This window comes from Phyllobates terribilis, unplaced genomic scaffold (assembly GCF_046119375.1).
Source record: "Phyllobates terribilis strain yellow unplaced genomic scaffold, ASM4611937v1 Scaffold_11__3_contigs__length_659146591, whole genome shotgun sequence".
Classification (NCBI taxonomy): domain Eukaryota; kingdom Metazoa; phylum Chordata; class Amphibia; order Anura; family Dendrobatidae; genus Phyllobates; species Phyllobates terribilis.
The window spans coordinates 613,113,149-613,168,148 of NW_027362771.1; the positions used below are offsets into that span (position 1 = coordinate 613,113,149).

Consider the following 55,000-nt stretch of genomic DNA (forward strand, 5'->3'; position numbering starts at 1 on the left):
GGAGAGAGAGAGAGAAAGAGGGGGAGAGAGAGAGAGAAAGAGGGGGAGAGAGAGAGAGAAAGAGGGGGAGAGAGAGAGAGAGAAAGAGGGGGAGAGAGAGAGAGAAAGAGGGGGAGAGAGAGAGAGAAAGAGGGGGAGAGAGAGAGAGAAGAGGGGGAGAGAGAGAGAGAAAGAGGGGGAGAGAGAGAGAAAGAGGGGGAGAGAGAGAGAAAGAGGGGGAGAGAGAGAAAGAGGGGGAGAGAGAGAAAGAGGGGGAGAGAGAGAGAAAGAGGGGGAGAGAGAGAGAAAGAGGGGGAGAGAGAGAGAGAAAGAAGGGGAGAGAGAGAGAGAAAGAAGGGGAGAGAGAGAGAGAGAAAGAAGGGGAGAGAGAGAGAGAAAGAAGGGGAAGAGAGGGGGGAAGAGAGGGGGGAAGAGAGGGGGGAAGAGAGGGGGGAAGAGAGGGGGGAAGAGAGGGGGGAAGAGAGGGGGAAGAGAGGGGGGAAGAGAGGGGGGAAGAGAGGGGGGAAGAGAGGGGGGAAGAGAGGGGGGAAGAGAGGGGGGAAAGGGAAGAGAGGGGGGAGAGGGAAGAGAGGGGGGAGAGGGAAGAGAGGGGGAGAAGGAAGAGAGGGGGGAGAAGGAAGAGAGGGGGGAGAAGGAAGAGAGGGGGAGAAGGAAGAGAGGAGGGAAAAGGAAGAGAGGAGGGAAAAGGAAGAGAGGAGGGGGACGGGGAGGAGGGGGAGGAAGAGGGGAGGGGGGACGGGGGAGGAAGAGAGGAGGGGAGGTGGGGAGGAAGAGAGGAGGGGGGACGGGGAGGAAGAGAGGAGGGGGACGGGGAGGAAGAGAGGAGGGGGGACGGGGGAGGAAGAGAGGAGGGGAGGTGGGGAGGAAGAGAGGAGGGGGGACGGGGGAGGAAGAGAGGAGGGGGACGGGGAGGAAGAGAGGAGGGGGGACGGGGGAGGAAGAGAGGAGGGGGGACGGGGGAGGAAGAGAGGAGGGGGGACGGGGGAGGAAGAGAGGAGGGGGGACGGGGGAGGAAGAGAGGAGGGGGGACGGGGGAGGAAGAGAAGGAGGGGGGGCGGGGGAGAAGAGAAGGAGGGGGGGCGGGGGAGAAGAGAAGGAGGGGGGACGGGGGAGAAGAGAAGGAGGGGGGACGGGGGAGGAAGAGAAGGAGGGGGGACGGGGGAGGAAGAGAAGGAGGGGGGACGGGGAGAAGAGAAGGAGGGGGGGAAGAGAAGGAGGGGGGACGGGGAGAAGAGAAGGAGGGGGGGCGGGGAGAACAGAGGAGGGGGGCGGGGGGAGAACAGAGGAGGGGGGCGGGAGAACAGAGGAGGGGGGACAGATGAAATCATTATTAGCTGAACCAAGACATGACTAGAGGGGTGGGGGGGAGGAAGAGAGGGGGGACAGGGAAGGAAGAGAGGGGGACAAGAAGAGAGGGGGGGGACAAGAAGAGAGGGGGGGACAAGAAGAGAGGGGGGGGACAAGAAGAGGGGGGGAACAAGAAGAGAGGGGGGGAACAAGAAGAGAGGGGGGGGAACAAGAAAGAGAGGGGGGAACAAGAAGAGAGGGGGGGACAAGAAGAGAGGAAGGAGAGGAAGATGGGGGAGAAAGAGGAAGGGAGGGGGTGTACGGGGAGAAAGAGGAAGAGAGGGGGTGTACGGGGGAGAAAGAGGAAGAGAGGGGGGCGGACGAGACAGAGGAAGGGGGGGGCGGACGAGACAGAGGAGGGGGGGGGAGACAGAGAAGGGCGGACGAGACAGAGGAAGGGGGGGGCGGACGAGACAGAGGAAGGGGGGGGCGGACGAGACGAGGAAGGGGGGGGCGGACGAGAGAGGAAGGGGGGGCGGACGAGACAGAGGAAGGGGGGGGCGGACGACAGAGGGGGGGGGACGAGACAGAGGAAGGGGGGGGCGGACGAGACAGAGGAAGGGGGGGGCGGACGAGACAGAGGAAGGGGGGGGCGGACGAGACAGAGGAAGGGGGGGGCGGACGAGACAGAGGAAGGGGGGGGCGGACGAGACAGAGGAAGGGGGGGCGGACGAGACAGAGGAAGGGGGGGGGCGGACGAGACAGAGGAAGGGGGGGGCGGACGAGACAGAGGAAGGGGGGGGCGGACGAGACAGAGGAAGGGGGGGCGGACGAGACAGAGGAAGGGGGGGGCGGACGAGACAGAGAAGGGGGGGGGGGCGGACGGGAGGGGGGGGCGGACGAGACAGAGGAAGGGGGGGGCGGACGAGACAGAGGAAGGGGGGGGCGGACGAGACAGAGGAAGGGGGGGGCGGACGAGACAGAGGAAGGGGGCGGCGGACGAGACAGAGGAAGGGGGGGGCGGACGAGACAGAGGAAGGGGGGGGCGGACGAGACAGAGGAAGGGGGGGGCGGACGAGACAGAGGAAGGGGGGGGCGGACGAGACAGAGGAAGGGGGGGGCGGACGAGACAGAGGAAGGGGGGGCGGACGAGACAGAGGAAGGGGGGGCGGACGAGACAGAGGAAGGGGGGGCGGACGAGACAGAGGGGGCGGACGAGACAGAGGAAGGGGGGCGGACGAGACAGAGAGGAGGGGGGGCGGACGAGACAGAGGAAGGGGGGGGCGGACGAGACAGAGGAAGGGGGGGGCGGACGAGACAGAGGAAGGGGGGGGCGGACGAGACAGAGGAAGGGGGGGGCGGACGAGACAGAGGAAGGGGGGGGGCGGACGAGACAGAGGAAGGGGGGGGCGGACGAGACAGAGGAAGGGGGGGCGGACGAGACAGAGGAAGGGGGGGGCGGACGAGACAGAGGAAGGGGGGGGGGACAGACAGAGGAAGGGGGGGGCGGACGAGACAGAGGAAGGGGGGGGCGGACGAGACAGAGGAAGGGGGTGGCACGACAGAGGAAGGGGGGGCGGAGAGCAGAGGAAGGGGGGGGCGGACGAGGACAGAGGAAGGGGGGGGCGGACGAGGAGTAAGGGGCGGGGACGAGACAGAGAAGGGGGGCGGACGAGACAGAGGAAGGGGGGGGCGGACGAGACAGAGGAAGGGGGGGGCGGACGAGACAGAGGAAGGGGGGGCGGACGAGACAGAGGAAGGGGGGGCGGACGAGACAGAGGAAGGGGGAGCGGACGAGACAGAGGAAGGGGGCGGACGAGACAGAGGAAGGGGGGGGCGGACGAGACAGAGGAAGGGGGGGCGCGACGAGACAGAGGAAGGGGGGGCGGACGAGACAGAGGAAGGGGTGGGGGCGGACGAGACAGAGGAAGGGGGGGGCGGACGAGACAGAGGAAGGGGGGGGCGGACGAGACAGAGGAAGGGGGGGGCGGACGAGACGAAGAGGGGGGGCGGACGAGACAGAGGAAGGGGGGGGCGGAGGACAGAGGAGGGGGGGGCGGACGAGACAGAGGAAGGGGGGGGCGGGACGAGACAGAGGAAGGGGGGGGGGACGAGAGAGGAAGGGGGGGGCGGACGAGACAGAGGAAGGGGGGGCGGACGAGACAGAGGAAGGGGGGGCGGACGAGACAGAGGAAGGAGGGGCGGACGAGACAGAGGAAGGAGGGGCGGACGAGACAGAGGAAGGGGGGGCGGACGAGACAGAGGAAGGGGGGGCGGACGAGACAGAGGAAGGGGGGCGGACGAGACAGAGGAAGGGGGGCGGACGAGACAGAGGAAGGGGGGCGGACGAGACAGAGGAAGGGGGGCGGACGAGACAGAGGAGGGGGACCGAAGAGACAGAGGAGGGGGACCGAAGAGACAGAGGAGGGGGACCGAAGAGACAGAGGAGGGGGACCGAAGAGACAGAGGAGGGGGACCGAAGAGACAGAGGAGGGGGGACCGAAGAGTCAGAGGAGGGGGACCGAAGAGTCAGAGGAGGGGGACGGAAGAGACAGAGGAGGGGGGACCGAAGAGTCAGAGGAGGGGGGACCGAAGAGTCAGAGGGGGGACCGAAGAGTCAGAGGAGGGGGACGGGGGAGGAAATAGTCGGGTTAAGAGGGTGAGGGGAGAGACGGGACGGGGTTAGAGAAGCCTGGGGTGAGGCAGTGGAGATGGGGCTCTCCGGTCACCTCGGTGCTCCGTGGCCAGTGGGGTGAGGTCGTACACCCGGCCCAGGTAGGACACCCACAGGTCGGCGGCGCTGCAGTGCCGGGACACCTCTCGCGGGGTGTAGTACGGGGCTCTGACAGGACTCATGCCTGACTCTCAGCTGCGCCTCGGCGTTACCGAGGCAACAGGACGCTATCATGGCCACTTCCGGGAACGTCACTTCCGCTGATTTTTTTTCCCCCCCCGATGTTTCTGCGTTTCATGTGATGTGATTTCCTTTTTTGGGTCGGCTTATTTACGTCATTTCCTCTCTGTGTGTTGCATGTTGGGAGCTGTAGTTTTTTTTTGTCTTTTCTTCCTTTCCCATCAGCCTGTGCGGGGCAGCTGCTGTGGAGTGATGGCTGCAGTCCTGGAGGAGAATGGCTGCAGCCCCCCGGCCGGGGTGAGTGCCCCCCCTGTGTCACACATTGCATGGAGGGGCTCGTGGATCAGCTCCAGCACCATAATGGGGAGCTGTATCCGGGGGAACCTTCCAATATGGCCGCCTGGCTACAGCTCACATGGGCTGTCCCCTTGTATGCAGGATCCTGGGAAAGTCGAGTGGTCACTACTGGCCCTTTATTACACCTGACCGTCACCCAGCTTTACCAGGCTCCTGAATGGCAGGTCTGCTGATTCCTCCCACTGTCAGGGCCGCCACATTACTGGTCACCCAGCTTTCCCAGGCTCCTGAATGGCAGGTCTGCTGATTCCTCCCACTGTCAGGGCCGCCACATTACTGGTCACCCAGCTTTCCCAGGCTCCTGAATGGCAGGTCTGCTGATTCCTCCCACTGTCAGGGCCGCCACATTACTGGTCACCCAGCTTTCCCAGGCTCCTGAATGGCAGGTCTGCTGATTCCTCCCACTGTCAGGGCCGCCACATTACTTGTCACCCAGCTTTCCCAGGCTCCTGGATGGCAGGTCTGCTGATTCCTCCCACTGTCAGGGCCGCCACATTACTTGTCACCCAGCTTTCCCAGGCTCCTGGATGGCAGGTCTGCTGATTCCTCCCACTGTCAGGGCCGCCACATTACTGGTCACCCAGCTTTCCCAGGCTCCTGAATGGCAGGTCTGCTGATTCCTCCCACTGTCAGGGCCGCCACATTACTGGTCACCCAGCTTTCCCAGGCTCCTGGATGGCAGGTCTGCTGATTCCTCCCACTGTCAGGGCCGCCACATTACTTGTCACCCAGCTTTCCCAGGCTCCTGGATGGCAGGTCTGCTGATTCCTCCCACTGTCAGGGCCGCCACATTACTTGTCACCCAGCTTTCCCAGGCTCCTGGATGGCAGGTCTGCTGATTCCTCCCACTGTCAGGGCCGCCACATTACTGGTCACCCAGCTTTCCCAGGCTCCTGAATGGCAGGTCTGCTGATTCCTCCCACTGTCAGGGCTGCCACATTACTTGTCACCCAGCTTTCCCAGACTCCTGGATGTTGTATTCACAGGGCTAGGGGGTATGATCCAGCTTTTCCAATCTCCTGCATGTCGCGTCTATCTATCTCTGTGTTTCACTGCGGGAAGATTTACCATTCAGACGTCTGGAAAAGCTGAGTGACATCCCATCTATGGTGATCCCATGCAAGAATGTAAACCGAGAGAAAAGAAAACCCTTTTAAAAATTCTATTTTATTTCATATATTTTTTTTAAAAATCCCAATAACGCCCGAAACAAATGAGCAAATAATTTTAAAAAGAGGCATCAGGGACCTATGTGATCTAGTGGATCCCTATACCGGGCCTTATCTTCCCTGCATTGTTCCATCGAGTCCCCTGCACTCTGTTTGGGGAAAGTTACCTTCGTTTCCCTGATGCGCCCCCTTATCAAAAAAAAGGGGGGGAAACGCGTTGGGTTTTACTTCGGGAGAGAAAACGTCATGGGATAAGTACAATCTTGTTTAGTGGTATTTTTTGAAGGGAGACTATTTGCTATTATGCAGACGGCAATATAGACGTGAATAAATAACCGCTGCACAAACCCGAATATAATAGAGATTAACCCCGGCACTCAGTAATTCATATAAAAAGAACATTTTTAATGCAGTCCAAAAAAAATATACGTTTCGTCCAATCTGGCCTTCATCAGTAACAGACTGCTGGTGGCTGTGCCGAATGGAGAAGACACAGCGTCGCTGGTTACAGGGGGCTGGGACCTCCGGATTGTGCATGTGGACAATTTGCATAGAAGGAACGCGGCGTCCACCGCTTGTACCTGGTGAATATAATGCAGTATTTTATTTAATGGATCCATGTTTTCATACTGCTGGGAGCAGCTACACTGACTGACATGATGGTTATATGACGGTGTATATGTTATGACAAGGTTCAGTTGTGGATCACCTGTCCTGCTGGAAATGTATCCACATTATTAATGGAACGATTTGATTGATTGCCATGGATCTTTGATCGTGATATACAGCTGCTTTGATAAGTGGTTCTATGGGTATGAACTGATTATTTACTCTGAGTTTCATTTAGCCTTTATACCTCTGTCTTTAAAAATCTCTGATTAAGGGGTATGTGGTGTCACTTATAGTGGGGCGGTATTTCTACTCTATTTTTTTCCCTTTACCCACTGAGCACTGTAGGGCCCACTAGGGACATACACTGCTGAAAAAATACAGGGACCCCTGAAATACCCCTCCTAGATGTGAATGAATGAAATCTTCTCATTGAATACTTTGTTCTGTAGAAAGCTGAATGTGCTGACAACAAAATCACACAAAAATCATCAATGGAAATCACATTTATTAACCAATGGAGGCCTGGATTTGGAGTCACCCCCAAAATTAAAGTGGAAAAACACACTACAGGCTGATCCCACTCTGATGTAATGTCCTTAAAACAAGTCAAAATGAGGCTCAGTATTGTGTGTGGCCTCCACGTGCCTGTATGACCTCCCTACAACGCCTGGGCGTGCTCCTGATGAGGCTGAGTATTGTGTGTGGCCTCCACGTGCCTGTATGACCTCCCTACAATGCCTGGGCGTGCTCCTGATGAGGCTGAGTATTGTGTGTGGCCTCCACGTGCCTGTATGACCTCCCTACAACTCCTGGGCATGCTGCTGATGAGGCTGAGTATTGTGTGTGGCCTCCACGTGCCTGTATGACCTCCCTACAACGCCTGGGCATGCTCCTGATGAGGCTGAGTATTGTGTGTGGCCTCCACGTGCCTGTATGACCTCCCTATAACGCCTGGGCATGCTCCTGATGAGGCTCAGTATTGTGTGTGGCCTCCACGTGCCTGTATGACCCCCCTACAACGCCTGGGCATGCTCCTGATGAGGCTGAGTATTGTGTGTGGCCTCCACGTGCCTGTATGACCTCCCTACAACTCCTGGGCATGCTGCTGATGAGGCTGAGTATTGTGTGTGGCCTCCACGTGCCTGTATGACCTCCCTACAACGCCTGGGCATGCTCCTGATGAGGCTCAGTATTGTGTGTGGCCTCCACGTGCCTGTATGACCCCCCTACAACGCCTGGGCATGCTCCTGATGAGGCTGAGTATTGTGTGTGGCCTCCACGTGCCTGTATGACCTCCCTACAACTCCTGGGCATGCTCCTGATGAGGCTGAGTATTGTGTGTGGCCTCCACGTGCCTGTATGACCTCCCTACAACTCCTGGGCATGCTCCTGATGAGGCTCAGTATTGTGTGTGGCCTCCACGTGTCTGTATGACCTCCCTACAACTCCTGGGCATGCTGCTGATGAGGCTGAGTATTGTGTGTGGCCTCCACGTGCCTGTATGACCTCCCTACAACTCCTGGGCATGCTCCTGATGAGGCTGAGTATTGTGTGTGGCCTCCACGTGCCTGTATGACCTCCCTACAACGCCTGGGCATGCTCCTGATGAGGCTCAGTATTGTGTGTGGCCTCCACGTGCCTGTATGACCTCCCTACAACGCCTGGGCATGCTCCTGATGAGGCTGAGTATTGTGTGTGGCGTCCACGTGCCTGTATGACCTCCCTACAACGCCTGGGCATGCTCCTGATGAGGCTGAGTATTGTGTGTGGCCTCCACGTGCCTGTATGACCTCCCTACAACGCCTGGGCATGCTCCTGATGAGGCTGAGTATTGTGTGTGGCCTCCACGTGCCTGTATGACCTCCCTACAACGCCTGGGCATGCTCCTGATGAGGCTGAGTATTGTGTGTGGCCTCCACGTGCCTGTATGACCTCCCTACAACGCCTGGGCATGCTCCTGATGAGGCTCAGTATTGTGTGTGGCCTCCACGTGCCTGTATGACCTCCCTACAACGCCTGGGCATGCTCTTGATGAGGCTCAGTATTGTGTGTGGCCTCCACGTGCCTGTATGACCTCTCTACAACGCCTGGGCATGCTCCTGATGAGGCTGAGTATTGTGTGTGGCCTCCACGTGCCTGTATGACCTCCCTACAACGCCTGGGCATGCTCCTGATGAGGCTGAGTATTGTGTGTGGCCTCCACGTGCCTGTATGACCTCCCTACAACGCCTGGGCATGCTCCTGATGAGGCTGAGTATTGTGTGTGGCCTCCACGTGCCTGTATGACCTCCCTACAACGCTTGGGCATGCTCCTGATGAGGCTGAGTATTGTGTGTGGCCTCCACGTGCCTGTATGACCTCCCTACAACGCCTGGGCATGCTCCTGATGAGGCTCAGTATTGTGTGTGGCCTCCACGTGCCTGTATGACCTCCCTACAACGCCTGGGCATGCTCCTGATGAGGCTCAGTATTGTGTGTGGCCTCCACGTGCCTGTATGACCTCCCTTCAACGCCTGGGCATGCTCCTGATGAGGCTGAGTATTGTGTGTGGCCTCCACGTGCCTGTATGACCTCCCTTCAACGCCTGGGCATGCTCCTGATGAGGTTGCGGATGGTCTCCTGTGGGATCTCCTCCCAGACCTGGACTAAAGCATCCGCCAACTCCTGGACAGTCTGTGGTGAAACGTGACGTTGGTGGATGGAGCGAGACATGATGTCCCAGATGTGTTCAATCGGATTCAGGTCTGGGGAACGGGCGGCCAGTCAGTAGCTTCAATGCCTTCATCTTGCAGGAACTGCTGACACACTCCAGCCACATGAGGTCTGGCATTGTCCTGCATTAGGAGGAACCCAGGGCCAACCGCACCAGCATATTGTCTCACAAGGGGTCTGAGGATCTCATCTCGGTACCTAATGGCAGTCAGGCTACCTCTGGCGAGCACATGGAGGGCTGTGCGGCCCTCCAAAGAAATGCCACCCCACACCATTACTGACCCACTGCCAAATCGGTCATGCTGAAGGATGTTGCAGGCAGCAGATCGCTCTCCACGGCGTCTCCAGACTCTGTCACGTCTGTCACATCTGCTCAGTGTGAACCTGCTTTCATCTGTGAAGAGCACAGGGCGCCAGTGGCGACTTTGCCAATCCTGGTGTTCTGTGGCAAATGCCAAGCGTCCTGCACGGTGTTGGGCTGTGAGCACAACCCCCATCTGTGGACGTCAGGCCCTCATACCACCCTCATGGAGTTGGTTTCTAACCGTTTGTGCAGACACATGCACATTTGTGGCCTGCTGGAGGTCATTTTGCAGGGCTCTGGCAGTGCTCCTCCTGTTCCTCCTTGCACAAAGGCGGAGGTAGCGGTCCTGCTGCTGGGTTGTTGCCCTCCTACGGCCCCCTCCACATCTCCTGGTGTACTGGCCTTTCTCCTGGTAGCGCCTCCAGCCTCTGGACACTACGCTGACAGATGCAGCAAAGCTTCTTGCCACAGCTCGCATTGATGTGCCATCCTGGATGAGCTGCACTACCTGAGCAACTTCTGTGGGTTGTAGAGTCCGTCTCATGCTACCACGAGTGTGAAAGCACAACCAACATTCAAAAGTGACCAAAACATCAGCCAGAAAGCATTGGTACTGAGATGTGGTCTGTGGTCCCCACCTGCAGAACCACTCCTTTATTGAGGGGGTCTTGATAATTGCCAATAATTTCCATCTATTGTCTATTCCATTTGCACAACAGCATGTGACAGTTTGATTTCACAGAAGCTTCATTTACTTGGAGTTATATTCTGTTGTTTAAGTGTTCCCTTTATTTTTTTGAGCAGTGTATATAGGCAGGCAGGCAGGGTATATATATATATATAATGTGTGTGTATATAGGGCAAGCTGACGATGAGTAGGGTTCACATCCGCTGTGAGGCAGGTTAGGGCCAGATTAGGTCCTGAGACGATAACAATATATCCAATACTGTCGTCCCTATATATATATATTTAATTGGAATAAGTGACACCACACCTAGATTATATAATATAGACACTATATATAGGGTATAACAGGGACTTGGAGGGTCAGCCAACACGGAGCGGGGGCGCCAATCTCATTCATTACACTAGGGCGCCAACCCCCGCATTGAGGCAGGGAAAATAAGGACCCGTATAGGGATCCACTAGATCACCTGGTTCCCTGATGCCTTTTTTTTTAATTGTTTGCTCATTTATTTGGGGCTTTATTGGGATTTTTTAAAAATCTATGAAAAAAAAATAGAATTTTTAAAGGGGTTTTCTTTTCTCTTGGTTTCCATGTTTATGGGCCCTCTTCTGAATATCCTATACAAGAACCCTGGAAAGATGGATGATCGCGGCAGGTGACGATAGGAAGGTGTCAGTCGACCATATTGGTTACCACCCAGCTTTCCCAAGCCCCTGAATCGCAGCACTGCTCCTATGTAACTAGGAAAGATGGATGACACCTGCCTAGATTCATAGAAGGGGTGCCATTCAGCAGCTCTGTAAAGCTGAGTGACCCCCACTATGGCCGCAGTGACCCCCAGCTATCCCAGACATTGACAAACTGAATTGACAGAATTGGCATTCAGGGATCCAGGAAAGCTGGATGACACCCAGCATGGCCGCCCTGACACCCAGCATGGCCGCCCTGACACCCAGCTTTCCCAGACTGACGTTGCTGAATTTAACCCCTTATCACTTGACAGACTGGACATTTGGGGCTCTGGGAAAGCTGTGTGGTTGAGAAGGACGCGTGTAGTGTTATTATTTATTATTATAGCGCCATTTATTCCATGGCGCTTTACATGTGAAGAGGGGTCAGCGACTGGTCCAGGAGGAGCGAGGACTCTGCCCGCGAGGGCTCACAATCTACAAGGGATGGGTGAGGATACAGTAGGTGAGGGTAGAGCTGGTCGTGCAGCGGTATGGTGGAGCGAGGATCCTGCCTGCGAGGGCTCACAGTCTACAGGGGATGGGTGAGGATACAGTAGGTGAGGGTAGAGCTGGTCGTGCAGCGGTATGGTGGAGCGAGGACCCTGCCTGCGAGGGCTCACAGTCTACAAGGGATGGGTGAGGATACAGTAGGTGAGGGTAGAGCTGGTCGTGCAGCGGTATGGTGGAGAGAGGACCCTGCCCGCGAGGGCTCACAGTCTACAGGGGATGAGTGAGGATACAGTAGGTGAGGGTAGGGCTGGTCGTGCAGCGGTATGGTGGAGCAAGGACCCTGCCCGCGAGGGCTCACAGTCTACAAGGGATGGGTGAGGATACAGTAGGTGAGGGTAGGGCTGGTCGTGCAGCAGTATGGTGGAGAGAGGACCCTGCCTGCGAGGGATCACAGTCTACAGGGGATGGGTGAGGATACAGTAGGTGAGGGTAGGGCTGGTCGTGCAGCGGTATGGTGGAGCGAGGATCCTGCCTGCGACGGCTCACAATCTACAGGGGATGGGTGAGGATACAGTAGGTGAGGGTAGAGCTGGTCGTGCAGCGATATGGTGGAGCGAGGACCCTGCCTGCGAGGGCTCACAGACTACAGGGGATGAGTGAGGATACAGTAGGTGTGGGTAGGGCTGGTCGTGCAGCGGTATGGTGGAGCGAGGACCCTGCCCGCGAGGGCTCACAGACTACAGGGGATGAGTGAGGATACAGTAGGTGAGGGTAGAGCTGGTCGTGCAGCGGTATGGTGGAGCGAGGACCCTGCCCGCGAGGGCTCACAGTCTACAGGGGATGGGTGAGGATACAGTAGGTGAGGGTAGAGCTGGTCGTGCAGCGGTATGGTGGAGCGAGGACCCTGCCCGCGAGGGCTCACAGTCTACAGGGGATGAGTGAGGATACAGTAGGTGAGGGTAGAGCTGGTCGTGCAGCGGTATGGTGGAGCGAGGATCCTGCCTGCGAGGACTCACAGTCTACAGGGGATGAGTGAGGATACAGTAGGTGAGGGTAGGGCTGGTCGTGCAGCGGTATGGTGGAGCGAGGACTCTGCCCGCGAGGGCTCACAGTCTACAGGGGATGGGTGAGGATACAGTAGGTGAGGGTAGGGCTGGTCGTGCAGCGGTATGGTGGAGCGAGGACTCTGCCCGCGAGGGCTCACAGTCTACAGGGGATGGGTGAGGATACAGTAGGTGAGGGTAGGGCTGGTCGTGCAGCGGTATGGTGGAGCGAGGACCCTGCCTGCGAGGGCTCACAGTCTACAGGGGATGGGTGAAGATACAGTAGGTGAGGGTGGAGCTGGTCATGCAGCAGTATGGTGGAGCGAGGACCCTGCCCGGGAGGGCTCACAGTCTACAGGGGATGGGTGAGGATACAGTAGGTGAGGGTAGGGCTGGTCGTGGAGCGGTATGGTGGAGCGAGGACCCTGCCCACGAGGGCTCACAGTCTACACGGGATGGGTGAGGATACAGTAGGTGAGGGTAGGGCTGGTCGTGGAGCGGTATGGTGGAGCGAGGACCCTGCCCACGAGGGCTCACAGTCTACAGGGGATGGGTGAGGATACAGTAGGTGAGGGTAGAGCTGGTCGTGCAGCGGTATGGTGGAGCGAGGACCCTGCCCGCGAGGGCTCACAGTCTACAGGGGATGGGTGAGGATACAGTAGGTGAGGGTGGAGGTTGTAGACTTGTTGGGAGAGGTGGGTCTTCAGGCTCCTTTTGAAGGTTTCCACAGTCGGTGACAGTCTGATGTGTTGGGGTAGAGAGTTCCAGAGTAGGGGGGAAGCACGGGAGAAATCTTGTATGCGATTGTGGGAAGAGGAGATAAGAGGGGAGTAGAGAAGGAGATCTTGTGAGGATCGGAGGTTGCGTGCAGGTAAGTACCGGGAGACTAGGTCACAGATGTATGGAGGAGACAGGTTGTGGATGGTTTTGTATGTCATGGTTGGGGTTTTGAACTGGAGTCTCTGAGCATTGGGGAGCCAGTGAAGGGATTGACAGAGCGGAGAGGCCAGGAATAGCGGGGGGACAGGTGGATTAGTCGGGCAGCGGAGTTGAGGATAGATTGGAGGGGTGCGAGAGTGCTAGCGAGGAGGCCACAGAGCAGGAGGTTGCAGTAGTCGAGGCGGGAGATGATGAGGGCGTGCACTTGTGTTTTTGCAGATTTGTGGTTGAGGAATGTGCGGATCCGGGAAATATTTTTGAGTTGCAGTCGGAGTCCAGGGTTACCCCGAGGCAGCGAGCTTGCGGGACTGGGGAGAGTGGGCAGCCATTCACTTTGATAGATAGGTCAGATGGGGGGGTTGAGTGAGACGGTGGAAAGATGAATCCAGTTTTTTCCATGTTAAGTTTTAGAAATCTAGCAGAGAAGAAGGATGAGATGGCGGACAGACATTGTGGGAATTTGGTTAGTAGGGAGGTGATATCGGGTCCAGAGAGGTCGATCTGTCATCGGCATAGAGGTGATACTGAAAGCCATGAGACTCTATGAGCTGTCCCAGGCCGAAGGTGTAGATGGAGAAGAGTAGAGGTCCTAGAACTGAACCTTGGGGGACACCGACAGATAGGAGGCGAGATGAGGAGGTGGTGTGTGAGTGGGAGACACTGAATATCCGGTCTGTTAGGTATGAGGAGATCCAGGATAGGGCCAAGTCTGTGATGCCAAGAGATGAGAGAGTCTGGAGTAAGAGGGAATGGTCCACTGTGTCAAAGGCAGATGACAGGTCCAGCAGGAGGAGGACAGAGTAGTGTCGCTTGGATTTGGCGGTTAGTAGGTCGTTGGTGACTTCAGTCAGGGCAGTTTCAGTAGAATGGTGCGGTCGGAAACCAGATTGTAAGCAGTCGAAGAGGGAGCAGGAGGAGAGGTGGGAGGACAGTTCAGAATGGACGTGTTGTTCCAGTAGTTTTGAGGCATAGGGAGAAGTGATATGGAGCGATGGCTAGACACAGAGGATGGGTCAAGGGAGGGCTTTTTGAGGATGGGTGTGATTGAGGCGTGTTTGAACCAGTTGTTAGTGACAGGTTGAAGAGGAGGGTTAGGGTTGGGATGAAGACTGTGGTGAGGTTAGGGATGAGATGGGATGGGATTGGGTCAAGTTCGCAGGTGGTGCGGTGTGATTTGGAGAGTAAAGAGGAAACTTGATCGTCCGTAATGGTGGAGAAGTTGGTTTTGGAGCAGGAAGGTTGGGTAGATATGAGGAGGGGTTGAGGGGACTTTAGGCATGCGCTTTGTCTGATGGTGTCAATCTTCTGCTTGAAGAATGTGGCAAAGTCTTTGGCTGAGATGAGAGGAGAGGGAGGAGGCACTGAGGGATGGAGGAGAGAATTAAAGGCATTGAATAGCTGTTTAGGGTTGTGAGACAGGGAGGATGTCAGAGATGAGAATTAGGTTTGTTTTGCTGCTGTGAGTGTGGACTTGAAAGTAGTGAGGGACTGTTTGAATGCGATGAAGTGCTCGTTGGAGTGGGACCTTTTCCATTTCCGCTCAGCAACCCTGGAGGCCCGTCGCAGTTCTTTAGCCAGGTTGGTGTGCCAGGGTTGCCGTTTGAGTGGGTGAACTGTGCTATGTGTGAGAGGGATGACCGAGTCGAGAGCTGCAGCTGCTGTGATGTTATATAAAGAAGCATCTGCATCATGTAAGGAACTGATGTCTGTAAGAGGGAGGAGGGATTCAGAGAGTCAGTGTAGGTGAAGGTGTTTGAGGTTTCTGCGAGGGTGTGTAAGTTTGTGGAGTGGGGATTGTGCACCTGGAGAGGAGAGGGCAGAGAATGTGAGGAGGTTGTGGTCAGATAGGGGGAGAGGGGAGTTAGAGAGGTTAGATAGGGAGCAGAGGCGGGTGAAGATGAGGTCCAGTGTGTGGCCATCTTTGTGAGTGGGGGCAGAAGACCATTGAGCGAGGCCGAAGGAGGAGTGGGAAGTGTCAGTGGGGATGTTGAAGTCACCCATGATGATAGTGGGGATGTCAGCGGAAAGGAAGTGAAGTGGTCGAAGAAGGTGGTGGCTGGTCCTGGGGGGCGGTAAATGACAGCCAGCTGGAGGTTTTAGGGGGAGTAGATGCGCACACAGTGTGCCTCGAAAGAGGGGAGGGTAACGGAGGGTGTCAATGGGATGTGGGTGAAGGAGCAGTTGTCTGACAGGAGAAAACCTACTCCTCCACCATGCTTGCCGCTGGGGCAGGGGTTTTGGGAAAGGTGTAATCCACCATACTAAAGTGCAGCCGGGGAAGCTGTGTCAGAGGGGATGAGCCAGGTTTCAGGGATGTATCACAATGGGTTAATGACCTCGCCCATTTCTCGCCCCAGGACTCTGATGTGGAGGCGGGCGACGGCGCCCGGCACAAGCTTGAATCTCTGCTGAATAGGAACATGCGCATAGAGATGACGGACGGGCGCTCGCTGATCGGCTGCTTCCTGTGCACGGACCGAGACTGCAACGTCATCTTGGGCTCTGCGCAGGAATTCCTCCGTGCCTCAGGTGAGCTCCTCGGGGGCGGGGCCTGCAGCCACTCTGCTCCGCCCACTCCCCTGCTAACCGCCTGCTTCCTCCTGTCCTGCAGACTCTTTCCCGGTACGAGAGCCGCGCGTCCTGGGGCTGGCGATGGTCCCCGGGCACCACATCGTGTCCATCCAGGTGGAGCTGGAGAGCGTCACCTCCCCCCAGTACCTGTGACCCCTCCTCCCCCCAGTACCTATGACTCCTCCCCCCACCACCTGTGACTCCTCCCCAGTATTTGTGACCTTCCCCTCCCCCCAGTACCTGTGATTCCCCCCTTCCCCTCCTCCGCACTCTATACATTCATTTTTCTATAAATAAATTATTTTTCTCGCCATCTTTATCCCCAGTTTGTGTTTCATGTGTTGTGATCTGTTAATCCTGAGCCTCCTGATTCATGAATACACCCAGACGCCTCCCTTATATGTGGGGGCTCACCCGGGTATTTCACAGTCAAACCTGAGAGGCTGAAAATCTCTGGGATGCGGGAAAGCTGGGTGATAACCCCGTGTATGTATGTGGTGAGCTGACCACCAGATGGCGTTGTGCACACACAGACTATACATTGTGTGTGTGTGCTGCTGCCCTCCTGTGGTTTTATGGTGATATTGCAATTATTTGGGTGAAAATTTTCTCCAGTGCGAACATGATGAATGTGAGGAGACGACGACAGTTGTAAGTCCTCGTCACATTCATGGACGCGCGGCCGTGCGCGCTCCCCGCGTTAATGCACGCATGTGCACGCTCCCCACGTTAATGCACGCATGTGCACGCTCCCCGCGTTAATGCACGCATGTGCACGCTCCCCGCGTTAATGCACGCATGTGCACGCTCCCCGCGTTCATGCACGCATGTGCACGCTCCCCGCGTTCATGCACGCATGTGCACGCTCCCCGCGTTCATGCACGCATGTGCACGCTCCCCGCGTTCATGCACGCATGTGCACGCTCCCCGCGTTCATGCACGCATGTGCACGCTCCCCGCGTTCATGCACGCATGTGCACGCTCCCCGCGTTAATGCACGCATGTGCACGCTCCCCACGTTAATGCACGCATGTGCACGCTCCCCACGTTAATGCACGCATGTGCACGCTCCCCGTTGCTTTATTTTCCAGCTTTGTTGCTCAAGGGACCGAATCTCATCTAGTTTTTGCCAAATCACTGGTGCTTTACATTAACAACCCCCCACCATGCGCCTCCTCCCATAAGCTCTGCTCAGAGTCAGCGCTGCCAGGCACAGACCCCACACACGGCCCCCCCGTGGTTGCACCTAAGACGAGAACAACTCTCATCGTGCGTCTCACACTGTAGTCGGGCTGAGGGTGGTGGTAGTGCTGGGCCCCAGAGGGCGGAGGAGCCTGCTGGTCTGGCTGCCTGATGAGGCTCCTCACACTGGCGATGGCCGAACACCTAAATTCATGTTTTGTTTTGTGTTTTACGTCCATGAATTCTGTCCAGACTTCTGCACCATTGTGCAGTTTTATGTGTCACGGGGGTCCGTCCACGGTGTGTGTGTGAGAATCCATCACATGGGACCTAATAATGCTGCCACATAGTGACGTGAGGAAAACACTGCCCAAATAATGCTGCCACATAGTGACGTGAGGAAAACACTGCCCAAATAATACTGCCACTCAGTGCAAACCAATACATCTCTCTGAAGTGATACTACCGCACAGCAAGCAAATAATACCACTATGCCAGCGCTGAAAACCTACATCCATACACAACATAATGCCGCCATATAATAGTGAAGTAATACCAATATTATACAGAATAAAGCTGCTACTTCATGACTAAATGATACTGACATAAAATCCAATAATACCACCGTACGGCATAATATCCTCAAACTAATAGACATTAAACAATTAATACCGATATACCATTGCTAAAAAACATAGAATATACTACCATATAGTAGCCAGGTAATACTACTCTTATGCAGCACTCAATAATACTGCTATTTCATGACTAAATAATACTACCATACAGCGAATAAATAATACCACCATGCCATTGCTAAAAACTTACATCTATACCCCATATGATATAAGTTACCATTGGTGCCTTGTGAATATGGCTATAATACAGCCATGTAGTAAGAACGTAATACTCCATTGCACAATAAAATTGGCATTTCATAACTAAATAATACCGCCATCTATACACCGACCACCATAATATCCTGATATTTAGCCCAAAAACACAAATAATACCGCAATCTATATACCGACCACCATATCCTGATATTGTGCCCAAAAACACTTAATAAATAATACCGCCATCTATACACCGACCACCATATCCTGATATTGTGCCCAAAAACACTAATAAATAATACCGCCATCTATACACCGACCACCATAATATCCTGATATTGTGCCCAAAAACACTAATAAATAATACCACCATCTATACACCGACCACCATATCCTGATATTGTGCCCAAAAACACTAATAAATAATACCGCCATCTATACACCGACCACCATAATATCCTGATATTGTGCCCAAAAACACTAATAAATAATACTTCCATCTATACACCGACCACCATATCCTGATATTGTGGCCAAAAACACTAATAAATAATACCGCCATCTATACATCGACCACCATAATATCCTGATATTGTGCCCAAAAACACTAATAAATAATACCACCATCTATACACCGACCACCATATCCTGATATTGTGGCCAAAAACACTAATAAATAATACCGCCATCTATACACCGACCACCATAATATCCTGATATTGTGCCCAAAAACACTAATAAATAATACCGCCATCTATACACCGACCACCATAATATCCTGATATTGTGGCAAAAAACACTAATAATACCGCTATCTATACATCGACCACCATATCCTGATATTGTGCCCAAAAATACTAATAAATAATACCGCCATCTATACACCGACCACCATATCCTGATATTGTGCCCAAAAACACGAATAAATAATACCGCCATCTATACACCGACCACCATATCCTGATATTGTGCCCAAAAACACGAATAAATAATACCGCCATCTATACACCGACCACCATATCCTGATATTGTGGCCAAAAACACTAATGAATAATACCGCCATCTATACACCGACCACCATAATATCTTGATATTGTGCCCAAAAATACTAATAAATAATACCGCCATCTATACACCGATCACCATAATATCCTGATATTGTGCCCCAAAAATACGAATAAATAATACCGCCATCTATACACTGTCCAGCATAATATCCTCAGCATACCCAATAAGACAGGGCTTTAATAATACCGCCACATATTAACACCATGATATTATGACTGAATAATAATGCTGTCAGGCTGAGACCCCAAACACAGCCATAAATAATATCGCCACACAGTGCACACACTCCGCCATCTACCTCCGATACGGATGTTGGGGGTTGTGGTTATATCACATGAAGACAGGTTGTCACAAGCCGGGAAATCCCGGTGATTTATTTGGTGTATTGCGGTGGTACATGATGGACACGGGATGGCGAGGACGTGATGCGGATCCCTCGTCACAGGCTACAGTGATACTGACACAAGCTGAGTCATAGCAAAAGCTGCATTCACAGTCAGATCTGCAGAAGTGTGAATGCAGCTCTGGATGTGACCGGAAGATTAAAGCTGATGCATGTAATTCATTGACGGCTCTCAGCAGGACAGGACAGCCGTGCGCATGCTGGGAGTAGCAGTGTAACAATCTATATACAAGTAACAATCCTGAGGTTACATGGAGGAACTACAAGTCCCAGCAGTAGGTAGTTTAGCGGGTCCACCTCTGGGCTCGGGCCCCACCAGCAGTGTCCGTGGCCCCGTCACACCCAGGCCTTGCTGCCGTCCTTGGGGCTGTCGTTGGCCGGGCGGCTCCGGGCCGGGGTCCCCTGGTACACGGCGCGGCTGTAGGGCAGGAAGCAGGAGCTGAGCTGGAAGCAGCGCACGAGCCGGGCGTATCCGGCCAGGCCGAGGATCAGCAGCGGTAACACCAGCAGCGCCCCGAACACCAGCAGCGTCACACAGGCCGCCGGGCTCAGCAGCGCCGGGCACAGCGTCTCCTTGGGCTTCCGGAACTGGAACCGGAGAGAAAGGAAAGGGTTAACCACGGAAAGAGGCGAATGGGGGTGATAGTACCGAGAGGAGACCCGCAGCCCCCACACTGGGGAATGTGAGAGGGAGGGTGGCATGTATACAGGGCGGTATAGAGAGGTATAGACACCCCCCGCCCCGCTCACAGCTGCTGAGCTACTGTATCTAATCCTAGCCTGTGTGATACTGTCTGCTGAGCCCTGTATTATTATAGCGCCATTTATTCCATGCCATGGCGCTTCACATGTGAAAAAGGGGGTGTACATAGCAAACACCCAGCACTATAATCTTGATCAAAAACGCAATGGAAAATTGGTACAGAAAGAAGAGAAGACCCTGCCCGCGAGGGCTCACAGTCTACAAGGGATGGGTGAGGATACAGTAGGTGAGGGTAGAGCTGGTCGTGCAGCGGTATTGTGGAGCGAGGACCCTGCCCGCGAGGGCTCACAGTCTACAAGGGATGGGTGAGGATACAGTAGGTGAGGGTAGAGCTGGTCGTGCAGCGGTATGGTGGAGCGAGGACCCTGCCCGCGAGGGCTCACAATCTACAAGGGATGGGTGAGGATACAGTAGGTGAGGGTAGAGCTGGTCGTGCAGCGGTATGGTGGAGCGAGGATCCTGCCCGCGAGGGCTCACAGTCTACAAGGGATGGGTGAGGATACAGTAGGTGAGGGTAGAGCTGGTCGTGCAGCGATATGGTGGAGAGAGGACCCTGCCTGCGAGGGCTCACAATCTACAGGGGATGGGTGAGGATACAGTAGGTGAGGGTAGGGCTGGTCGTGCAGCGGTATGGTGGAGAGAGGACCCTGCCCCCGAGGGCTCACAGTCTACAGGGGATGGGTGAGGATACAGTAGGTGAGGGTAGAGCTGGTCGTGCAGCGGTATGGTGGAGAGAGGACCCTGCCCGCGAGGGCTCACAGTCTACAGGGGATGGGTGAGGATACAGTAGGTGAGGGTAGAGCTGGTCGTGCAGCGGTATGGTGGAGCGAGGACCCTGCCCACGAGGGCTCACAGTCTACAAGGGATGGGTGAGGATACAGTAGGTGAGGGTAGAGCTGGTCGTGCAGCGGTATGGTGGAGCGAGGACCCTGCCCACGAGGGCTCACAGTCTACAGGGGATGGGTGAGGATACAGTAGGTGAGGGTAGGGCTGGTCGTGCAGCGGTATGGTGGAGCGAGGACCCGGCCCGCGAGGGCTCACAGTCTACAAGGGATGGGGGAGGATAAAGTAGGTGAGGGTAGGGCTGGTCATGCAGCGGTATGGTGGAGCGAGGATCCTGCCTGCGAGGACTCACAGTCTACAAGGGATGGGTGAGGATACAGTAGGTGAGGGTAGGGCTGGTCGTGCAGCGGTATGGTGGAGCGAGGACCCTGCCCGTGAGGGCTCACAGTCTACAAGGGATGGGTGAGGATACAGTAGGTGAGGGTAGAGCTGGTCATGCAGCGGTATGGTGGAGCGAGGACCCTGCCCGTGAGGGATCACAGTCTACAGGGGATGGGTGAGGATACAGTAGGTGAGGGTAGAGCTGGTTGTGCAGCGGTATGGTGGAGCGAGGACCCTGCCCGTGAGGGCTCACAGTCTACAAGGGATGGGTGAGGATACAGTAGGTGAGGGTAGAGCTGGTCATGCAGCGGTATGGTGGAGCGAGGACCCTGCCCGTGAGGGATCACAGTCTACAGGGGATGGGTGAGGATACAGTAGGTGAGGGTAGAGCTGGTCGTGCAGCGGTATGGTGGAGCGAGGACCCTGCCCGTGAGGGCTCACAGTCTACAGGGGATGGGTGAGGATACAGTAGGTGAGGGTAGGGCTGGTCGTGCAGCGGTATGGTGGAGCGAGGACCCTGCCCGCGAGGGCTCACAGTCTACAGGGGATGGGTGAGGATACAGTAGGTGAGGGTAGGGCTGGTCGTGCAGTGGTATGGTGGAGCGAGGGTTACTGCAGGTTGTAGGCTTGTCGGAAGAGGGGGGTCTTCAGGTTCCTTTTGAAGGTTTCCACGGTAGGCGAGAGTCTGATGTGTTGGGGTAGAGAGTTCCAGAGTAGGGGGGATGCACAGGGGAAATCTTGGGAAGAGGAGATAAGAGGGGAGTAGAGAAAGATCTTGTGAGGATCGGAGGTTGCGTGCAGGTATTTATTGGGAGACTAGGTCACAGATGTATGGAGGAGACAGGTTGTGGATGGCTTTGTATGTCAGGGTTAGGGTCTTGAACTGGAGTCTCTGAGCGATGGGGAGCCAGTGAAGGGATCTACAGAGAGGAGAGGCCGGGGAATAACGGGGGGACAGGTGGATTAGTCGGGCAGCAGAGTTTAGGATAGGTTGGAGGGGTGCGAGAGTGTTAGAGGGGAGGCCACAGAGCAGGAGGTTGCAGTAGTCGAGGCGGGAGATGATGAGGACGTGCATTAGCGTTTTTGCAGATTCATGGTTGAGGAATGTGCAGATCCGGGAGATGTTTTTCAGTTGGAGTCGGCAGGAGGTGGAAAGGGCTTGGATATGTGGTTTGAAGGAGAGTTCAGAGTCCAGGGTTACCCCAAGGCAGCGAGCTTGAGGGACTGGGGAGAGTGAACAGCCATTGACGTTGATAGATAGGTCAGGTGAGAGGGTTGAGTGAGATGGTGGAAAGATGATGAATTCTGTCTTATCCATGTGAAGTTTTAGAAATCTGTCAGAGAAGGATGAAATAGCAGACAGACATTGTGGGATTCTGGTTAGTACGGAGGTGATATCGGGTCCAGAGAGGTAGATCTGTCATCAGCATAGAGGTGATAATGAAAGCCATGAGACTCTATGAGCTGTCCCAGGCCTAAGGTGTAGATGGAGAAGAGCAGAGGTCCTAGAACTGAACCTTGGGGGACACCGACAGATAGGGGGCGAGATGAGGAGGTGGTGTGTGAGTGGGAGACACAATGTCCTGTCTGTTAGGTATGAGGAGATCCAAGATAGGGCCAAGTCTGTGATGCCAAGAGATGAGAGAGTCTGGAGTAAGAGGGAATGGTCCACTGTGTCAAAGGCAGATGACAGGTCCAGCAGGAGGAGGACAGAGTAGTGTCGCTTGGATTTGGCGGTTAGTAGGTCGTTGGTGACTTTAGTCAGGGCAGTTTCAGTAGAATGGTGCGGTCGGAAGCCAGATTGTAAGCGGTCGAAGAGGGAGCAGGAGGAGAGGTGGGAGGACAGTTCAAGGTGGACATGTTGTTCCAGTAGTTTTGAGGCATAGGGGAGAAGTGATATGGGGCGATGGCTAGTCAGAGAGGATGGGTCAAGGGATGACTTTTTGAGGATGGGTGTGATTGAGGCATGTTTGAAGCATGAGGGGAAGACACCAGTTTTTAGTGACAGGTTGAAAAGGTGGGTTAGGGTTGGGATGAGAATAGTTGTAAGGTTAGGGATGAGGTGGGACGGGATTGGGTCAAGTTCGCAGGTGGTGAGGTGTGATTTGGAGAGTAAAGAGGAGATTTGATTGTCCGTAATGGTGGAGAAGCTGGTTGTGGAGGAGGATGGTTGAGTTAGGCGGGCGGAGGGGTTGAGGGGACTTTAGGCAAAAGCGTTTTCTGATGGTATCAATCTTCTGCTTGAAGAATGTGGCAAAGTCTTTGGCTGAGATGAGAGGAGAGGGAGGAGGCACTGGGGGACGGAGGAGAGAATTGAAGGTGTTGAATAGCTGTTTAGGGTTGTGAGACAGGGAGGATATGAGAGATGAGAAGTAGGTTTGTGGACTTGAAGGTAGTGAGGGACTGTTTAAATGCGATGAAGTGCTCGTTGGAGTGGGACCTTTTCCATTTCCGCTCAGCAACCCTGGAGGGCCCTCGCAGTTCTTTAACCAAGTTGGTGTGCCAGGGTTGCTGGTTGAGTGGGTGAACTCTGGTATGTGTGAGGGGGGCGACCAAATTGAGAGCTGCAGCTGCTGAGGTGTTGTATAAAGTGGCAGCAGCATCTGCATCATGTAATGAACTTATGCTTGTGAGAGGGAGGAGGGATTCAGAGAGTCAGTGTAGGTGAAGGTGTTTGAGGTTTCTGCGAGGGTGTGTAAGTTTGTGGAGTGGGGATTGTGCACCTGGAGAGGAGAGGGCAGAGAATGTGAGTAGGTTGTGGTCAGATAGGGGGAGAGGGGAATTAGAGAGGTTAGATAGGGAGCAGAGGCGGGTGAAGATGAGGTCCAGTGTGTGGTCGTCTTTGTGAGTGGGGGCAGAAGACCATTGAGCGAGGCCGAAGGAGGAAGTCAGGGATAGAAGCTTAGAGCCCGATGAGTGGGAAGTATCAATGGGGATGTTGAAGTCGCCCATGATGATAGTGGGGATGTCAGCGGAAAGGAAATGAAGGAGCCCGGTGGAGAAGTGGTCTAAGAACGTGGTGGCAGGTCCTGGGGGCGGTAAATGATGGCCGGTTGAAGGGGGAGTAGATGCGCACACAGTGCACTTCAAAGGAGGGGAGAGTAATGGAGGGCGGCAGTGGGATATGGGTGAAGGAGCAGTTATCTGACAGGAGAAAACCTACTCCTCCACCATGCTGGCCATTGGAACGAGGGGTGTGAGAACAATGGAATCCACCATACGAAAGCGCAGCTGGAGAGGCCGCGTCAGAGGGGGTGAGCCAGGAATCTGTGATGCCGAGGAAGAAGAGTTTGTTAGTAATGAAAAGGTCATGGATGTAGGAAAGGTTGTTGCAGACGGAGGGAGCGAGCGTTCCAGAGAGCCCCTGTTAGAGGGGCTGGGGAGGCGGGGGCTGGGCGGACAGGTATGAGGTTAGAGGGGCTACCAGAGGTTGTGACAGATTGTGGAGAGGCGGTGGAGGTGACTGTAGGGATGTGGGGAGGAGGACCAGGATTTGGAGAGATATTGCCAAAGGAGCAGGAGCTGTGTATCTAATCCCATTGTGTGTGATACTGTCTGCTGAGCCGTGTATCTAATCCCATTGTGTGTGATACTGTCTGCTGAGCCGTGTATCTAATCCTCTCCTGTGTGATACTGTCTGCTGAGCCGTGTATCTAATCCCATTGTGTGTGATACTGTCTGCTGAGCCGTGTATCTAATCCTCTCCTGTGTGATACTGTCTGCTGAGCCGTGTATCTAATCCTCTACTGTGTGATACTGTCTGCTGAGCCGTGTATCTAATCCTATCCTGTGTGATACCGTCTACTGAGCCGTGTATCTAATCCTATCCTGTGTGATACCGTCTGCTGAGCTGTGTATCTAATCCTCTACTGTGTGATACTGTCTGCTGAGCTGTGTATCTAATCCTATACTGTGTGATACTGTCTGCTGAGCCGTGTATCTAATCCTATCCTGTGTGATACTGTCTGCTGAGCCGTGTATCTAATCCTATCCTGTGTGATACTGTCTGCTGAGCTGTGTATCTAATGCTGTGTGATACTGTCTGCTGAGCCGTGTATCTAATCCTCTCCTGTGTGATACTGACTGCTGAGCCCTGTATCTAATCCTCTCCTGTGTGATACTGTCTGCTGAGCCGTGTATCTAATCCTCTACTGTGTGATACTGACTGCTGAGCCGTGTATCTAATCATATCCTGTGTGATACTGACTGCTGAGCCGTGTATCTAATCCTCTCCTGTGTGATACTGACTGCTGAGCCCTGTATCTAATCCTCTCCTGTGTGATACTGTCTGCTGAGCCGTGTATCTAATCCTCTACTGTGTGATACTGACTGCTGAGCCGTGTATCTAATCATATCCTGTGTGATACTGACTGCTGAGCCGTGTATCTAATCATATCCTGTGTGATACTGTCTGCTGAGCCGTGTATCTAATCCTATCCTGTGTGATACTGTCTGCTGAGCCGTGTATCTAATCCTATCCTGTGTGATACTGACTGCTGAGCCGTGTATCTAATCCTCTCCTGTGTGATACTGTCTGCTGAGCCGTGTATCTAATCCTCTCCTGTGTGATACTGACTGCTGAGCCGTGTATCTAATCCTCTCCTGTGTGATACTGACTGCTGAGCCGTGTATCTAATCCTCTGTGTGATACTGACTGCTGAGCCGTGTATCTAATCCTATCCTGTGTGATACGGTCTACTGAGCCGTGTATCTAATCCTCTCCTGTGTGATACTGTCTGCTGAGCCGTGTATCTAATCCTATCCTGTGTGATACTGTCTGCTGAGCCGTGTATCTAATCCTATCCTGTGTGATACTGTCTACTGAGCCGTGTATCTAATCCTATCCTGTGTGATACTGACTGCTGAGCCGTGTATCTAATCCTATCCTGTGTGATACTGTCTGCTGAGCTGTGTATCTAATCCTCTCCTGTGTGATGCTGTCTGCTGAGCAGTGTATCTAATCCTATCCTGTGTGATACCGTCTGCTGAGCCGTGTATCTAATCCTCTACTGTGTGATACTGACTGCTGAGCTGTGTATCTAATCCTCTCCTGTGTGATTCTGTCTGCTGAGCCGTGTATCTAATCCTATCCTGTGTGATACTGTCTGCTGAGCCGTGTATCTAATCCTCTACTGTGTGATACTGACTGCTGAGCTGTGTATCTAATCCTATCCTGTGTGATACTGTCTGCTGAGCCGTGTATCTAATCCTATCCTGTGTGATACTGTCTGCTGAGCCGTGTATCTAATCCTCTACTGTGTGATACTGACTGCTGAGCTGTGTATCTAATCCTCTCCTGTGTGATACTGTCTGCTGAGCCGTGTATCTAATCCTATCCTGTGTGATACTGTCTGCTGAGCCGTGTATCTAATCCTCTCCTGTGTGATACTGACTGCTGAGCCGTGTATCTAATCCTCTCCTGTGTGATACTGACTGCTGAGCCGTGTATCTAATCCTCTGTGTGATACTGACTGCTGAGCCGTGTATCTAATCCTATCCTGTGTGATACTGTCTACTGAGCCGTGTATCTAATCCTATCCTGTGTGATACTGTCTGCTGAGCCGTGTATCTAATCCTATCCTGTGTGATACTGTCTGCTGAGCTGTGTATCTAATCCTATCCTGTGTGATACTGACTGCTGAGCCGTGTATCTAATCCTCTCCTGTGTGATACCGTCTGCTGAGCCGTGTATCTAATCCTCTCCTGTGTGATACCGTCTGCTGAGCCGTGTGTCTAATCCTCTCCTGTGTGATACCGTCTGCTGAGCCGTGTATCTAATCCTCTCCTGTGTGATACTGTCTGCTGAGCCGTGTATCTAATCCTATCCTGTGTGATACCGTCTGCTGAGCCGTGTGTCTAATCCTCTCCTGTGTGATACCGTCTGCTGAGCCGTGTATCTAATCCTCTCCTGTGTGATACCGTCTGCTGAGCCGTGTATCTAATCCTCTCCTGTGTGATACTGTCTGCTGAGCCGTGTATCTAATCCTCTCCTGTGTGATACCGTCTGCTGAGCCGTGTATCTAATCCTCTCCTGTGTGATACTGTCTGCTGAGCCGTGTATCTAATCCTATCCTGTGTGATACCGTCTGCTGAGCCGTGTGTCTAATCCTCTCCTGTGTGATACCGTCTGCTGAGCCGTGTGTCTAATCCTCTCCTGTGTGATACTGACTGCTGAGCCGTGTATCTAATCCTATCCTGTGTGATACCGTCTGCTGAGCCGTGTGTCTAATCCTATCCTGTGTGATACCGTCTGCTGAGCCGTGTATCTAATCCTCTCCTGTGTGATACCGTCTGCTGAGCCGTGTGTCTAATCCTATCCTGTGTGATACTGTCTGCTGAGCCGTGTATCTAATCCTCTCCTGTGTGATACTGTCTGCTGAGCCGTGTATCTAATCCTCTCCTGTGTGATACTGTCTGCTGAGCCGTGTATTTAATCCTATCCTGTGTGATACTGTCTGCTGAGCCGTGTATCTAATCCTATCCTGTGTGATACTGACTGCTGAGCCGTGTATCTAATCCTATCCTGTGTGATACTGTCTGCTGAGCCGTGTGTCTAATCCTCTCCTGTGTGATACTGCCTGCTGAGCCGTGTATCTAATCCTATCCTATGTGATACTGTCTGCTGAGCCGTGTATCTAATCCTATCCTGTGTGATACTGTCTGCTGAGCCGTGTATCTAATCCTCTCCTGTGTGATACTGTCTGCTGAGCCGTGTATCTAATCCTCTCCTGTGTGATACTGTCTGCTGAGCCGTGTATCTAATCCTCTCCTGTGTGATACTGTCTGCTGAGCTGTGTATCTAATCCTCTCCTGTGTGATACTGTCTGCTGAGCCGTGTATCTAATCCTCTCCTGTGTGATACTGTCAGCTGAGCCATGTATCTAATCCTCTCCTGTGTGATACTATCTGCTGAGCCGTGTATCTAATCCTATCCTATGTGATACTGTCTGCTGAGCCGTGTATCTAATCCTATCCTGTGTGATACTGTCTGCTGAGTCGTGTATCTAATCCTATCCTGTGTGATACTGACTGCTGAGCTGTGTATCTAATCCTCTCCTGTATGATACTGTCTGCTGAACCGTGTATCTAATCCTATCCTATGTGATACGGTCTGCTGAGCCGTGTATCTAATCCTATCCTGTGTGATACTGTCTGCTGAGCTGTGTATCTAATCCTATCCTGTGTGATACTGTCTGCTGAGCCGTGTATCTAATCCTATCCTGTGTGATACTGTCTGCTGAGCCGTGTATCTAATCCTATCCTGTGTGATACTGTCTGCTGAGCTGTGTATCTAATCCTATCCTGTGTGATACTGTCTGCTGAGCCCTGTATCTAATCCTCTCCTGTGTGATACTGTCTGCTGAGCCATGTATCTAATCCTATCCTGTGTGATACTGTCTGCTGAGCCCTGTATCTAATCCTTTCCTGTGTGATACTGTCTGCTGAGCCATGTATCTAATCCTCTCCTGTGTGATACTGTCTGCTGAGCCGTGTATCTAATCCTATCCTGTGTGATACTGTCTGCTGAGCCGTGTATCTAATCCTATCCTGTGTGATACTGTCTGCTGAGCCGTGTATCTAATCCTCTCCTGTGTGATACTGTCTGCTGAGCCGTGTATCTAATCCTATCCTGTGTGATACTGTCTGCTGAGCCGTGTATCTAATCCTCTCCTGTGTGATACTGTCTGCTGAGCCGTGTATCTAATCCTATCCTGTGTGATACTGTCTGCTGAGCCGTGTATCTAATCCTATCCTGTGTGATACTGTCTGCTGAGCCGTGTATCTAATCCTCTCCTGTGTGATACCGTCTGCTGAGCCGTGTATCTAGTCCTCTTCTGTGTGATACTGTCTGCTGAGCCGTGTATCTAATCCTATCCTGTGTGATACTGTCTGCTGAGCCGTGTATCTAATCCTATCCTGTGTGATACTGTCTGCTGAGCCGTGTATCTAATCCTCTTCTGTGTGATACTGTCTGCTGAGCCGTGTATCTAATCCTATCCTGTGTGATACTGACTGCTGAGCCGTGTATCTAATCCTATCCTGTGTGATACTGACTGCTGAGCAGTGTATCTAATCCTCTCCTGTGTGATACTGTCTGCTGAGCCGTGTATCTAATCCTCTCCTGTGTGATACTGTCTGCTGAGCCGTGTATCTAATCCTCTCCTGTGTGATACAGTCTGCTGAGCTGTGTATCTAGTCCTCTTCTGTGTGATACTGTCTGCTGAGCCGTGTATCTAATCCTCTCCTGTGTGATACTGTCTGCTGAGCCGTGTATCTAGTCCTCTTCTGTGTGATACTGTCTGCTGAGCCGTGTATCTAATCCTCTCCTGTATGATACTGTCTGCTGAGCCGTGTATCTAATCCTCTCCTGTATGATACTGTCTGCTGAGCCGTGTATCTAATCCTCTCCTGTATGATACTGTCTGCTGAGCCGTGTATCTAATCCTCTCCTGTGTGATACAGTCTGCTGAGCCGTGTATCTAGTCCTCTTCTGTGTGATACTGTCTGCTGAGATGTGTATCTAATCCTATCCTGTGTGATACTGTCTGCTGAGCTGTATCTAATCCTCTCCTGTGTGATACTGTCTGCTGAGCTGTGTATCTAATCCTCTCCTGTGTGATACTGTCTGCTGAGCTGTATCTAATCCTCTCCTGTGTGATACTGTCTGCTGAGCCGTGTATCTAATCCTCTCCTGTATGATACTGTCTGCTGAGCCGTGTATCTAATCCTCTCCTGTACGATACTGTCTGCTGAGCTGTGTATCTAATCCTATCCTGTGTGATACTGTCTGCTGAGCCGTGTATCTAATCCTATCCTGTGTGATACTGTCTGGTGAGCCGTGTATCTAATCCTATCCTGTGTGATACTGTCTGGTGAGCCGTGTATCTAATCCTATCCTGTGTGATACTGTCTGCTGAGCCGTGTATCTAATCCTATCCTGTGTGATACTGTCTGCTGAGCTGTGTATCTAATCCTATCCTGTGTGATACTGTCTGCTGAGCCGTGTATCTAATCCTATCTTGTGTGATGCTGTCTGCTGAGCCGTGTATCTAATCCTATCCTGTGTGATGCTGTCTGCTGAGCTGTGTATCTAATCCTATCCTGTGTGATACTGACTGCTGAGCTGTGTATCTAATCCTATCCTGTGTGATACTGACTGCTGAGCTGTGTATCTAATCCTATCCTGTGTGATACTGACTGCTGAGCTGTGTATCTAATCCTATCCTGTGTGATACTGACTGCTGAGCTGTGTATCTAATCCTATCCTGTGTGATACTGTCTGGTGAGCCGTGTATCTAATCCTATCCTGTGTGATACTGTCTGCTGAGCCGTGTATCTAATCCTCTCCTGTGTGATACCGTCTGCTGAGCCGTGTGTCTAATCCTCTCCTGTGTGATACTGTCTGCTGAGCCGTGTATCTAATCCTATCCTGTGTGATACTGTCTGGTGAGCCGTGTATCTAATCCTATCCTGTGTGATACTGTCTGCTGAGCCGTGTATCTAATCCTATCCTGTGTGATACTGTCTGGTGAGCCGTGTATCTAATCCTATCCTGTGTGATACTGTCTGCTGAGCCGTGTATCTAATCCTGTCCTGTGTGATACTGTCTGCTGAGCCGTGTATCTAATCCTCTCCTGTGTGATACTGTCTGCTGAGCCGTGTATCTAATCCTATCCTGTGTGATACTGTCTGCTGAGCCGTGTATCTAATCCTATCCTGTGTGATACTGTCTGCTGAGCCGTGTATCTAATCCTATCCTGTGTGATACTGACTGCTGAGCCGTGTATCTAATCCTCTCCTGTGTGATACTGTCTGCTGAGCCGTGTATCTAATCCTATCCTGTGTGATACTGACTGCTGAGCTGTGTATCTAATCCTATCCTGTGTGATACTGTCTGCTGAGCCGTGTATCTAATCCTATCCTGTGTGATACTGTCTGCTGAGCCGTGTATCTAATCATATCCTGTGTGATACTGTCTGCTGAGCTGTGTATCTAATCCTATCCTGTGTGATACTGTCTGGTGAGCCGTGTATCTAATCCTATCCTGTGTGATACTGTCTGCTGAGCCGTGTATCTAATCCTCTCCTGTGTGATACTGTCTGCTGAGCCGTGTATCTAATCCTATCCTGTGTGATACTGTCTGCTGAGCTGTGTATCTAATCCTATCCTGTGTGATACTGACTGCTGAGCTGTGTATCTAATCCTATCCTGTGTGATACTGTCTGGTGAGCCGTGTATCTAATCCTATCCTGTGTGATACTGTCTGGTGAGCCGTGTATCTAATCCTATCCTGTGTGATACTGTCTGCTGAGCCGTGTATCTAATCCTATCCTGTGTGATACTGTCTGCTGAGCCGTGTATCTAATCCTATCCTGTGTGATACTGACTGCTGAGCTGTGTATCTAATCCTATCCTGTGTGATACTGTCTGCTGAGCTGTGTATCTAATCCTATCCTGTGTGATACTGACTGCTGAGCTGTGTATCTAATCCTATCCTGTGTGATACTGTCTGCTGAGCTGTGTATCTAATCCTATCCTGTGTGATACTGACTGCTGAGCTGTGTATCTAATCCTATCCTGTGTGATACTGACTGCTGAGCTGTGTATCTAATCCTATCCTGTGTGATACTGTCTGGTGAGCCGTGTATCTAATCCTATCCTGTGTGATACTGTCTGGTGAGCCGTGTATCTAATCCTATCCTGTGTGATACTGTCTGCTGAGCCGTGTATCTAATCCTATCCTGTGTGATACTGTCTGTTGAGCCGTGTATCTAATCCTCTCCTGTGTGATACTGTCTGCTGAGCCGTGTATCTAATCCTATCCTGTGTGATACTGTCAGCTGAGCCGTGTATCTAATCCTATCCTGTGTGATACTGTCTGCTGAGCCGTGTATCTAATCCTATCCTGTGTGATACTGACTGCTGAGCTGTGTATCTAATCCTATCCTGTGTGATACTGTCTGCTGAGCTGTGTATCTAATCCTATCCTGTGTGATACTGTCTGCTGAGCTGTGTATCTAATCCTATCCTGTGTGATACTGTCTGCTGAGCTGTGTATCTAATCCTATCCTGTGTGATACTGACTGCTGAGCTGTGTATCTAATCCTATCCTGTGTGATACTGACTGCTGAGCCGTGTATCTAATCCTATCCTGTGTGATACTGACTGCTGAGCCGTGTATCTAATCCTATCCTGTGTGATACTGTCTGGTGAGCCGTGTATCTAATCCTATCCTGTGTGATACTGACTGCTGAGCCGTGTATCTAATCTTATCCTGTGTGATACTGTCTGCTGAGCTGTGTATCTAATCCTATCCTGTGTGATACTGACTGCTGAGCTGTGTATCTAATCCTATCCTGTGTGATACTGTCTGCTGAGCTGTGTATCTAATCCTATCCTGTGTGATACTGACTGCTGAGCTGTGTATCTAATCCTATCCTGTGTGATACTGTCTGGTGAGCCGTGTATCTAATCCTATCCTGTGTGATACTGACTGCTGAGCCGTGTATCTAATCCTATCCTGTGTGATACTGTCAGCTGAGCCGTGTATCTAATCCTATCCTGTGTGATACTGTCTGCTGAGCCGTGTATCTAATCCTCTCCTGTGTGATACTGTCTGCTGAGCTATGTATCTAATCCTATGCTGTGTGATACTGTCTGCTGAGCTGTGTATCTAATCCTATCCTGTGTGATACTGACTGCTGAGCCGTGTATCTAATCCTCTCCTGTGTGATACTGTCTGCTGAGCCGTGTATCTAATCCTATCCTGTGTGATACTGTCTGCTGAGCCGTGTATCTAATCCTCTCCTGTGTGATACTGTCTACTGAGCTGTGTATCTAATCCTATCCTGTGTGATACTGTCTGGTGAGCCGTGTATCTAATCCTATCCTGTGTGATACTGTCTGGTGAGCCGTGTATCTAATCCTATCCTGTGTGATACTGTCTGGTGAGCCGTGTATCTAATCCTATCCTGTGTGATACTGTCTGCTGAGCCGTGTATCTAATCCTATCCTGTGTGATACTGTCAGCTGAGCCGTGTATCTAATCCTATCCTGTGTGATACTGTCTGGTGAGCCGTGTATCTAATCCTATCCTGTGTGATACTGTCTGGTGAGCCGTGTATCTAATCCTATCCTGTGTGATACTGTCTGCTGAGCCGTGTATCTAATCCTATCCTGTGTGATACTGTCTGGTGAGCCGTGTATCTAATCCTATCCTGTGTGATACTGTCTGCTGAGCCGTGTATCTAATCCTATCCTGTGTGATACTGTCTGCTGAGCCGTGTATCTAATCCTATCCTGTGTGATACTGACTGCTGAGCCGTGTATCTAATCCTCTCCTGTGTGATACTGTCTGCTGAGCTGTGTATCTAATCCTCTCCTGTGTGATACTGTCTGCTGAGCTGTGTATCTAATCCTATCCTGTGTGATACTGACTGTTGAGCCGTGTATCTAATCCTATCCTGTGTGATACTGACTGCTGAGCTGTGTATCTAATCCTATCCTGTGTGATACTGTCTGCTGAGCCGTGTATCTAATCCTATCCTGTGTGATACTGTCTGCTGAGCCGTGTATCTAATCCTATCCTGTGTGATACTGACTGCTGAGCCGTGTATCTAATCCTCTCCTGTGTGATACTGTCTGCTGAGCTGTGTATCTAATCCTATCCTGTGTGATACTGACTGCTGAGCCGTGTATCTAATCCTCTCCTGTGTGATACTGTCTGCTGAGCCGTGTATCTAATCCTCTCCTGTGTGATACTGTCTGCTGAGCCATGTATCTAATCCTCTCCTGTGTGATACTGACTGCTGAGCCGTGTATCTAATCCTATCCTGTGTGATACTGTCTGCTGAACCGTGTATCTAATCCTATCCTGTGTGATACTGTCTGCTGAGCCGTGTATCTAATCCTCTCCTATGTGATACTGTCTGCTGAGCTGTGTATCTAATCCTCTCCTGTGTGATACTGTCTGCTGAGCAGTGTATCTAATCCTATCCTGTGTGATACTGACTGCTGAGCTCAGTATCTAATCCTCTCCTGTGTGATACTGACTGCTGAGCCGTGTATCTAATCCTATCCTGTGTGATACTGTCTGCTGAGCAGTGTATCTAATCCTATCCTGTGTGATACTGTCTGCTGAGCCGTGTATCTAATCCTATCCTGTGTGATACTGTCTGCTGAGCCGTGTATCTAATCCTCTCCTGTGTGATACTGTCTGCTGAGCCGTGTATCTAATCCTATCCTGTGTGATACTGTCTGCTGAGCTGTGTATCTAATCCTATCCTGTGTGATACTGTCTGCTGAGCTGTGTATCTAATCCTATCCTGTGTGATACTGTCTGCTGAGCCGTGTATCTAATCCTCTCCTGTGTGATACTGTCTGCTGAGCCATGTATCTAATCCTATCCTGTGTGATACTGTCTGCTGAGCCATGTATCTAATCCTATCCTGTGTGATACTGTCTGCTGAGCCATGTATCTAATCCTATCCTGTGTGATACTGTCTGCTGAGCTGTGTATCTAATCCTATCCTGTGTGATACTGTCTGCTGAGCCGTGTATCTAATCCTATCCTGTGTGATACTGTCTGCTGAGCCGTGTATCTAATCCTCTCCTGTGTGATACTGTCTGCTGAGCCGTGTATCTAATCCTATCCTGTGTGATACTGACTGCTGAGCCGTGTATCTAATCCTATCCTGTGTGATACTGTCTGCTGAGCCGTGTGTCGAATCCTCTCCTGTGTGATACAACCACCTAGCGTATTCCTCCCGTCTTCTTCCCGGGGTGCACAGACTTTCGCACACAGGGTCTCTGTCGCTATCCGTCTACACTGATGAACACTAGAGCTCAGTGTCAGTCTGCTGCGGGTAAAGCTCAGGCGCCGGCGGCTCGTATAGGGGGCATCTATAAGGCGCAGATTCTTATCATAAAGTCATCATACCCCTGTAATTATTGCAATAAACAAAAGGATCATAACTCCCATCATCCCATCTGTAGTGACCCGCTCTAACGACCCCAGACACCATCCCTCCACCCCATCCAGACAATGCGGGGCCGAGTCAACGGGTCCAAACCAGGGTTCTCTGGTGGAGGAAGAACTACAAGTCTCAGCACCTCTCCCCACTGAGAGCCGTAGTTCCGCCTCCACGGATGGGGTCTGGGTCCCAGGGTTCTGTAGAAGTAATGGTGGATGGAGACCATGACAGAGAAGACGACTGGTACTGACCCGCGGGTGGCACAGGAACCCGTAGAGAAGCATGGTGGCCGATGGCACCAGGGCGCCTCCGCACATCACGATGAATATCCCCAGGTTGGCGGCTCCCACCAGCAGGTTGTGAGCGGTGATCAGTACTGCACATGCCCAGCAGTCCAGGGGCTCCCTCGGTACTGGGGGTGCAGGGGTGTAAGGCGGGGGCAGCGTGGAGGTGTCTTCACCCATCACGTCTGCTCGGGGCATGGACCTGGCTTTGTGTGTTCTCTAATAAGTGCAGACCCCCTCCCTCCTCATCATGTCCCATCTCCACCCCCCTTATCTAGGAATGTGCCGGCCTCACTCCCCTAATACCCTGTATAAGGGCTCAGGAATGTCAGGACTCCACCTCCCCCAACAGGGCTGGTGAGTGCAAGCTCTGCGGCCCAGAGAAAGTGGTGGAGCGTCACTCCGATCTCCACCTACAAGGTCTCCTACAGGTTCACCCAGTGGTGTAAGGTGGGCTGTCTGACCCCCGGGACAAGGCACATATTCTGTGCCCCCCTCACCTGTACACCAGTAATACTCTGGGCGCCTTATCCCCCTAAGCACGTCTACTACTGTATCATTTTTTTGCCTCTATTTTCTTAGTTTGCCCTTTGACCCTCTTGAATTTTGACAACTTTTCACCTAAAATTGACAAATGTGTAAAAGTTCTACATTGTTCTAATCTTATATTTTATTAAGTTTGTTGAAATTCTGTAATTGTTTTAAGCCTGACACTAATCCTAAATTTATCCCGAACCCTAATCAGAGTTCTAACCTTAACCCTAATTCTAACCTGAGACCTAATCATAGCCCTAACCCTTATCATAATCTTAACCCTACTTCTAGTCGCAACCCTAACCCGAGTCCTAACCCTAATTTTATCCATAACTAGAACCAGTGTCATAACCAGTTTCATAATCTTAACCCTACTTCTAGTCATAACCATAAACCTAGTCTTCACAGTTATCCTGACCCAAGTTCTAACCATAACCCTAACTTTAGGCCTAGTCGTATTCTTAATCCTAACCATAACCCTAGTCCTAACCTTGACCCAAGTCCTAATCATAGCCCTAACCTTGACCCTAATCTTAACCATAGCCCCGCTCATAATCCTATCCCTTCTTCTAGCCATAACCTGAACCAGATTCCATACCATAACCCTAAATTTATCCCTAACCCTAAATCCTAACTTTAACCAGAAGCATAATCATGACCCTTTTCATAATCCTAACCCTACTCGTAGTCTTAACAATAATCCAGAACCAAATCCTAACCATAACACTTAATCCTAGTTTTAAATTAGGGTTAAGGTTAGGACTTGGTTTAGGGTTAAGGATAAGACTAGGGCTATGATTAGGATTAGAGTTACGACGAGCAGTAAAGTTATAGTTAGGACTCAAATTAGGATTTGGGGATCAGTCCTAACTATAACCCTACTTCTAGTCGTAAACCTAATCCTAACCACAACCCAAGTCTTATCCTTAACCCTAAACAAAGTCTAACCTAAGCCCTAGCCTTAATCCTAACCTTAGTCGGTGTGCGGCGGGTTTTGTGATTAGTAGCTACTAACAGTGTCCCTGGCAGAACTGGTGACAGGGTGCTCCCCGACACTCATTGATGTTGTATGTGGTGACATAATTCTGTGGGATTCAACCAGACGGGTTAAGTTGGCTAGCCAAGTGCAGGACGATGTAGTTGTGGACCATCTCAGTGACCACGATGAACCATTCCTCATGAAAGTGACTACAATGGGCACCTGAACATCAGAACAGGACAATAGAAGACGGGGTCCTGCGCGGGTGCGAGAGAGTCACTTACCCAGGGAAGAGATGGCACCAAGATCATACATATATGTATAGACAGAAATAATATGTCCACCATTGATTCAATAAGCAGGGACCAGTTGGCGCAGTAGTTTGCCCAGCATGTCGATTCAGGTGTAGATGGTGTCTTACAGGAAAACACTAAACATCGGCTCCATAAAATAATTTACTCCATTTCATTATCAGTTAGTCAAGGAGCAGCACAAGGAATGCTGGGGGCATAGGACCAGAGAGGGGGCATCAGATTAAAGAGACCCTGAGAGGATAGAATAGTGATTAATGAAGAGTGGGGGAGGGGAGGACTGTCAGGTCCCAGAAACCCCCAGAGATGATAAAGAGCAGACCCCTCAGAAGACCACTGACCTGTGACCAGAATGAAGATAACACTGCCCTATAGGAGGCAGAAGAGTGGTGAGGAGCAGGGAAGGTGGAGGCCCAAAGCTGGGAGGATTATAGTAGTGATAGAAAAGTATTATACTATTCTTAAACATAACTACTATAATACTGCCCCTATGTACAAGAATATAACTACTATAATACTGCCCCTATGTACAAGAATATAACTACTATAATACTGCCCCTATGTACAAGAATATAACTACTATAATACTGTCCCCTATGTACAAGAATATAACTACTATAATACTGTCCCTATGTACAAGAATATAACTACTATAATACTGCCCCTATGTACAAGAATATCACTACTATAATACTGCCCCTATGTACAAGAATATAACTACTATAATACTGCTCCCTATGTACAAGAATATAACTACTATAATACTGCCCCCTATGTACAAGAATATAACTACTATAATACTGCCCCTATGTACAAGAATATAACTACTATAATACTGCCCCTATGTACAAGAATATGACTACTATAATACTGCCTCCTATGTACAAGAATATAACTACTATAATACTGCCCCTATGTACAAGAATATAACTACTATAATACTGCCCCCTATGTACAAGAATATAACTACTATAATACTGCCTCCTATGTATAAGAATATAACTACTATAATACTGCCTCCTATGTACAAGAATATAACTACTATAATACTGCCCCCTATGTACAAGAATATAACTACTATAATACTGCCCCCTATGTACAAGAATATAACTACTATAATACTGCCCCCTATGTACAAGAATATAACTACTATAATACTGCCCCCTATGTACAAGAATATAACTACTATAATACTGCCCCCTATGTACAAGAATATAACTACTATAATACTGCCCCCTATGTACAAGAATATAACTACTATAATACTGCCCCCTATGTACAAGAATATAACTACTATAATACTGCCCCCTATGTACAAGAATATAACTACTATAATACTGCCTCCTATGTACAAGAATATAACTACTATAATACTGCCCCTATGTACAAGAATAACTACTATAATACTGCCCCCTATGTACAAGAATATAACTACTATAATACTGCCTCCTATGTATAAGAATATAACTACTATAATACTGCCCCTATGTACATGAATATGACTACTATAATACTGCCTCCTATGTACAAGAATATAACTACTATAATACTGCCCCCTATGTACAAGAATATAACTACTATAATACTGCCCCCTATGTACAAGAATATAACTACTATAATACTGCCCCCTATGTACAAGAATATAACTACTATAATACTGCCCCCTATGTACAGGAATATAACTACTATAATACTGCCCCCTATGTACAAGAATATAACTACTATAATACTGCCCCCTATGTACAAGAATATAACTACTATAATACTGCCCCTATGTACAAGAATATAACTACTATAATACTGCCCCCTATGTACAAGAATGTAACTACTATAATACTGCCCCCTATGTACAAGAATATAACTACTATAATATTGCTCCTATGTACAAGAATATAACTACTATAATACTGCCCCTATGTACAAGAATATAACTACTATAATACTGCTCCTATGTACAAGAATATAACTACTATAATACTGCCCCCTATGTACAAGAATATAACTACTATAATACTGCTCCCTATGTACAAGAATATAACTACTATAATACTGCCCCCTATGTACAAGAATATAACTACTATAATATTGCTCCTATGTACAAGAATATAACTACTATAATACTCCTCCTATGTACAAGGATATCACTACTATAATACTGCTCCTATGTACAAGAATATAACTACTATAATACTGCCCCTATATACAGGAATATAACTACTATAATACTGCCCCCTATGTACAAGAATATAACTACTATAATACTGCCCCCTATGTACAAGAATATAACTACTATAATACTGCCCCTATGTACAAGAATATAACTACTATAATACTGCCCCTATGTACAAGAATATAACTACTATAATACTGCCCCTATATACAGGAATATAACTACTATAATACTGCCCCTATGTACAAGAATATAACTACTATAATACTGCTCCTATGTACAAGAATATAACTACTATAATACTGCCCCCTATGTACAAGAATATAACTACTATAATACTGCTCCTATGTACAAGAATATAACTACTATAATACTGCCCCTATGTACAAGAATATAACTACTATAATACTGCCCCCTATGTACAAGAATATAACTACTATAATACTGCCCCCTATGTACAAGAATATAACTACTATAATACTGCCCCTATGTACAAGAATATAACTACTATAATACTGCTCCTATGTACACGAATATAACTACTATAATACTGCTCCAATGAACCAGAATATAACTACTATAATACTGCCCCCTATGTACAAGAATATAACTACTATAATACTGCTCCTATGTACAAGAATATAACTACTATAATACTGCCCCTATGTACAAGAATATAACTACTATAATACTGCCCCCTATGTACAAGAATATAACTACTATAATACTGCTCCTATGTACAAGAATATAACTACTATAATACTGCCCCTATGTACAAGAATATAATTACTATAATACTGACCCCTATGTAGAAGAATATAACTACTATAATACTGCCCCTATGTACAAGAATATAATTACTATAATACTGACCCCTATGTAGAAGAATATAACTACTATAATACTGCCCCTATGTACAAGAATATAACTACTATAATACTGCTCCTATGTACAAGAATATAATTACTATAATACTGCCCCCTATGTACAAGAATATAACTACTATAATACTGCTCCTATGTACAAGAATATAACTACTATAATACTGCCCCTATGTACAAGAATATAATTACTATAATACTGACCCCTATGTAGAAGAATATAACTACTATAATACTGCTCCTATGTACAGGAATATAACTACTATAATACTGCCCCTATGTACAAGAATATTACTACTATAATACTGCCCCCTATGTACAAGAATATAACTACTATAATACTGCTCCTATGTACAAGAATACAGCTACTATAATGCTGCCCCCTATGTACAAGAATATAACTACTATAATACTGCCCCTATGTACAAGAATATAGCTACTATAATACTGTCCCCTATGTACAAGAATATAACTACTATAATACTGCCCCAATGTACAAGAATATAACTACTATAATACTGCCCCTATGTACAAGAATATAACTACTATAATACTGCCCCTATGTACAAGAATATAACTACTATAATACTGCCTCTATGTACAAGAATATAACTACTATAATACTGCCCCCTATGTACAAGAATATAACTACTATAATGCTGTCCCCTATGTACAAGAATATAACTACTATAATACTGCCCCTATGTACAAGAATATAACTACTATAATACTGCCCCCTATGTACAAGAATATAACTACTATAATACTGCCCCCTATGTACAAGAATATAACTACTATAATACTGCTCCTATGTACAAGAATATAACTACTATAATACTGCCCCTATGTACAAGAATATAACTACTATAATACTGCCCCCTATGTACAAGAATATAACTACTATAATACTGCCCCCTATGTACAAGAATATAACTACTATAATACTGCCCCTATGTACAAGAATATAACTACTATAATACTGCTCCTATGTACACGAATATAACTACTATAATACTGCTCCTATGTACCAGAATATAACTACTATAATACTGCCCCCTATGTACAAGAATATAACTACTATAATACTGCCCCTATGTACAAGAATATAACTACTATAATACTGCCCCCTATGTACAAGAATATAACTACTATAATACTGCCTCCTATGTATAAGAATATAACTACTATAATACTGCTCCTATGTACAAGAATATAACTACTATAATACTGGCCCTATGTACAAGAATATAACTACTATAATACTGCCCCCTATGTACAAGAATATAACTACTATAATACTGCCCCCTATGTACAAGAATATAACTACTATAATACTGCTCCTATGTACAAGAATATAACTACTATAATACTGCCCCTATGTACAAGAATATAACTACTATAATACTGCCCCTATGTACAAGAATATAACTACTATAATACTGCCCCTATGTACAAGAATATAACTACTATAATACTGCCCCTATGTACAAGAATATAATTACTATAATACTGCCCCTATGTACAAGAATATAACTACTATAATGCTGCCCTCTATGTACAAGAATATAACTACTATAATACTGCTCCTATGTACACGAATATAACTACTATAATACTGCTCCTATGTACACGAATATAACTACTATAATACTGCCCCCTATGTGCAAGAATATAACTACTATAATACTGCCCCCTATGTGCAAGAATATAACTACTATAATACTGCTCCTATGTACAAGAATATAACTACTATAATACTGCCCCCTATGTACAAGAATATAACTACTATAATACTGCCCCCTATGTACAAGAATATAACTACTATAATACTGCCCCCTATGTGCAAGAATATAACTACTATAATACTGCCCCCTATGTGCAAGAATATAACTACTATAATACTGCCCCCTATGTACAAGAATATAACTACTATAATACTGCCCCCTATGTACAAGAATATAACTACTATAATACTGCCCCCTATGTACAAGAATATAACTACTATAATACTGCCCCCTATGTACAAGAATATAACTACTATAATACTGCCCCCTTACAAGAATATAACTACTATAATACTGCTCCTATGTGCAAGAATATAACTACTATAATACTGCTCCTATGTACAAGAATATAACTACTATAATACTGCTCCTATGAGCAAGAATATAACTACTATAATACTGCTCCTATGTGCAAGAATATAACTACTATAATACTGCCCCCTATGTGCAAGAATATAACTACTATAATACTGCCCCCTATGTACAAGAATATAACTACTATAATACTGCCCCCTATGTGCAAGAATATAACTACTATAATACTGCTCCTATGTACAAGAATATAACTACTATAATACTGCTCCTATGAGCAAGAATATAACTACTATAATACTGCTCCTATGTGCAAGAATATAACTACTATAATACTGCCCCCTATGTGCAAGAATATAACTACTATAATACTGCTCCTATGTACACGAATATAACTACTATAATACTGCTCCTATGTACACGAATATAACTACTATAATACTGCTCCTATGTACCAGAATATAACTACTATAATACTGTCCCCTATGTACAGGAATATAACTACTATAATACTGCCCCTATGTACAAGAATATAACTACTATAATACTGCTCTTATGTACAAGAATATAACTACTATAATACTGTCCCCTATGTACAGGAATATAACTACTATAATACTGCCCCTATGTACAAGAATATAACTACTATAATACTGCTCCTATGTACAGGAATATAACTACTATAATACTGTCCCCTATGTACAGGAATATAACTACTATAATACTGCCCCTATGTACAAGAATATAACTACTATAATACTGCTCCTATGTACCAGAATATAACTACTATAATACTGTCCCCTATGTACAGGAATATAACTACTATAATACTGCCCCTATGTACAAGAATATAACTACTATAATACTGCTCCTATGTACAAGAATATAACTACTATAATACTGTCCCCTATGTACAGGAATATAACTACTATAATACTGCCCCTATGTACAAGAATATAACTACTATAATACTGCTCCTATGTACAAGAATATAACTATTATAATACTGCTCCTATGTACAGGAATGTAACTGCTATAATACTGCCCCTATGTATAAGAATATAACTACTATAATACTGCTCCTATGTACAAGAATATAACTACTATAATACTGCCCCTATGTACAAGAATATAACTACTATAATACTGCTCCTATGTACAGGAATGTAACTGCTATAATACTGCCCCTATGTACAAGAATATAACTACTATAATACTGCTCCTATATACAAGAATATAACTACTATAATACTGCTCCTATGTACAAGAATGTAACTACTATAATACTGCTCCTATGTACAGGAATGTAACTGCTATAATACTGCCCCTATGTACAAGAATATAACTACTATAATACTGCTCCCTATATACAAGAATATAACTTCTATAATACTGCTCCTATGTACAAGAATGTAACTACTATAATACTGCTCCTATGTACAGGAATGTAACTGCTATAATACTGCCCCTATGTACAAGAATATAACTACTATAATACTGCTCCCTATATACAAGAATATAACTTCTATAATACTGCTCCTATGTACAAGAATATAACTACTATAATACTGCACCTATGTACAAGAATATAACTACTATAATACTGCACCTATGTACAAGAATATAACTACTATAATACTGCTCCCTATGTACAAGAATATAACTACTATAATACTGCCCCCTATGTACAAGAATATAACTACTATAATACTGCCCCCTATGTACAAGAATATAACTACTATAATACTGCCTCTATGTACAAGAATATAACTACTATAATACTGCCCCCTATGTACAAGAATGTAACTACTATAATACTGCTCCCTATGTACAAGAATATAACTACTATAATACTGCCCCCTATGTACAAGAATATAACTACTATAATACTGCCTCTATGTATAAGAATATAACTACTATAATACTGCTCCTATGTACCAGAATATAACTACTATAATACTGCCCCCTATGTACAAGAATATAACTACTATAATACTGCCTCTATGTATAAGAATATAACTACTATAATACTGCTCCTATGTACAAGAATATAACTACTATAATACTGCCCCTATGTACAAGAATATAACTACTATAATACTGCTCCTATGTACAGGAATGTAACTGCTATAATACTGCCCCTATATACAAGAATATAACTTCTATAATACTGCTCCTATGTACAAGAATATAACTACTATAATGCTGTCCCCTATGTACAAGAATATAACTACTATAATACTGCCCCTATGTACAAGAATATAACTACTATAATACTGCCCCTATGTACAAGAATATAACTACTATAATACTGCCCCCTATGTACAAGAATATAACTACTATAATACTGCCCCCTATGTACAAGAATATAACTACTATAATACTGCCCCCTATGTACAAGAGTATAACTACTATAATACTGCCCCCTATGTACAAGAATATAACTACTATAATACTGCCTCCTATGTACAAGAATATAACTACTATAATACTGCTCCCTATGTACAAGAATATAACTACTATAATACTGCCCCCTATATACAAGAATATAACTACTATAATACTGCCCCTATGTACAAGAATATAACTACTATAATACTGCCCCCTATGTACAAGAATATAACTACTATAATACTGCTCCTATGTACAGGAATATAACTACTATAATACTGCCCCTATGTACAAGAATATAACTACTATAATACTGCTCCTATGTACAGGAATATAACTACTATAATACTGCCCCCTATGTACAAGAATATAACTACTATAATACTGCTCCTATGTACAGGAATATAACTACTATAATACTGCCCTCTATGTACAAGAATATAACTACTATAATACTGCCCCTATGTACAAGAATATAACTACTATAATACTGCTCCTATGTACAGGAATATAACTACTATAATACTGCCCCCTATGTACAGGAATATAACTACTATAATACTGCCCCCTATATACAAGAATATAACTACTATAATACTGCCCCTATGTACAAGAATATAACTACTATAATACTGCCCCTATGTACAAGAATATAACTACTATAATACTGCCCCCTATGTACAAGAATATAACTACTATAATACTGCTCCTATGTACAGGAATATAACTACTATAATACTGCCCCTATGTACAAGAATATAACTACTATAATACTGCTCCTATGTACAGGAATATAACTACTATAATACTGCCCCCTATGTACAGGAATATAACTACTATAATACTGCCCCCTATATACAAGAATATAACTACTATAATACTGCCCCTATGTACAAGAATATAACTACTATAATACTGCCCCCTATGTACAAGAATATAACTACTATAATACTGCCCCTATGTACAAGAATATAACTACTATAATACTGCCCCTATGTACAAGAATATAACTACTATAATACTGCTCCTATGTACAGGAATATAACTACTATAATACTGCCCCTATGTACAAGAATATAACTACTATAATACTGCCCCCTATGTACAGGAATATAACTACTATAATACTGCCCCCTATGTACAGGAATATAACTACTATAATACTGCCCCCTATATACAAGAATATAACTACTATAATACTGCTCCTATGTACAAGAATATAACTACTATAATACTGCCCCTATGTACAAGAATATAACTACTATAATACTGCCCCCTATGTACAAGAATATAACTACTATAATACTGCCCCCTATGTACAGGAATATAACTACTATAATACTGCCCCCTATATACAAGAATATAACTACTATAATACTGCTCCTATGTACAAGAATATAACTACTATAATACTGCCCCTATGTACAAGAATATAACTACTATAATACTGCCCCCTATGTACAAGAATATAACTACTATAATACTGCCTCCTATGTACAAGAATATAACTACTATAATACTGCTCCTATGTACAAGAATATAACTACTATAATACTGCCCCTTATGTACAAGAATATAACTACTATAATACTGCTCCTATGTACAGGAATATAACTACTATAATACTGCCCCTATGTACAAGAATATAACTACTATAATACTGCTCCTATGTACAGGAATATAACTACTATAATACTGCCCCCTATGTACAGGATTATAAACAATCATCTATCACTGTGATGAGATAATAAAACAAGGCAAGTTTTTTTTTTGTTTTTTTTTTATCAAAATCTTTATTTTTTTTTTCAGATTTATTAATATCACAAATTCACAAAAAAAAGGCAAAAAAATCGCTGGCTCAGTTAAAAATAAGTCTTGAGTTTGAGTGATGTTCTTGAGTAGGGGGTAAAGGGGTTACAGACAGGAAGGGGAAACCTTTAGGGTTGATGGGGGTCTCTCGAGGTTGTGCTGCTCCCTAGTGGGGTGCCAGTGCATTGCCTGAGGAACGGACATTAGATCGGAGTGAGGAGTAGGTTAACGGCGTTTCCGACCAGTGTGATCGATTGGACCCCGATTTGGTGATGCTGTGCTTTATATAAAAGTGGTGTCACGCGATGTTGGATGTGTCGAATAAAAAAAAAAGTGGGGAAGGGGCGCAATGCACCAAGAGCCCCACCGGGCATCCGAACCAAGAGGCCCCCTCCCCGTAACAACGCGCCCAAAGAGGAAAATCAACTTTAAGAAAAATAAAAACACACAGGAAAAGTATTTAGCACCAGGTGAAACACGAAAGGAGAAAAGGGGTGCAATGCTCTGCAGATTTGGGGAAACATGGGGGGTGGGGAGGCTTCATTAGCACCAAAGATCTGCAGAGCACCAACACGTTAACCCTCCTCCTACCAGACAGCTGCAATAAATCCATTGACCCCCTCTGTCGCCACAGTGCCACGGTTTGATATTTTCTAACCCCTCAACAAACAACAAATTTTTTTTAGTTTCTTAAAAAAAAAAATTCCATTTTTACCCGGATACCCCTTATGTGGACCTGCAGAGCCCCAATCCCACCACTGAAATGCAGAACCTCACTGTTCAGACCCTCCCCTGCCAGCAACCCCCAACCCAGCCCCCTCTTCCATTCGTAAGGAATAGGTAGGGGGGGGGGGGGGGGGACAAAAGAAATAAAAAAATTAAAAAGTAAACCCAAAACCCCCTTGCAATCCGTTACCCCGCCACCGAGTAAAATAAAATGTACAATAATCCATAGCACCATTTTTAGAAGGTATTTTAAAACAGACGAGAAGGAAAAACAAAAAAGCACCTTGAAAATCGGCAAAAAAAGCTTATTCAACGTAAAAAGGGAGGTGAGGAAAGAGCTGCAAGGGTTAATAAATAAAGCCGAAGGAAATGGGAAAAAAAATAAATAAAAATGGGCACCGAAGGGAACCCCTGCTCCCACTTTAGGCATTGACGGGAACCCCTGCTCCCACTTTAGGCATGTCCCCCATGGGTTCCACATACTTGTGGTAAGACAGGAGATGTAATGGTATGATCCATATACACAACTCACCCATCAGGGGTGTTCTCTACCCTCTAAAAGAAAGATGGTGGTAGGACAAGAGATGTAATGGTAGACTGGTATGATCCACATACATGACCTGTTCATCGGGGGTGCTCTCTACCCTTTTAAGAAAGATGGTAGTAGGACAGGTGATCTATATACATGACTCACCCATCGAGGCGTGTCCTCTACCCTCAAAAGATAGTAAGACAGTAGATGTAACGGTGGACTAGTATGATCCATATACTTGACTCACCCTTCAGGGGTGTTCCCTACCCTCGAAAGATGATGTAGGACAGGAGATGTAATGGTAGACTGGTATGATCCACATATTTTCTCTACCCTTTAAAGAAAAATGGTAGTAGGATAGGAGATGTGATCAATATACATGACTCACCCATCTGAACTATCCTCTATCCTCAAAAGAAAGATGGTAGTAGGACAGTAGATGTAATTGTGGACTGGTATGATCTATATTTATGACTCTTCCGTTAGGGGTGTCCACTACCTCTAAAATTGTGGTAGGATATGAGGAGTTATGGTGGACGTCTATGATCCATATACATCTCTTGTTCTACCACTATCTTTCTGTTGAGGGTAGCAATGTATAAGAGTCATAGATGTCCACCACTACGCCTCATGTCCTACCACGATCTTACTGTTGATGATAGAAGACATCACTGATCTATAATCCATATACATGACTTTCTGAAGTCCACCAATACATGATTCACCCATCAGGGGTGCCCTCTAAATTCAACAGAAAGATGGTGGTAGGACATGAGGAGAAATGGTAGACTTCTATGATCCATATACATCTCCTGCCCTGCCACCATCTTTCTGTTGAAAGTAAACATGACTCTCCCCTCTAAGGATTATACGAGTCCACTATTACTGGTCTATGCTCTTCAGAAAGTTGGTAGGGTAGGTGGTCTATTTGAGGATCTAGATGTTCCACATACATGACTCGTGCACTAGAGGGGTGTCCTCTGCACATTGCAGAAAGGTGGTGATAGGACTGGAGATGTATATATGGTTTAATTCCACCCTAACGACTTGCCCATCAGGCGTGTCCTCTATACTCAACACAAAAATGGTAGTAGGACAGGAGATGTAACGGTTGACTTGTCAGGGATGTGTTCTACACTATGGGGAGATGGTGTATTGGTGGACTTGTATATTCCATGTACATGACTCACCCCAAAAGGTACACTGAAGGGTTCACCACATTTGATAAAACTTTTTGAGTAAGGCGTTTGAGGGTATACACGTGTGGTCAATGTACTGGGGTGCCAACACTTAACTGGTCACCCCTGAGGGCAGTATCTCAAAAGTAAAGAGCTGTGATCAGGGGGTGACTGATGTCTGAAGAGTCACTTATGGCAATCACAACACAAAAGCTAAATAAAAGAAGGATCCAGTGTTTCAAGTGTAGTTTTTTTTCAATAAAGGAATGGCCATTATCCTCGGTACAGAAGGTTGAACAGTGATTGGGGCAAGGCTCAAGGCTTAAGCTCCAGCCAAACCTACGATTTAGTTAACCTCACCAAATTTTCTCGAGAATTCTAGAGATTGCGACAGTCGTTCATCGGAAGACCATCCCCCCCATGAAAAACTTTATGGCATCTTGAGCCTTAGCTACATCTTTTGACTACCTCATTGGGAACAAAATACATCGATAAGTCTACAACGAAGTTCCGAGACAGTCAAAAAGTTTTAAAAGGTTAGAGTTCACCCAAAATCGACCATATCAAGAGAATAATCCCATCATTGATGACTGGACTAAAGTCAGGGTGCAGTACTGCCTCAAAGAATCTTTGGGGGGGGAAGCCTGAGAGAACAAGCAGATGGTCACCCATTCGGAAGACATTTACACCAATACAATACATTAGTCCTACTCCACATGGGTTAAGACAAAAGATTGGCCAAGAAGAAGTGACCAATCGAAACCCTTCTCAGCACTGAAAGAACCAGGTTTGTTGGTCTTTTTATTCAGTCTATTTTTTTTTTGGGGGGGGGGCCAAAAAGAGGAGCAGATCACCATGAAGGAGCTCCCACAGAGGCCATCTTATTCGATGGATGGCAGAACTTTAATGATGGAAATCTATACGACAGCGTCCTCAAATTCTCCAAGTGTTCTCAAAAAACAAAAACTTTACAAAGTTGTTTTTTTTTTTGTTTTTAATTAAAAAAAATTTTTACACTCAGGATTTATCAGCTTACTAACTTAATGTACTTTTTTCGGCTACACAAGAAAAGTTTTTTTCGTTCTTACAGTACAGATAAAACACTTGACCCTTCAGAGATTTTTTTTTTTTTTTTAGGAGCAGCATTTTTGTGTGAGGTGAATATAAGCCTGGCCCCAAAAATGGCAGCAAATACTTCCAATTATTGAGACAAAAAGTGACCAATCAGACACCAGTGCGAGACCCCCCAGGTCCTAACATCACAATAAAAAGGAGAAATTAAGACCAAAATATATAGATTTATTTTTGGGGAGGGGGGGAAACATGGAGGGGATATCTAGTCCAAAACGGCCGTCCATCAAGGTAACGTCTTGACCACCACAAAGTAGCTTCTGAAATTTCGGACACCCATTAGCGCCTGAAGCTGAAATCCCGCTTTCAAAGGTGGAGCCTAATGTAGGGGCGGAGCCAATGCCTAATATGGGAGGATGGGGGAGGGACCTTAAAACAAAAAGGAGGTAAAGGACTGGCCTGCGGTTTTGTGAAGCGAGAGGTATAAAAAGATTTACATGGGGGCGAAAAACATAAAAACAACCAAAAGCATTCAATGACATAAAATGTAATAAAATATTCAAGAAAGACAGGAATAAAAAAACCAAAAAAAAAAAAAAAAACCAAAAAAAAAACAGACGCTAAAAGCAAAAAATACAAGAAGTAACCAGCGGATGGGAAAGGTTCCATAGGTAAAGTTAAACCAAATCTTTCTCTCTCTTTCTCTCTATATATATATTTATTTATAAATTTCTATTTTACAGAGAACAGGAAAAGGGTGAAGAAAAAAAAAAAAAAATCAAGGAAATGGTTAAAAAGGGGAGGAGTCCGCGCCAAATAGATATTTATCTCTCTCTCTCTCTCTATATATATATAAAAACCCGTATCTCTTCTCGTCGTACACAACCCGGAGAGAGGTTCATTTATTCGCAGTGGTAAGGGCGCCATCATTTTTTTCTCTTTTTTTTATTTTAATCAACCCATTCAAGGAGGGCTCCTTAGACCCTGACATAGTCCCGTGCTCCTCCACCCCCCACCCCCAACCCAATGAAGGAGGTTGGGAATGGGATTTTAATAAGTGAACTGCGCCAAATCTCCTCCCAGCAGTGAACTGCGCCAAATCTCCCCCCAGCAGCGAACTGCGCCAAATCTCCTCCCCGCAGTGAACTGCGCCAAATCTCCTCCCAGCAGTGAACTGCGCCAAATCTCCCCCCAGCAGCGAACTGCGCCAAATCTCCTCCCAGCAGCGAACTGCGCCAAATCTCCTCCCAGCAGTGAACTGCGCCAAATCTCCTCCCAGCAGTGAACTGCGCCAAATCTCCTCCCAGCAGTGAACTGCGCCAAATCTCCTCCCAGCAGTGAACTGCGCCAAATCTCCTCCCAGCAGTGAACTGCGCCAAATCTCCTCCCAGCAGTGAACTGCGCCAAATCTCCTCCCAGCAGCGAACTGCGCCAAATCTCCTCCCAGCAGCGAACTGCGCCAAATCTCCTCCCAGCAGCGAACTGCGCCAAATCTCCTCCCAGCAGCGAACTGCGCCAAATCTCCTCCCCGCAGCGAACTGCGCCAAATCTCCTCCCAGCAGCGAACTGCGCCAAATCTCCTCCCAGCAGCGAACTGCGCCAAATCTCCCCGCAGCAGCGAACTGCGCCAAATCTCGTCCAAGCAGTGTTATGTTTTGTTACCCTCGTCGAACCCACCCCTGCCACCCGCCCATGGACTCTTTAAGTGATAGTCACGCCCCCTTACGCAAAACGATGCCGCCTTCTTCGAGGGGCACCCGGTCCGAGCGTTTACCACAGCTTTTAATGAAGACTTTACGGTCAAGACTCACAATCACTTGCATGAGGTTCGCCCTCCCAGCCCCACTCCCGCCCATACCCACCCCTCCCCCCCCTCCCAAAGATACTTTTCCGACATACCCATTCAATAATACAGCATTAGCCTGGTCAGCGCCCCTCTGTCACACAGAGCGCGCCCACGCACACTATTTTCAATAGCAGAGAACCACTGTGAACTTAATTTAAAAGAAAAGAAATAAAAATAAAAAATGCACTCAGTGCCGCCACCTGCATAAAAAAAAATCCCGCACAAATTAATACCGCCCCTCCCACCCCCTGCCCTCAGAGTCACAAATTCAAGATTTCAGAATAAATATTCCTGATAAAAATTACAAAAAACAAAAACGAGGAAGAGAAAAAAAAAAAAAAAAAGGAAATCAAATTATCAAAAACAACAGACATGTAGAATCCTGCATCCTGATTGGCTGTTCCCACGAAAAGGAGAACGGGTATCTGTGTAAACAAGGCCTGTGATTGGCTGGAGAGTGTGAAATATGAGCTGCCGATCCATAACTGGCTCGTCTCCCTCCTTACCCCTCCCCTCGCTCTCTCTTTCATTTGCGATTGGCTGGTTATGTAGCACCGCCCCCTCTTCTCACTGGTCCTGGGAAGAGGGGAGAGTTTTGATTGGCTGGCTCGGCAGAGGAGGAGGAGGATGTGGGAGGAGACTGTTGCAGGAGCAGAAGAAGAAGGAGGAGCAAAGGCTCACCATGTGCTTGGAGGTGGGGACTGGAAAAAAAAAAAAATTAAGATTAAAAAAAAATTAAGGCATTGCTCAAAATAAAGAACCTCGGACCATAAAGTTTTCCACATGGTCCCAACTGCCAGGACCCCCAGGAATCAGCTATTCTCTATGAGGGATCCTAGCAGCAAATGTTCACAAAACCTGCAGCGCCACCACAGGGGACATTTGGTATTACACAGTTCTCATTCATAATAATGGGCTGTCCATGTAATGTATGAATATAGTGGGGGTCTGCTGGGGCGGCAGCCATAGAAACACCTAAGACCGAATAGGAGCAGAACACAGAGGATTTTAAGACCCATCGCAAATTACTGCTTAATCCTTTTAAAGGGATTTTTAATATTTTTAGCGCTTATGGGTTTGTTTGTTTTTATTCCGCCCCTTCGTTCTACAGCCAGAACCTTTATTTTTTTTATTTTTTTAATTGTTAGAGGACGATGCACAATTTTTTTTTTCTTGCATGAGGTTCAAAAGGTTTAAAAAAAAATATTAAATTCTCATTCAGATATTAAAGTCATTTCTTTATTCTGCTATAGTTTTCACTTTTTTTTTTTCAGTGGGAAAATAAGAGGAAATTGGTCGGTTTTTCACTTTTTTTTTTTTATTATTTTTTTAAATAAATAAACCACAAAAGGACCACTGAAATACATTGTAAATTGTGTTAAGCCTTTCCAGAATAATTATTTATATATTTTGGGACACGTTCGACTGGGGCGGGGATAACAGCAATTTGGATTGGCAGTGGCTTTTTTTCTCACCATTACATTTGTTATTTCCGGCTTTTTAATTTTTCATTTTTTTCACATACTGTGCCCCCCCCCCCCCCATAAGGTCAGGAAAGACCATTGGAGTAGGGGGCATTTAAACATGTTTTATTTATTCTGAATGTCCCCTGTAACTGGGTTTGCTACATTAGCTCCAGTTACAGTGGTAATGCAGAGTCTCCTAGGACCCAGCAGCTCCTGCTTTCTCCCTATACACAGCAATCACATGACGGCTGGGTCCAGAGACGGAAGCACTGTCCACGCTATGTTTACAGCGATAGAGAAGGCAGAGATGGTAATAAACCATCTCCGCCTTCTCCATGGGGACTGACTGTCTTACAGCCGGCTTCCCGCAGCAGTATGATCACAGCAGCTGCTCTACTTTGTAATGACGTCTGAGAATGTCACTGCAGAGTAGAACATTCCCGAAGCGTCTATGCGGTAGGACTACGATCAGCGTTGTTTGAAGTGGTGACCCCCAGCTCCTCACCAGGTGAAAGGTGTCGTACATCTGCATAAGTTCCTCCACTCTGTACTGCTCCAGAATGACCACGCTGCTTGAGGTGATGCTGGTGGTCCGAGCGCAGGTCTCACAGTGCACCAGGTAGGTGTTCTTACCCCCGCTCTCGCTGGTGACAAACAGGATATTAAAAACTTCCACCTGAAGAAGTGAGAGAGACAAGACCGTGAGACCCTGGAGGTCGCCTCCACGTGGCCCCAACCCCAGGAGCGGGCGCTTACGTCACACTCGTTGCAGTAGTAGGCTGGTTCATCTTTGACTCGAGCTTGATAGGCGATCTTCTTCCCGCTGCGGATGAGTCTGTCTCGCTGGATCTGACACCGCTTCATGGATTGTAAGAGACAGTATCTACAAAAGGAGGGAAGACGAGTGAGGCGGGAAGACGAGTGAGGCGGGAAGACGAGTGAGGCGGGAAGACGAGTGAGGCGGGAAGACGAGTGAGGCGGGAAGACGAGTGAGGCGGGAAGACAGCAATAACTGGAACGTAGAAGGGGGAAATAGAGAAAACAAACAGGCGAAACAAAAGGAAAAGTAAGGAGAGACTAAAGGAGACGGAAGGTTAAAAGAGGTGTGGACTGAGGTGGCCACTGAGGAGGAGGGGCAGATGGTGGCCGAGCAGAGGCGCTGAGGAGGAGGAGGAGGGGCAGATGGTGGCCGAGCAGAGGCGCTGAGGAGGAGGAGGAGGGGCAGATGGTGGCCGAGCAGAGGCGCTGAGGAGGAGGAGGAGGGGCAGATGGTGGCCGAGCAGAGGCGCTGAGGAGGAGGAGGAGGGGCAGATGGTGGCCGAGCAGAGGCGCTGAGGAGGAGGAGGAGGAGGGGCAGATGGTGGCCGAGCAGAGGCGCTGAGGAGGAGGAGGAGGAGGGGCAGATGGTGGCCGAGCAGAGGCGCTGAGGAGGAGGAGGGGCAGATGGTGGCCGAGCAGAGGCGCTGAGGAGGAGGAGGAGGAGGAGGAGGGGCAGATGGTGGCCGAGCAGAGGAGGAGGAGGAGGAGGAGGAGGGGCAGATGGTGGCCGAGCAGAGGAGGAGGGGCAGATGGTGGCCGAGCAGAGGAGGAGGGGCAGATGGTGGCCGAGCAGAGGAGGA

The 55,000-nt window shown here is 48.0% G+C and overlaps 3 protein-coding genes across 9 annotated transcripts in view; 1 reads left to right on the forward strand and 2 right to left on the reverse strand.

Annotated features, from left to right (window-relative positions):
* Window positions 1-4,282: 4,282 nt before the first annotated feature.
* Window positions 4,283-16,031, forward strand: NAA38 (N-alpha-acetyltransferase 38, NatC auxiliary subunit). The gene is made up of 3 exons (XM_073651000.1): window positions 4,283-4,438; window positions 15,505-15,676; window positions 15,759-16,031. The coding sequence occupies exons 1-3, from the start codon at window positions 4,319-4,321 to the stop codon at window positions 15,869-15,871; spliced, it is 405 nt and encodes a 134-aa protein (XP_073507101.1). The 5' UTR covers window positions 4,283-4,318; the 3' UTR covers window positions 15,872-16,031.
* Window positions 16,032-19,189: 3,158 nt separating this feature from the next.
* On the reverse strand, window positions 19,190-35,599 carry LOC141165403 (transmembrane protein 88-like). The gene is made up of 2 exons (XM_073651001.1): window positions 35,359-35,599; window positions 19,190-19,795 (listed from the first exon to the last, which is right to left on the reverse strand). The coding sequence occupies exons 1-2, from the start codon at window positions 35,587-35,589 to the stop codon at window positions 19,544-19,546; spliced, it is 483 nt and encodes a 160-aa protein (XP_073507102.1). The 5' UTR covers window positions 35,590-35,599; the 3' UTR covers window positions 19,190-19,543.
* A 16,359-nt stretch (window positions 35,600-51,958) lies between these two features.
* Window positions 51,959-55,000, reverse strand: part of KDM6B (lysine demethylase 6B) — a 154,848-nt gene continuing 151,806 nt past the window's right edge. For all 7 annotated transcript variants that reach the window (XM_073654468.1, XM_073654467.1, XM_073654472.1 and 4 more), the window contains 3 exons: window positions 54,138-54,264; window positions 53,887-54,057; window positions 51,959-52,616 (listed from right to left, as the gene is read on the reverse strand). In XM_073654468.1, the coding sequence (XP_073510569.1) occupies window positions 52,593-52,616; window positions 53,887-54,057; window positions 54,138-54,264 (322 nt within the window). In that variant the 3' untranslated portion in view covers window positions 51,959-52,592. The remainder of the gene's footprint in view (window positions 52,617-53,886; window positions 54,058-54,137; window positions 54,265-55,000) is intronic.

Coding starts and splice junctions, on each gene's coding strand:
- NAA38 (XM_073651000.1), top strand. CDS start 4,319: ATGTTGGGAGCTGTAGTTTTTTTTTGTCTTTTCTTCCTTTCCCATCAG. Junction 4,439..15,504: donor GCTGCAGCCCCCCGGCCGGG/GTGAGTGCCCCC, acceptor TTCTCGCCCCAG/GACTCTGATGTGGAGGCGGG. Junction 15,677..15,758: donor GGAATTCCTCCGTGCCTCAG/GTGAGCTCCTCG, acceptor CCTGTCCTGCAG/ACTCTTTCCCGGTACGAGAG.
- LOC141165403 (XM_073651001.1), bottom strand. CDS start 35,589: ATGCCCCGAGCAGACGTGATGGGTGAAGACACCTCCACGCTGCCCCCG. Junction 19,796..35,358: donor GGTTCCTGTGCCACCCGCGG/GTCAGTACCAGT, acceptor CTCCGGTTCCAG/TTCCGGAAGCCCAAGGAGAC.